Genomic DNA, 72,089 nt, shown 5'->3' with positions numbered 1-72,089 from the left:
AAATCATCTGCTTTCCACTACACGTCCACACAACTCATATGCACCTTTAATACCTTCACCTGTGGACACTGGAGTTTAAAACCCAGCACAGACAAGTTTGCATGATTGCAAAATATCCTTATTGCATTTTATTGTGTGTTAATGAAAATAAATACCTAGGTGATAAAATCATGATACTTCAGAGGAAATCTGTTTATGATTTTTTTTGGATAGTAATATGTCTGTATTACTTCCAAAACAAATACAGGGGTTCTTTTTCCATGTGTCCCACCTTTGCAAAGTGAAATAAACATAAAAATGTGATGAGTACATGTTGGCGTTAATCTTGTTTTGGCGGTGGGCAAGGTTTTCTGGGAGGAGTTTGGCCAAAGTTTTATCAAGTTCCCTGCCGTAGGGTTTGTGTGTCCGGGGGGATAAGCCACACTGCCGCTGGAGGCAGGGAAACTCACAGGGGAGGAATTTCACTCCCAACCTGGAAAGGAGACTGTCAGCTATTGAACAGAGTGTGAGGCTGAGAGTTTCCAGTCCTGCTCGCCTCAGAGTGGGGAGGGGGGTGGTGGGTGGTGGGTGGTGGGTGGTGGGTGGTGGGGGTGGTTCAGGGGGTGGGGGGGGGGTGAAGGTTCGGCAGCGGGAGCGGAAAATATCATGCGAAGTCCCAAGTCATGTTTTATGTTTGGGTGGGATTGTGGTCGGTGTAGACTGGATGGACCGAATGGCCTCCTTCTGCACTGCAGGGATTCTATGATTCTAACCCGTGCGAGTTCATAGTCAGAGCCCCTGAGTAGGATCCAGTCCTCAAGCCAAATCTGTGCCGTGGCTGTCCGCTCCCGTCGTCAGTGGCGGACCACATTTCTCGCTGTTCAATGGAAGCATCATTTGCATCTTATTATCGGGCCCATACGCAGGAATCGTACCCCACCCCTGTCAAAAAAACCCATCCGTGGCAGCGTGATGTGGGCAGCACGGTGGCACAGTGGTAATAAGCAGTGCTGCCCCACAGCGCCAGGCAGGATTCTTGGCTTGGGTCACTGTCTGCATGTTCTCCCCGTGTCTGAGTGGGTTTTCTCCGGGTGCTCCGGTTTCCTCCCACAGTCCGAAAGACGTGCTGGTTAGGGTGCATCAGCCATGTTAAATTCTCCCTCAGTGTACTCAAACAGGCGCTGGAGTGTGACAACTAGGACATTTTCACAGGAACTTCATTGCAGTGTTAATGTAAACCTACTTGTAACACTACTAAATTTTTGAAAAGCCATAAAGGAGTCAATGCTTGCCTTGTAGTGGGATTTGTGAACAAAATCTTCCATATGGGTTTAAAATGCTGGGTTTTTGTAGTTTTTCATTTGGCATTGGCACTTACCTGGTTCAAAGATCCAACTCTGATACTATCTAACCAGGAGGTGGGGTTAGGACGTGTGCTGGGTTGACACAGTGGCACAGTGGTCAGCATTGCTGCCTCATAGCACCATGGACCCAGGTTCAATTCCAGCATCGGGTGGAGTTTGCATGTTCTTCCTGTGTCTGTGTGCGTTTCCTCCAGGTGCTGCGGTTTCTCCCCACAGTCCAAAGATGTGCGGGTTAGGTGGATTGGCCATGCTAAATTGCCCTTTAGATTCAGGGGGAATAGCAGGGTGAATATGTGGGGTTGCGGGAATGGGGCCTGGGTGGGATTGTGGTCAGTGCAAACTCGATGGGCAGAATGGCCTCCTTCTGCACTGTAGGGATTTTATGATTCTAACCCGTGTAAGTGCATAGTGGGGATCCTTACTGAGATGCAATACCCAGATCAAATCTGTGCAAAAGGAACCCTCCCTCATGACAAACACCCCTGCTGTGTGTAGTTAAACTTACCAATGCAAAGAAATATTGCACTTATATTTTTAAATGACCTATTTCACTTTTGCCTTTTGGGGGGGGCGCAGCACAGTAGTACAGTAGTTAGCACTGCTGCCTCACAGTGCCAAGGACCCGGGTTCAATTCCCACCTTGGATGGCAGTGCTGTAGCGTCTGATAATTTTACTGTACGTATCTTAGGATAATTATGCCAGATATCAAAGCCTGCCACGTACATCCTTGTTATCATGTTTGGGTCACAAAGTTTAGACTAACTGCGTTATTCAGTCCCCTTTCTTGACAGTTCACTTTGAGCAATTTCAAAATAAGCACAGCCGTTAGAATCTTCTCAAATTGTACGATGGCTTCTCTTGGGCGTAATGTGAACAATCCCCCTTCAAGTGAAAGGTTCTCACGTGGCAATGAAAGGGTTAGGGGTACAAAGTACTCCCAGCACTCATTTCCCTACTGCCAGGTTACAATGACAAATTGAGGAAATCAACATTGAATAGCCGAATAGTTGCACTTTGAAAAGGGAAGGTGCTATTGATTGGGTGTTTCTTCTCCATGGTTTTAGATTACAGTCTCGGAAAGTTGGTGGAAAGAGATAGCCCCTCAGTCTGAGGTACAGTAACAATCTAAGGATGATGGGCATTAGAAAATCTACACTGTGCGCCTTTGAAGAAGTAATGTGTTCGTACTCAGCGGATACTTTTCAAAGGCATTATCTCAGTGTGCAGACAGTTAAGGTTATGTAATGACCAAATTTTCAGGCGAAGAAAAGTCCTCCGCAGGCTTCTCACATATCAGTCTCGACCAACGGAAACCATATATCTTCTTTGTGGGGGTATCTGAAGCGCAGCAACCCCCCCTGGCGATTTCGAACCGGAGAGGCCTACACAATTAGTGTCAGGCCGGCCGAAAGGGTCCTCCTGTCTCCAGCTGCCCTGCAGGTACGCTAAGTGGTTTAGGATGGGAGCCGAGGGCGGAAACCAATTGTTTAACAAAGGCAAAAGTGCATTTTGAACAGTAGCTCGGCAGGCAAGCTGTAACATTGTCAACCTGCGTAACAGACAAGCAGCAATTCAAACTCCCCTGTGCCGTCCCCATGGAGCCTCTCCTTCCCAACCTGATAAACCCAGCCTCCTGCTTACATGTCGATGTCTTAGAAGGCCATTTTGGGCTTTTGTTACATTTCATGAAAACAGTTATATTTTCGGTGCACAGAAGCATCACTTTAGCAGAAACGTACATGACAAGGTACTTGGAAAATGCAGACATTAGGGTGCATTTTCATGCTCTTGTTGGATCAGTTGGAAAGAACGAAGCTGCCTTTATGTGGGGGTGACACAGTGGCACAGTGTTTAGCACTGCTGCTTCATAGTGCCAAGGACCCAGGTTCAATTCCTGGCTTGGGTCTGTGCGGGGTTTGCTCGTTCTCCCCGTATCTGCATGGGTTTCCTCCACAGTCTGAAAGACGTGCTAGTTAAGTGCATTGATCTGAACAGGCACTGGACTGTGGAGACTAGGGCAATTTCACAGTAACTTCATTGCAGTGCTCATGTAAGCCTTACTTATGACTAACAAATAAACTTTTTTATTGCACTTTTCCCACCCCAGAGATATGCAGGTTAGGTTGATTGGCCATGCTAAATTGCCTCTTAGCGTCAGGGAGATTAACGGGCTTAATACATAGGGTTACTGGAATAGGGTCTGAGTGGGATTGTTGTCAGGGAATGCTCGATGGGCCAAATGGCCTCTTTCTGCACCATAGGGATCTGATGATTCTAAAGCGCTTTGCAGCTAATGGAGTATTTTCCTTGTGCCTCCAGGGTGGCAATCTCTGGGCTGTTTTTGTTCTTTGTTCTTTGTGCACACAGCAAGATCACTGTGGGCAACAATGGGCAGGATCTTACGGCCTCACTCAGGTGAGACCAGAAACTCCCGCTTGAGGTCAATGAGGATTTCTGTTGTTGGACCCTCGCCCGCACCGATTCCATGGTGGGCAAGGTGGTAGAATTCTGGCTAATATGTCTGTGACCTAATAGTATGTTCGTGATTGTTTTTTGAGGCATCAATATTGGCCAGGATACCAGGAAAACCCTGTTCTTCTTTGACATGGTGTCGTGGAATCCTTTATATCCAATCAATGCCTCATGTCTCATCTCAAAAATAGCTCTTCAGGCAGTGTAGCACTCCCGCAGTGCAGCGCTGCCGTGGCAGCTCAGATTCCTGTATCAGAATCTGAACACACAGGGCACGATCTTTCCGGCCATTCACACCAAGCTCCTGCTGCAGCGGAGAATTTGGTGGCCAGCCAAGTCCCCATTCACTGTGGCGGGATAGGAGGATCCCACCGCAGATTCTGGTCACAACCTTGTGACTCAGAGGAGAGAGCACTGCCTACCTTGCCTTGCCTACTGTTAAAAAGAAAATCTCTGCCTTTCTGTTAAAGCTCGTTTTATTTTGGTGGGGGGGGAACGTTGAAAATGGTCTATTTATTTCCAGAGTGTGGAACAATAAACCTGATGAATCGCTCCCCACAGATTGCTTCCAGGACAATCAATCATTTATTGTCTACAATGTGACATGTAGCTTGTACTGAGTGACAATAATTAATTCTTAAACCTTGTGGGAGGCCAAGGTCGCGATTAGACCAGATGCCCTTAAATGTTTCTGACGGAACCCAAATTGAGCATCAGATGAGTAGGTTGTTTTATTGTAAAAGTGCTGTAAGTAAATGCTGTCAATGATACCTTCCATCACTGCTGCTGATTGAGAGTAGGCATCATGGTGGCACAGTGGTCAGCACTGCTACCTCACAGTGCCAGGGACCTGGGTTCGATTCCTGGTTTGGGTCTCTGTCTGTGTGGGGTTTGCACGTTCTCCCCGTGTCTGCATGGGTTTCCTCCGGGCGCTCTGGTTTCCTCTGACAGTCCAAAGAAGTGTAGGTTTGATTTGATTTATTCATAGAATCATAGAAACCCTACAGTGCAGAAAGAGGCCATTTGGCCCATCCAGTCTGCACCGACCACAATCCCACCCAGGCCCTACCCCCGTATCCGTATATATTTTCCCACTAATCCCTCCAACCTACGCATCTCAAGACACTAAGGGGCAATTTTAGCATGGCCAGTCAACCTAACCTGCACATCTTTGGAGTGTGGGAGGAAACCGGAGCACCCGGAGGAAACTACGTAGACGCGAGGAGAATGTGCAAACTCCACACAGACAGTGACCCAAGCCGGGAATCGAACCCAAGTCCCTGGGGCTGTGAAGCAGCAGTGCTAACCGCTGTGCTACCGTGCCACCCATGTATTGTCACATGTATTAGCATATAGTATTGATTCTTGCGTGCTATAGAGACAAAGCATGCCGTTCATAGAGTTGGAAACAAGAGAGTGCAGAATAGTATCACAGTCATAGCTACAATGATGTTAGAGAGGTTAAAAGAGTTAGAATTAAGTTTTAGAAGCATAGAATGAGAGTAAAAGATAGAATTAGAAGGTATGCTGGGCACAGTTTCCTAGAAGTGGCCTCGCTCCGGTGCCATCTTGAAAAACCATTAGCCATGGTAAATGTACAGTGTTACAGGAATAGGGCAGAGGGGAGGGCTCCCACAGTCTGAAAGATGTGCTGGTGAAGTGCATCGGCCACGCTAAGTTCTTCCTCAGTCTACCTGAACAAGGCGGTGACTGGGAGATTTTCACAGTAACTTCATTGCAGTGTTGATGTAAGCCTACTTCTGGCACTAATAAATAAACTTTAGACTAGGCCAATGGGATGAAACATGGACATAGAAACATAGAAAATAGGTGCAGGAGTAGGCCTTCGAGGTGCAGGCCTTCGAGCCTGCACCACCATTCAATATGATCATGGCAGATCATGCACTGTCAGTATCCCACTCCCGCTTTCTCTCCATACCTCTCGATCCCTTTAGCCACATGGACCACACCCAACTCCTACTTGAACATATCCAACAAAGTGGCTCCAACAACTTTCTGTGGTAGAGAATTCCACAACTCTCTGAGTGAAGAAATTCCCCCCATCTCAGTCCTGAATGGCTTACCCCTTATTCTTTGACTGTGACCCCTAGTTCTGGACTTCCCCAACATGGGGAACATTGTTCCTACATCTAGCCTGTCCATTCCCATCAGGATTTGATATGTTTCTATGAGACCCCAATCAGCGGGATTGGATTTGTCCCTATATGCTTTGGAGAGGCAATTTTCCACATTGTAGGGCAGGTTTAGAGAATTGCATGCAGCTTTTGACGCCTGCATCACGGAAAGAGTATTAAAATTGCAGAGAATTTGCAGGATAAACTCACCAGACGGCTGCCCAGGATGGAAAGCAACACTTCCAGAGAGACGAGATGACTGGGCCTGCAGAGTCGCAATCTAGCAGGAAGGGCTAAATGGGATTTAATTGTGGTTTCCGAAACAATGAAGGGAGAGACTATTTTGGCACATTGAGGCATTTGGCAATGAGGGGGTCATTCATTCCAAGCTGTCATTAGGAAGGAGAAGAAAGTTGAGGCGGAGGTTCTTTAGATGGAAAACTTTTAAAACATGGAATGGTTCGCCACAGGGTGTGGTCAAATCAGGGACCATTCAGTCTTTCAAGGAAAAACCAAAAACAAATATTTGAACCGGAGCACAATGGAAGTCTGTGGGGAGAGAGCAGGCCAGTGGAATTAGTTTGGTTTGCTTAAACAGAGAGCTGGCGCAAAGACAATGGGGTGAAAGGCCTCCTTCTTTGCTATAAACCTCTATGGCTCTATGGTGTGGTTTCTCAAGGAATGTAGGGGATATTATGCTGAAGAAGAAATAACACGCAGTACCATGTGATCTCATGCCAACATTTACCCTCCCAGTTATTGCTGAACAGGGTCTTGTGGTTGTGTCAGTAATCTTGATACCGTGTAAATATCAGACAAATGGAACAACAATATGAAAGCAGAAGTTGCTGCAGTCCAGACATGGCCGAGAATCTATCTCATCCTAATCATAGGACCCCTCTAGAGCAGAAGAAGGCCATTTGGCCCATCGAGTCTGCACAGACTCTCCGACAGAGCATCCCACTCTTAGGCCCTCCCCTTCACCCTATTCCCATAATCCTGTCCATTTACCACAGCTAATCACAGATTCATAGAACCCTACAGTGCAGAAAGAGGCCCTTTGGCCCATTGAGTCTGTACCGAACACAATTCCTCCCCCATATCCCTGCACATCTAACCTACACATCTTGGGACACTAAGGGACAATTTATCATGGCCAATCCATCTAATCTGCACATCTTTGGACTGTGGGAGGAAACGGGAGCACCCAGAAGAAACCCACACAGATATGGGGAGAATGTGCAAACTCCACACAGACAGTCACCCAAAGCCGGAATCGAACCTGGGTCTCTGCCTTAGGGTTAGGGTTCGTGAGGCAGCCATGCTAACCATTATGTCACCGTGCCCCCCCCGCCCCCCCTTAATCATTATGTTCGCCTGCAAACCAATGCCTCGAATACAAAATACTTTTTCTTAGAGACAAAATTTGTAAGTACGTTTTGGGGCAGAAACTTTTAGATTCCTGCAACTCAGATAAGATCAGAAAAGGAGTTAACCTTGCCAGGAGATGTCTGGAACCAACGCAACATCTGCAGTACAGACACAGCAGGGAAAACAGTCCAAGTAACCTTTCCAAAACTCACTACCATGGTATTGACTGGAGGTAGGAACAAAGCAACTCAGCAAGGCCAAGATAAACTAGGGCATTATGCTATCAACAAACAAAGACCATGAGATGATTACCATTTCTTTGATTCAAATCTTATGGAACCAATGGAGATTTCAGATGCTGGCTGGAGTGCCCCTTGTCACTTGTTTTGGGAGGGGCCTCTGCATTATGTACTATATGGGGATTTGACAGGCCAGCAGTGGGTCATTCCCTGGGAAAAAGGACCCCAGCGAAGGACGTCCCCTCCTGGCCAAGTGCAGCCGGCCATTCAGAGGCCACCGACTGTATTGAACAGCGATGCCACCGGGGAGGTATTGGCTGCCACTGGTACTACACCCACTTGAGATGTGGCAATGGCTGGATCCCAGGTTATAGCTGAGTAATAGCAGGAGGTACGGGTGAGGTCACAGAAGGGGGGGGCTATGGCAGGGGCAGGGGTGGGATGAGAGAGGGGCTCAGCAACCAGGATATGGCTCTCAGAGGCTGCCTCTCCCCCCAAGACTCTTTGAACAAGAGATCTTCCTTTCCTCTCGGAAGCCTGCAAGCAAACTTTGCTGTCTGTTCTCCCCAGATTGTGAGCCCCTTGCCCAGCGCTGGGGTAATGTCAATAGCGGTGGGAAAAGGTCCTTAAGTGGGCATTAATCAGCTGCTTAAAAGCCTCGATTGGTGGTCAGGCGGGAAAACCATCCATGAGCCATTCTGCCACCAATGTGGTCACCTAACCTCCTGCCTGACTGACTGTCCCTACACACCATCCAGCTTACTGTAAGGGAGGGCCACAGATTCAAGTCCAAATTTACAATGCATGGGTATAATTAAATCCTTTTGAATGGATGTTGTTAGCTTATTTGTGGAGCAGTTTCCCACATACTTTTAACACCTTTCTGAATACGCCACTTCATGCACCCCTGACAAAACCTTTGGCAGTATACTTCAAATAAAAGAGAAATTGACCTTATGTCTAGCTGAACTCCGTTTGCTAATAGCCATTTCGACTTTGCTGCTGAGAACTACCCCAGGATTACACCCAACTGCATCAAGTGTGGTTAATAAGAGTAGTGATTTGTCAAGGGAAACACACTGGAACTTGCTGCCGGGGAGATAGTGGGAGCAGATACGATTGGACTGTGGGAGGAAACCGGAGCACCTGGAGGAAACCCAGGTAGACATGGGGAAAACATGCAAACTCAACACAGACAGCCACCCAAGGCCAGAATTGAACCCATGGCCCTGATGTGATGAAGAACTGTGCTACTGCACTACCCAGGCTAGCTCCATCTCTTTAAAACATCCTGGGTGCCCCAAAGGGCTATCAGATGACCACATGGGATTGACATTGATGACCAAACCCACATAATAAAGATGTAGCTATACTGTGTGAAATAGTATGGAATTTACAGCACAGAAACAGGCCTTTCAGTCTAACCGGTCCATACTTAGACTCCACACCTCCTTCCATCCTTCTTCACTTCATTCTATCAATGTTCCTTTCTACTCCTTTCTCCCTAACCGTTAAGTTTCTACATCAAAAGAAAAAATTGCTTTAATCCATAAATCTCTCAAGGCCCCTAGTTACTTATTTGTCTTATATTTTATAAATGCTCGGATCTAAAAGGGCCACATATGTCCTGCTTGAGTGAGACATTATCCCATTTTGCTCTTTCAGGTGGACATAATAGATCCTGTGACAATAGGAGAAAAGGGGAATGCTCCTGGCCAACAGTCATACCTTAGCCGATCCCACCAAAAACAGATTAACCAGTAATTTATCTCATTGCTTTTTATGGGAGCTTGCTGTGCACAGAATGGCAGTTGCTTGTTTCCTACATAACAGTTTTTGCAGATGCACCAGAGAAAGCATCCTTTCCAGATGTATCACAGCTTGGTATGGCTCCTGCTCTGACCAAGACTGCAAGAAACTACAAAGGGTTGTGAGGGTAGCCCAGTCCATCACGCAACCCAGCCTCCCATCCATTGACTCCACTTACACTTCCCACTGCCTCAGAAAAGCAGCCAGCATAATTAAGGACCCCACACACTCTGGACATTCTCTTTTCCGCCTTTATCCTTGGGAAAAAGATACAAAGTTTTGAAGGCACGTACCAACCGACTCAAGAACAGCTTCTTCCCTGATGCCATCAGACTTTTGAATGGACCTACCTTGCGCAAACTTGATCTTTCTCTACACCCTAGCTATGACTGCAATACTACATTCTGCACTCTCCTTTTCTTCTCCCCTATGTTCTCTATGAACGGCATGCTTTGTCTGTATAGCGTGCAAGTAACAATACTTTTCACTGTATATAAATATGTGTGACAACAAAAAATCAAATCAAAAATCAACATTTCAAATGATGTCATTGGCTGTGAAGAGTTTTGGAAGTCCTGAGGATGCGAAAGGTGCTACATAAATAAAAGCTTGTTTTATCTTAAATGTTTAGATAATGTGTATATATGTATATATTTATATATGTGTGGATATATATATATAAAATAAGCTCTCAAATGTAAACCTCAATGGATAACATGTCTTCGTGTAGAGGGTTGTTAAATCATAGAGTTGTGCACCACAGAGAGGGGTTACAGTTGCATCTTTTGGGGATCAATCAATATGTATAGAACAGGCCATAGGGAGAGAAAAGGACAACAGGATCAATGTTAGATTATCTAATAAAGCTCTGACACAGGAGTAATGTTCTGACTGATCTCTTGTGCAGAAAATACCAATGGTACTCAAGCCACAAAGAACAGCTGTAATTGGGTTCCATTCTAACCCCTTCCCTTGTCTATCATAAGGATCATGCCAAGGGAATTTGGACCTTTTTGTGAGAGAGGGCAAAGATTTCTCCATGTTTCTCACAGCGGGTGATCTCACTGGTTGGCAATTTGACCCTTGCTGGTCAGATTGTATCACAAGTGGGAAATTTGAAAAATTCACAATGCCGTCATGCAAGTGTCAAGGGTGGAGATGAGAGGGTTTGCTGCGGCAATTCATGGCTTTTAGAGAAACATGTTCTCGCCCAGTGATTGACCTGTAACCTAGCTGTGTTGGAAACAGAAATTGATATTTCACACAATCTTTAACGCGCTAGACCTTCCTTTTAGAGTGTTATAAAATGGGAGACAACCCTCACTCTGCAACTGGGTAAACAGATAGCTGATAAAAGGGTTTGTGTAAATGGATAAAGAACAAGTTTAAAGGCATTAGCATGTAGCTTGACAGATGGCAATGATTTGGAAACATGCACTAGGTACAGATGGCTTTGTGTTCTATGATTTCTAATCCTTTAGAAAATCCTTTTAACGTGTGATTACGGACTGGTGTCATTGTCACCATTATTGCTTTGATGGTTAATTCAATCAAATTGATAATCCTTAACAGTTGAGTTTCTACATCAAAAGAAAAATTTCCTTTAATCCAGGAATCTCTCAAGGCCCCTAGTTATTTATTTGCCTTATAGTTTATATACGCTACGATCCAAAAGGGCCTCAGTGAAAATTTTTTACTGCTATTTACTATTGCAACAATATCTCCAGGAGTTGCTGAGATGGTAAGGAGTAGCTTTCTGAAAAATATACATTAACCTCTTGTGGGCAGATTCCACTTTCACTGCTTTTGTTCTTGTACTATGTCTTTTCTTCAGTGTGATTTATGATTCATAAATAAATCCTACTACATAAATTAGCCTGTGTGAAATGGGCACGTGGTTCTGGTTCTATGCAGTGGACTTCTGGTTTTCTACGACTGAGATGTTGGGGGATTGTTAAAAAGTGAGTTTTTCATTTATGATTCATTATGATTTGTACTCTGGGTAAAATTAAGCTACACGTGCCAGCAAATACAGGTTCCAGTTCACAAACCACTCTGTGAGTGATTTCTGCACCTATTAGGTCCAGTCACTGGGCTTGGTGGGGTGTAATGGGCCATTAAATGAGTTAGCAAAAGTCTTGTCAGATTGACATTTAACCCCACCCCAGCCCATTGCACCATCGGGTTTTTGTAACTTGCATACAAAACCGCTGGGAGCTTCATTAAATTTCCAAATAGGGTGGTCAAATATTTTCTCAGCAAGCCCACAATGTTTGGCGGAGAGAGGATCTTGAAAGGGTCTTCAGATGGGAGAGCATTAAAAATCCCAAGTTGCTTAAACTTGTGTTCTGAGGCTTTTTTTGGGATGTGGGAGATGGTGGTGTAGCAGTGACATTGCTACACTGGTAATCAACAGGCCCAGGCTAATGCTCTGGGTGCGTGGCTTCGTATCCCACCTTGGTAGCTGGTGAAATTTTGGGGTAGCATGGTGACACAGTGGTTAGCACTGCTGCTTCACAGCAGAGGGACCCGGGTTCGATTCCCAGCTTGCGTCACCATCTGTGTGGCATTTGCATGTTCTCCCCGTGTCTGGTGCATATTAAAATGTTTTGCATTAATGTTGATGCAATTAAATTTTTCATGTAAACTTAGTATTTCAGAGAAAATCTTACGTATGAACATTATGCCATTAAAGTTTTCAATCTGTCTGTGTTTCCTTCTATAGTCCTAAGATGTGTGGGTTAGGTGGATTGGCCATGCTAAATTACCCCTTAGTGTCAGGGGCACTAGCTAAGGTAAATGCATGGAGTTATAGGGATAGGGCTTGGGTGGGATTGTGGTCAGTGCTGACCCGATGGGCCGAATGATCTCCATCTGCACAGTAAGGATTCTATGTTGCTGAGCTTTTGCAGCTTTCACAGTCAACTTTGTCAGCTTAAGATTTGTCCATGTTTTGGGCTGAATAATATTGAGAGTTGGGGATGGAATGCATCGTCCACTCCCTCCCCCCCCCCCACCCCCCCCAGAACCACACTGGCATGAAGCCAACTGACTCCATGTTGAGCAGCAGTAAAATGGCGCGGGGCTGATTAACCCAAGGTCAGGTGGGACTTGGGGCGGGGGTTCCGCCCTCTGAAGCTGCCAGCCAATCGGATTAGACAGCAGCTCTGTCAGTGCCAGCAGCAGCAGGAAGGGGAGAGCGGTCGCTGCCAGGGACTGCAGCTGAAGTGAGGAGCCCACAGGGCCCCCGGAGCGAGTAACTCCAGAGTGCTGAACCAGGGAGGGTTTGGGAGCTTTAGGGTCGGGGGCAGTGGTGAGGAGAGAGTGGGTTTAAGAGGTGGAGTGGCTTCGGTCTAAGTGGAGAGGCCACCCCAAGATTGGCAAAGGGCAGCCCCCTCACCCAAACCCCACTTCCCTCCTGCCCTTTAACCATTTCAGGTTAAAAATTGGGCTCACTCGCTCTTGTCCTGCTGCCCAAGCATTGTCTTTTGCCGTGGGCAGCATATGATCAAAGTCAATAGACTTGATAACACCAGAAAATGCTGGAATATCTCACCAGGCCTGACAGCGCCTGTGGAGAGGTAACAGAGCCTACGTTTAGAGTCTGGATGGCTCTAAAGAGTATTATAGGGGTGGGCTCTGGGGTGGCCAGAAAGGTGTTGGGATGGACCTCCACAACATCTTACATACACCCTGCCTCCCCCCCACCCCTTTCTGCCTCACTGCCTCACCAGACCCCACAGGAAACACAACCACCAGGGACAATATAAAATTCATCCAATTTAGTCTGTCTTCCTGTGTAACTGCACAACACAAACGTGCTCCCCAAAGAACAAAGAAAATTACAGCTCCAGAACAGGCCCTTTGGCCTTCCAAGTCTGAACCGACCATGCTGTTCGTCTGAACTAAAACCCACTACTCTTCTGGGGACCATATCTGTCTATTCCCATCCTATTCGTGGATTTGTCCAGAAGCCCCTTAAAAGTCACTATCGTATCTGCTTCCACTACCTCCCCTGGCAGCGTGTTCCAGGCACCAAGCACCCTCTGAGCAGATACTTGCCTCGTACATCTCCTTTAAACCTTGCCCCTCGCACCTTAAACCTGTGCCCCCTAGTAATTGACTCTTCCACCCTGGGAAAAGCTTCTGACTATCCGCTCTGTCCATGCCCGTCATGTAGACTTCCATCAGGTCACCCTTCAACCTCCAGTCATTCCAGTGAGAGCAAACCAAGTTTCTCAAACCTCTCCTCATAGCTAATACCCTCCATACCAGGCAACATCCTGGTAAACCTTTTCTGTACCCTCTCCAAGGCCTCCACATCTTTCTTATAGTGTGATGACCAGAATTGAACACTATATTCCAACGGTGGCCTAACAAAGCTCCTACGCTGAAGTATAACACTTAATTTTCATAGCAACTGAAAAAAATGCACAACGGCAAAATTACAGACAAAAAGCATAGCTGATGAACAATCACGATTTGCTTTATTTAAAAAAATTATGAATTGTCATACATAAAATAAATCATTCTGAATACATGTAACACAGTACTATACAAAAAAATCTTTATTTGTCCTAAAATTTGGAACATACAATACATTGAATTATAATCAATTCCAGTTAAATGATATTAACAGCTCCTTAAAGCAACACTGACTTTAAGAATTCCACAGTAAGGTGGTTTGCTTAAATCGTTTTGATACTTCAATATCTTTGATGCTGGAATTCGGTTACGGGTTAAATTACTGGGATTTGTCTCAATTCTCTGAAACCTGTGTGGGCTGCTTTAGAAAGTGGGTGTAATACTTTAACAAACATTCTCTGAATGATTATAATGGTGACACATCTGTGAAACCGAGCCAAGAGATTATAGTTTTCATGTGACTTTGCTTAATAAACCAGCATTAATTGGGACAATAATGAAATAGCTAAGTATTACTGGTATATAACATACACTTGGCACTTCATCCCCCAGTTCGACTCACTCTGCAATTTTTCTTGTGTAAACTGTATATTTATTCAAATGCAATTCAATATCTTTGACACCAGTATCAAGGGTAACAAACTGTTGTGTCTCATTTCCTAAACTCCTCTCACTTGGAACAGGCCAATGTTCCTTCACAATGGAGGCGAGAGGGAGGAGTGATTTGTATATGTTACTCCAAGTAACACATAGGCCAGAATTTTACCACCCCGCCTGCCACGGGAATCGGAGCAGGCGAGGGGCGGACAATGGAAAGGTCTGTTGACCTCGGGTGGGATTTTATGGATTTGGGATGAGCGAGGTTGTAAAATCCCACCCATATCAGTGGATGAAGCAGCAATGGCTCAAGCACCCCTGTGGGCTTGGACCTTGTCGATGTCTTGTGTGTACATAGATGTTCCAAACCAGTTTGGAAACACATGCAGGCAACCACTCCAATGTGAGCCATTTGCTGCTCTGTGTATTACACAGTGTTAGTCTCCCAATGATCTACTTGCAGATTGACTCCCTCCACTCGCTATGTTAGTTAATTATGTCATCAACAGCGCTGACGTAGCTATTGACAAGGAACTAGTGAAGTGATTACAAAGGAAAATAATCTCATCAATGGATACAGATGAAGATAAACATCAACAGCAAAGTTCAAGCGACCATCTGAGCTCCTTTAGTGAGATGGTTTTCTGTAAACACTCCCATCGCTCTCTGTATAATGCTTTCCAGTATTATTCCACTATTTACTCTTTCATACTCGCTATTTAATAGTAATAAACCTGTCAGACTTTAACTTGGTGTTGTGAGATTAATCACTATACTCGCTATTGTTATACGTGTTGCTGGGTGAGAAAGGAAATCTAAAATAACCTTACCTATGTTACAGCTTTTGCGATAAGCATCATTCACCAATAATACATACTTCATTGTGCCTTATATGTGCCTTTAAATCCTCAAAGTTGTCTGCATATTAACAATATATTTTGGTATTTGTAGGGAACTCTTTAAAAAATAATCACGTTATAAACATGCATTCCCAGTCCTAATAGGCCTGACTCAATCATCCACTGCCAAGAAAGGAACTGGTTTGATTTTCTTTCTTCAAGAAGATCCTAAGCTTTGGCTTACAATACTGTACATAAAATCCTGTACAAATTTACACATAAACGATTTAGCCACCACTAACAGGTTTTACGGTTTTATTAATCGCTGCTCTCCTTTGATAGCACATTCCTGTCACATCTGACGTGGGAATTAAATTTTTTTTTGAATGATGCTTTCTTTTGACTATGCATCACGATCCACTTCTCCCCTTTCTCCCTTTCGTAAATCTGGTTCCTAAACTTCCACTGGAACTGTAAGCATTTTGTCAATTCCGCCTATTGCTTCAGCAAGGCTTTTCCACCCATTGGCCAAAGGGGGGACTGAAGGTATATTAAGAATTAAGCATTTGGGCGGCACAATGATTAGCACTGATGCCTCACAGCTCCACAGAGCTGGGTTCAATTCCCGGCTTGGGTCACTGTCTATGTGGAGTTTGCACGTTCTCCTCATGTCTGTGTGCATTTGCTCTGGGTGCTCTGGTTTCCTCCCACACTCCAAAGATGTGTGGGTTGGGTGGATTGGCCATGCTAAATTGCCCCTTCGTGTCCCAGGATGCGTAAGTTTAGAGGGATTATTGGGGTAAATATGTGGGGATAGGCCCTAGGTGGGATTGTTGTTGGTGCTGACCTGATGGGCCAAATGGCCTTGTACTGCACTGTAGGGTTTCTATGATTAACGGATGTACACGTGTGACTGCACTTGTGAAATGTAATTCAGTTATTTGATCACATACTATTAGGGGAGACATTCTATTTCCCACACATGCTGGCAATGTGACATTGAGTGAGATTCTCCAGCCTCCCAGCCAAGTGTTTCTTGCTGGGGGGAGGTGGCGTGTTGTTTGCCAGCAGCCGGATTCTCAGGTCCCGCCACTGTTATTGGGAATTCCCATTAATGTCACCCCGTACTGGCAGGAAACCCGAGGGCGGGGGCAGGTAGGTCTAAAGAGTCCCACTGGCATGAACAGTTGGAGAGTTCTGGCTCATGTTTCCAGTAGTTTTAATGGAAGATTTGAACAAATTTCTGAAATGTGCCTTATAATGTTGATGTACTTAAATGGAAGACTGCCTCGATTTTAACTTGGGAGTGAAGTTGGTTTTCACTAAAGTGATGTAACATGACTTCCAGTGAACTGGTTAAATTTGACACCCTACCCAATTACGTAAAAGAAAATTTGGAACAGTGTATAATAATAAGTTTCTGATTTGCTGGGATCCCAGTTTGCGTTGCTGGGGAAATCCAATTTCACCAACTGGCCACTTTCTTTTATGTTATATTGCTCTTTCCCCCCTTTGAATCCATTAAGCCAGGATCACTCAGGTGTTGATCTGAAAATATCAGCATGATTGTAAATGATGGTGCTGCTCTGTTGAAGTGCAGACACTGAGATCGATTGGAAAGCATAGGAACAGAAAAGGTGATGAGGCCTCTCAGTAGGTCAACTCCCTTGTCACATCTCCTCCTTCTGTCTTCAGGTAACAAGGCTGTTTCAGAGGGCTTCACCCGATAAATTATCACACAAGTCTCAGGTGAAAAAGCTTCACTTGGCTTCCCCTCTTTCAAATTTTGAACATTAGTGAACCAGGTGGGTTTTAATGAAAATCGACAATGGTTTTGTTGTCCAAATCCAGACTTTTACTAAATACAAATGTCATCATTTGCCAGGGTGGGATTCAAGCCCAGGTCCCTGGAGCATTATCTTGGGTCTCTTGATTACTAGTCCAAGACAATACCACTATGCCATTTGTTCATCAGATACCACTCTAGAGGTGCGATCTAATCAATGATTATTAAAGATTTAGCATAATTTCCTTGCTTTTGTACTATCTATAAAACCAAGGATTCCATGTTTGTTTTCAACAACCTTGTCAATGTGACCTGACATTGTCAAGGATTTGTGTCTCTGAACATTTAGGTTTCTGTTCTTGCATCTCTTTTAAAATTGGATCATTTAATTTATATTGCCTCTCTCCCCAGTCCTCACTCCAATTTACGGTACCCCAGTGGTTAGCACCACTTTTTCACAGCGCCAGCAACCCAGGTTCGATTCCCGGCTTGGGTCACTGTCTGTGTGGAGTTTGTACGTTCTCCCCGTGTCCGTGTGGGCTTTCTCCAGGTGCTCCGGTTTCCTCCCACAGTCCGAAAGTTTGGATGCATTGGCCATGCTAAATTCTCCCCCAGCGTACCTGAACAGGAGTGTGGCAACTAGAGGATTTTCACAGTAACTTAATTGCAATATTAATGAGAGCCTACTTGTGACAATAAATAAATAAAAATAAACAATTTGGTCGACAGGTTTAGCCCATTTCTGTTAAACTGAGTGTAGGGCATATATCGTTCATAGCTGGACATATTCAAGCAACTCCTACAACCTAGTTAATGATTAATTCAAAATGGCAATTTCAACCTTTGACTTTCATCATGTCAAATATTTTTAAGACGCGGGTTGATAGGTTTTTGATAGGCAAGGGGATTAAGGGTTATGGGGAGAGGGCGGGAATGTGGAACTGAGCCACGACAGATCAGCCATGATCTTATTGAATGGCGGGGCAGGCTCGAGGGGCTAGATGGCCTACTCCTGCTCCTATTTCTTATGTTCTTATGAATATTTCTTCCCAGTTGAACTAATTTAGCACACAGTCCCTTCTAAGTGTATTCAAACAGTGGCATAACTGCTGAGACATCTGTAAATTCTTTTGGATGAGCAGTTGCAGGAGTGCTAAGAAGTCGAGACACAAATCAACCAATATCTAATCGAATAGAGGAGGAATGAAGTGCTGAATGGCCTCCTTCTGTTCCACATGATTAAGTTTATCTGTTCTGTAATAAGAATGTAACTCAGGTTACATCTTCATGGATTGGTAAGTATAGCCATTGTTGTGAGAAAATCACTGAACTGTTATCAGGATGTGCTAAACCTGTAACATTGACAATTATTGTGTGGATCTGTTGAATGTGTTGCGTGGAACTGTCATACAGTTAAAGTTAAGGGGAAAAATAATTAATTAGTCACTGCCCTTCTACAACTGGAGAAGAAAATTAAATTTGAGGTGCTAATCAAAGGAATTAGAGTGGTTCGAGGAGAAGATGCACCAACATCTACTTGTGATGGTCAAAGTAAATGGCGTTGTGTACGGCACAAGAGGAAATTGCTGCAAAATGCTAGCACTAAAGCTGTGGAATCTTACCCCATGTGGTAAGATTCCTGCAGAGGCTCTCTTTTAGTTATAACACGTGAATCAAAAAACCTGAAACTCCTGACCTCACGGTGTTGTGTAAGCACCTCCCTGTGGAAGCAGTTCAAACAGTTGTACTACCGCCATCTCAAGGGGCAACCAGGGGTGGGCAATAAACGCTAGCCTTGCCCACGATCCGAGATGGGTGTTTTTCAAGATGTTTAATGAACCATAAAGGAAAAAAAAAATCACAGCACAGCATTCCCCACTGAAATTAGAAACTGCCTTCAATCAACCTATCACATCATGGCCAGAATGTCTTCGGACCTGGTCCTCTCTGGGTACTTTTGCAGTAAGCGCGAATGAGCTCCTGTGAAAGAAATGGCACTTTAACAAATCCTGTATTATTTACACAATATGCTCTGATGAAGCACATTGTCTCATTGTCTCAGGGCTGTGATGGAATGCCAACGCACTCAGATTTTCTGGCAGATGTGCAGCCTTGATTTGGCCTCTTTCCAGATCTTGCAGGCGAGTCCCTTCGCACAGTCACACCGCTGGAATAGCTCCAGGCCATGCGATCCCTTCCTCTTCTGTTTCGTACACACTTCCCCTTGGCGAAGAACTGGCTTGCAGATCTTGGTCCAAAAGTGGCGAGCACAACAGAATCCTTCTGCACAGTCTGAGGAGCGTAAACAGGAGTCCCCTTCGTGACCTGCGCAACAAGAAGGACAACAAACTTCCATTTAGATCGGGCCTTTAACATTGGGAAAGAACTCCTCCAGGTGCATTCTGGTCACAAGAACAGATGTTAGTCAACCGAGCAGAAGGAGGAGATTATCAGTGGAGGAAATCGGCCAAATATCGGACAAAGCGTCTGAAAGAGGAACGAGAAAGTGAGAGGTTTACGGGGGGAGTTTGGGAGTTTAGAGCCTAAGGGGGGAACTTTCTTATCGCACCTGACACAGGTGGGATCTTCCGATTTTGGGGCACGCATCGCTGGCAAATCCCACCCAGGCCAGAGTTTTACTGGCACACCTGCCTAACATGCATAAGATCGTGCCCGAGGCCAACAGAAAATGTCACTTTGCGAGCCTCGCCTGCCCTGATTCCAGGGTGGGCATGCTAGTAAAACCAGGGCCTAGGTGTCTGAAGACGTGGCATCCATTACTGGGGAGGGGGGTAACCAAGTGGAAGAAGTGCAAAAGGTGCCATGTGTGGGGAACTTTGACTGATCTTCCTGACCTGAAGTGTAAGGTCAGTGAGGTGGAAGGGGCAATCTAACTGAACGATTTCCCCTAATAAGCAAGAGATTTCCACTGAATGAAATGCCTGTTGGTAGTAAAGGGGAAAGGTTTTGCGTTGATTTTCTCTTTCCAACTGCCTAATTTATTGATCATTACTATCACAGAGCATCTGGCAGCACCACCTGCCAAGTAACATTTTTATGAGCGTTCGAAGGAAAGGTTGGCCTGTTCTCAATAACCTACACAAGTTCAGAATGGTTTTTTTAGTATGAACCTTGCTGGCTTCCGCATTGAATCTCGCAAGCTGCCAAGTTCCACATTGTGCATGCAGCTTTGTTATGACTCCATCTGAATACATAAACCTTCCCAAATGACTGAAAATTGCTTGCTGACATGTTTATGTAAAAAAATAATCATTTAAAAATGCGCAACCTCCCTCAGGTATTATCTAAATTTACCATTCTGGCGCTGCCAAGTTGGACGGAATTTGCATATATAGAATCCAATTCACAAGAAAGCGGGGATGCAAAGCACAGCTGGAGGCCATTCAGTCCGACATGTGTGCACCAGCTCTCGGCAAGAGCAGTTCAGCTAGTCCCACTCCCCTGCCTTTTCCTCTTTAATTTATTTCTCTCGTGTTTATCCAGTTCCCTTTTGAAAGCGATGACTGAAGCTGCCTACACCACAGAGCTCAGGGATCTCTTACAGATCCTAATCACTCGCTATGTAAATTGCTTTCCCTCATGTGGTTGGGCCTTGTACCATTCTCTTTAATTCAGTATCCTCTCCTTCTCAATTCTTCCATCAGTGGAAACAATTTCTCTGATCTACCCTGTCTAGACTCCTCACGATTTTAAACATCTCTGTCTAATTTCCTTTCAATCTTTCCTGTTCCAAGGAGAACGGTTCCAGCTCCTCCAATCTACCTACCTAACTCAATTCCCTCATCCCTAGAAGCTTTCCTGCATCCTTTCCAATGTCTTCACACTCTTCCTTAAAAATTGTGCTTACAATCGGACACAAACTCCTGTTGAGGCTGACTCAGAACTCTATATCTTGGGTGGCACGATGACACAGTGGTTAGACTGCTGCCTCACAGCTCCTGGTACCCAGGTTACTGTCTGGGTGGAGATTGCACGTTCTCCTCGTGTTTGCATGGGTTTCCTCCAGGTGCTCCGGTTTCCTCTCACACTCCCAAGATGTACTGGTTAGGTGCATTGGCTATGCCAAATTGCTCCTTAGTGTCCCGGGATGCATAGGTTAGAGGGATTTGCTGGATAAACTTGTGGGATTGCAGGGGTAGGACCTGGGTGGGATTGTGGTCGGTGCAGACTTGATGGGCTGAATGGCCCCCTTCTGCACTGCAGGGTTTCTATGACTCTATGAAGGTACATTATAACTTCCTGACTTTTATACTTGATGCCTCTATTTACAAAGCCCAGGATCCCATCTGCCATTTTAACCATTTTCACAACCTGCCCTTCCATCCTCAGTGACTTGTACACACATACTCCCAGTTTTCTCTGCTCCTACATCCTCTTTTGAAGTATACCCTTTATTTTATGTTGCTTCCCCTTATTCCTCCCGCCAAAGTGTGTCACTTCACATTTTTCTTCATTACATTTGATCTGCTGCATATCCACCCATTCCACCAGCCTATCTCTGCTTGATGTCCGTCACTATCCACCTCACAGTACACAACACTCCCAAGTTTTGTATCATTGGCACATTTTGAAATGGTGGCCTCCCAAGTCTAGGCTGTTAATACAGATCAAATAAACAGTGATCTGACTATTGACCCTTGGGGTGGCCAGTCTGAACCTTCCTCCAGTCCAGAGGAACAATACTTCACCATACAATCAACTTTGTATCCATGCAACCACTGTCCCTTCAAGATTGTTCATATGCCTGTGAGGTGGCACTTTATCATGTACCTTTTAGAAGTCCATATAAACCATATCAACTGCATTACACTCATCAACCCTCTCTGTTAGCTCTTCAAGAAAATCACTCAAGCCAGTTCAACATGGCTTGTCTTTAACAAATTGGTGCTGATATTCCTTCATTAATCCACCCTTACTCAAATGATGGTTAGTTTCATTCTGAATTATCATGTTGAAAAGCTTTTCTACCACTGATTAAGCTGATTGGTCTGAAGTTGCTTGATTCAGTCTTACTTTTGGTACAATTTGTAATTCTCCAGTCCTCCAGCAATGTTACTGTATCTGAAGTAGATTGGCCAGTGCCTCCACAATTTCCACCCTTATTTTCTTCCAGGGGTGGCACAGTGGTTAGGACTGCTGCCTCACAGGTTCAATTCCAGCCTTGGGTGACTGTCTGTGTGGAGTCTGCATGTTCTCCCCATGTCTGCGTGGGATTCCTCACACAGTCTGAAAGACCTACTGGTTAGGTGCATTGAATCGGAGTGTAGTGAGTAGAGGATTTTCACAGTAACTTCATTGCAGTGTTAATGTACTAATAAATAAACACTACTTTTTTTTAAATATGCTCGGATACATTTGATCCGATTCTGGTGCTTGGTCAACTACAGCCATCCTTCTTAATAAATCATCTTTTTAGCTCATGTGACACCTCAGCTATCTCCTCTTTTACTCTTTTAATTTGACAACTGCAAATTATTTAATACCTCAACAATGCCCGCCGTCTCCACATGGGGATCTCCATTCTTTGATTCTTCATTGACCTCACCCCTTCTCTTTGATGCATTCCTTTTTATACCAGCTGCCAATTTCTTTTCATCTTCTCTATGTCCCTTATCGCTGTTTTTACTTCCCCTCTGAACTTTCAATTTATTCAGTCACATTTTTATATCTATGAACCTGACAAACACACTCTCTTTCTCTGCTTCTTCCTACTCTTTTTTGTTATGCAGGGAGCTCTGGCTTTGGTTGTCATTCCCTCTTGTGGGAATATAACTGAACTCTACCTAAATTTGGATATCTCTTCCTTAAAAGGCTGCCCAATGTTCTGTTCCAGTTTTGCCTGGTAATCTTTGATTCCAGTTTACCACAGAATCTTTTCTCATCCCACTGAAATTGGCCTTCATCCAGTTTAGTAGTTTTACTCTGGGTTAGTCCTTATCCTTTTCCATTGTGAATCTAAACCCTTGTGATACAATGATCACTATTTGTGTTCACATTCCTAACTTCCTACACGGTGATCTTAACCATGGGTGGAATTTTTCTAACCCCTCCATTGTGCATTGTGGTAGCAGAGCCAGTCTACCATTGGCCAGCGAGGGGGTTTTCCAATCCTGCCACTGTCAACGGGGTTTCCTGTTGACCGCACCCTCCACAGCCAAGGAATCCCCTAATGGGGAAGGGTGGGGTAGCAGGATTGGAAAATCCCGCCAGTGGGAATGACTGGAAAACCTCATACCGTGTTATTGGAGACAGTGGCGGAGAGTGTGGGAACTGGGGCTGGCCTAATCCTCAGGCAATCCCACTTATGAAGAATGGAGTTGCCAACTCTGGTTATCACTGTTGCCTCACAGCGCCAGATTCAATTCTAGCCTTGGGTGACTGTCTGTGTGAAGTTTGCACGTTTGGGTTTCCTCCCGGTGCTCCAGTTTCCCCCCATAGCCCAAAGATGTGCGGGTTATGTGGATTGGCCATGCTAAATTGCCCCTTAGTGTCTAAAAATTATGTAGGTTAGGTGGATTGGCCAAGCTAAATTGCTCCTTAGTGTCTAAAGATATGTAGGTGAGGTGGATTAATGTGGGGTTACAGGAATAGGGCAGCGGTGGGCCTGGGTAAGATACTCTGTTAAAGAGTCAGCACAGATGCAATGGGCCCAATGGACTCCTTCTGCACTGTAGGGATTCTGTGATTCCACCTCCATTTTGCGACACAAACTTCAGAAATGTGTTTAAACCCGATGACCATTGTTGGCGTTACACTCTAATCAGGCTAGTTAGCTTTTCTATCATTGTATTGCACGATGGCATTCCTTTAAATTTTTTAGGAAGCGAATCCAATCAGTATACTGGTTGCTAGATTTCATTTTAAGGCTTGTGCAAGTAGGAAAAAAACTGGCAACCTGGAACATAACTGGATTTTTCTTTGACAACATTTGCAAAACAGAAGTTTTACATCTGAATTCTCTTAACATGTGAGCAAATCTGACCGGATTGGGAGAACAAGTGGCGCCTTCTGAAGGTCCCTCGGAGTGTTAACAAGCACATTATGAAGCCAACCATCCTCACTCCTGCCAATTACTATTACAGTTGTTGTCATTCATGGGAGCCAGTAATGGCCCAGTTCGTGACTGCTGCAACTTAACAGAGCAGTGGGAGAGACAGAAGCAGCTATGTTCACGATGGATGGAGGAAGCTGCCAAACGTAGATGGTGGGGTTGATGCAAAGGGGACTGGAAGCCATTGCGAAACCCACAATTAACTTTTGGTTAGCTTCAGCCACAGGCATCTTTGCTGTCCTCCAGAACTTGTTGTGTTGTTCTCGAGAACTCCAAGGACCACAAGGGTGATAGTAAGTATACCGTTGCAAATCTCTCCCCTTCCTCTGTCCATGAACTTCACAAAATCTCAGCCAGACTTGCACTGCCATCAGTGGTCTCATATCATCCAGACTGATTTCTCCCCAGGTGTAACCTCTGTTATATGCAGTAGGCTGCACCTGGGTTCCAGGTCTAAATGAAATAATTCTCACTCTTCTTTGTGGCCCGTTGGCACACTGGTTAACACTGCTGCCTTACAGCGCCAGGGACCCAGGTCAATTCTGGCCTTGGGTCAATGCCTGTGTGGAGTTTGCACATTCTCCCCGTGTCTGCGTTTCCTCCCACACTCCAAAGATGTGGGGGTTAGGTTGATTGGACTTGCTAAATTGCCTGTTAGTGTCAGGGGGATTAGGAGGGTAAATATGTGGGGTTACGGGGATAGGGCCTGGGTGGGATTGTTATCAGTGCGATCTCGATGGGCTGAATGGCCTCCTTCTGCACTGTAGGGATTCTATGATCATTCTCATCATCTGGCAACGCCTGGTAAAATCCAAGGCAGATCCCACTGGGAAAGATGAATGCCACTCACCTTTCTCACGAGACGGTTTAGCCTGCGTGTAGCCCACAATTTGCCAGTACGTGCCTTTAGATCCATGGTGGGTTCCCTTCTTAGTGTGTTCTTGGATATCCCCAGACAGAGTTCTGCGGCGGCCACCTTCAGTAATTGGTACACAGATACCTGAGGCAAAAAAAGGGTAACAATGGCAGCTATTAAACCAGGGTTGGTGCAAACTTCATACTCACAGTTAGAGATCAACCTCAATTAATCCACTGGATCCAGCTATAGTTAAAGCAGCATTGCTGGCACTTAAGGCATGTCATGTTAGAACATAGAAAAACTACAGCGCAAACAGGCCCTTCGGCCCACAAGTTGCGCCGATCATATCCCAACCTAGTAGGCTTACCTATAAACCTCAATCCTATTAAGTCCCATGTACTCATCCAGAAGTCTCTCAAAAGACCCTATCAAATTTGCCTCCACCACCACCGATTCCACACACCCACCACCCTCTGAGTGAAAAACTTACCCTGACATCTCCTCTGTACCTACTCTCCAGCACCTTAAATCTGTGCCCTCTCGTAGCAACCGTTTCAGCCCTGGGAAAAAGCCTTTGAGAATCCACCTGATCTATACCGGGTTGTTATTATCATTTTCACAGAACTGTCTCTTTGCTTCTGACACTATAATCCTGAAAAGAGTATTTCATTCCCCGTCCCTGCTGACAGCACTGATATCTCATTACTGCTGCAGTGCATCTGCCTATACAGGTACCCGCACGTGTATTTATATGCATCTGTATGCACATGTACTTTGGCATGTTTGCATATGTGAGCAATTATGCAAAAGAAAATTATCATAACGCAGTGCTGAAAACCTGAAATAAAAACAGAAAATGCTGACTCAACAGGTCACAGAAACAGAGTTAATGTGTCAGGTTTTATCATAGAAATCCCACAGAGCAAAAGGAGGCCTTTCTGCCCATTGAGTCTGCACCAATTCTTACCTAGGCTTGGCCATAAGCTGACATATTTACCCCGCTAATCCCCTTAACCTATACATCTTGGAGCACCAAGGGACAATGTGGCATGGCAAATTAACCTAACCTGCACATCATTGGACTGCTGGAGGAAACCAGAGCACCCGAAGGAAACCCATGGGGATAATGGGGGAGAACATGCAGACTCCACACAGTCACCCAAGGCCGGAATTGAACCCGAATCTCTGGCGCTGTGAGACAGCGATGCATAGCACTGTGTCAAAACGTTCCTGCTTTAAATACTCCATTCCTCCTGCAAAAATTGACAACATTTGACATGCCTTCTCAATCACTTGCTGTACTTGCATTCTAACATTTTGTGATTTATGTACCATGGCACCCAGATCCCTCTGTACCTCTGAATTCTGCAATGTCTTTTTCTACATAAATAGTACAGACATTGCATCAGTTAAAGTAATGAACACTATTTGAGAATGCCTGACCTGGGAAAGGTTCATTGTTGTTCTTGTAAAGCACATTATTTTGTGCTCCTGCTCCAAGAAGGTCAATTATAAAAATACATGCAGAACTACACCAACTTGAGAAAGCATAGTTTTATGTGGATTCATTTTATGAAGTTCATGCTCACATCAATGTGTTCCTGAGTTAAAAATAAAAGATTGCCACACTCACTATATTTCCCTTTAATAAAGCCTAAAAAATAACTTATTTTTAATTTACCTTTGCTAAAATAGTGCTGGGAATAAAAAAAGTTAGGTGTTCTTATGAGTCTGATATGAAGCAACTCTGAGCAGTGCATGGAACTGAAGAGTAGAGAACACTAGTGAAAAATTCAGCTCCAGAACTGAATGATGGGCCAAATGGCCTTGTTCTGTATCACAATTCCAAGTGATTTTTCTGAGCACAAAGTTATATGGCATCTGGACCCCACGCACCCCAGACATTCTCTCTTCTACCTTCTTCGGTTGGGAAAAAGATACAAAAGTCTGAGATCACGTACCAACTCAAGAACAGCTTCTTCTCTGCTGCCATCAGACTTCTTAAAAATATTCATTTGTGGGACATGGGCAGCGCTGGCTGGCCAGCATTTATTGCCTATCCCTAGTTGTCCTCGTTCAGAGGGCTGTTTGCTGTGGCTATGCAGTCACATGTTGGCCAGACAAAGCAGATTTCCTTCCCTAATAGGCATTAGTGAACCAGATGAGTTTTTCCAACAATAGTTTCATGGTCATTGGTAAATTCTTAGTTCCAGATTTTTTTTTTATTGAATTCAAATTCCACCATCTGCCGTGGGGGATTTGAACCTGGGTCGCCAGAACACTGAGTTTCTGGATTGATAGTCTAGCAATAATATAACTAGGCTATTGCCTCCCTGCTTTGAATAGACCTATCTTACATTAAGTTGATATTTCTCTTCACACTAGCTGTGATTGTAACACTACATTCTGCACCTTCTTTTCCTTCTCTGCTATGAATTCTGTGAATGGCATGTTTTGTCTGTATAGTGTGTAAGTAATGATACTTTTCACTGTATTCCAATACATGTGACAATAATAAATCAAATCAAAGTTCCAACCTGCCAGTCAGAGAGAGCACTGTCTATTGTGAGCAGTGTGCTACATGCAATCTCTCAAATGAAATTACTTAAAGTGAGATGAAGCCACAGTGCAAGATGGTTGCAATAATTTAAAAATAAAAAAATTAGGGGCAGTATTGCACCCAATATGGGCACAGCTGCCACTGCAATCGTTCAAAGGACTTAAGTACCCAGTGTGTAGCTATTAAGCATTCCCAAATCTTAATTTGGGAATATTTGACCTTTTGAAGCTTCATTGTTACTAATTAGAACATGCAAATTGAACAACAAATGCCCAGCTGAAGAGCAGCTTCTGAAATCGCTCTGTGAGAAAAACTCATCGAAGGGGAACTGGTCTTAGGAGATAGCATTAGAGCAGAGGACAATGAGACAGTCGAACAACCCACTCCAAGCCCACCGAGGGACACTCATTTTGGGTGGTACAGTGCCACAGTGATTAGCATTGCTGCCTCAGAGTGCCAGTGACCCAAGTTCCATTCCTGGTTTGGGTCACTGTCTGTGTGGAGTTTGCACATTCTCCCCATATCTGCATGGGGTTTCCTCTGGATGCTCCAGTTTCCTCCCACAGTCCAAAAGATGTGCAGGTTAGGTGGATTAGTCGTGCTAATTTGCCCCTTAGTGTCAGGGTGACTAGCTGGGGTAAATGCATGGGGTTATGGGGATAGGGGCTGGGTGGGAATGTGGCTGGTACAGACTTGATGGACTGTCTGGCCTCCTTCTGCACTGTAGGGAATTCTATGATTTTCTACCTCCATGGAATTCAGCAGGTGAGGGAATCAGACAGGATATAAAATGGACTGTCCATTTACTATGGCAAGATTTGCATTCCCAATTCCACTGCAATTCTCTTTTACAAGTGATTTGTTTACGTATTGTACAGTGCAGACTGTCAGTAAATGTTAATAAACTTTAATATATTCCCAAACCTCTTCAAAGTGTACTTAGCATCCAACAATCCTGAAGACCACTGCCTGAAGCTATATTTTTCCATCTTTGAAATGAACCTCTTTCTGTAGCTTTGAGTTTCTGGGCAATCTGAGCTGAAAGTAAAAAACACTGAACCAGGTGTAGGGATTTACCCTGAATCACCGAACAGTACTCCAAGCTGGTGCGAATTAGGCAGATTTAGATAAAGCTGGAATCAGATGTGCTGCCGTTTCATCTTCCCCTGGGCTGCCTTTATCTCTCCGAGAGTCAAAGAAAGAAATGAAGCAAAGAACAGTACAGCACAGCACAAGGACAGGCCTTTTGGCCCACTAAACCTGCGCTGACACATGACGTCTTTCCAAACTAAAGACTTTTTACCTCTACACAATCTGTACCTCTCTATTCCCAGCATATTCACAGTAAGTAGATTCACAACACCAGATTAAAATCCCATATATGTATTTGGTAGCATGAGCTTTCAGAGCACTGCTCCTTGGCTCACCTGATGAAGGAGCAGCCCTCCAAAAGCTCGTGCTACCAAATAAACCTATCGGACTTTAGCCTGGTATTGTGAGACCACTTACTGTGTCTATCCCAGTCCAACACCGGCAACTCCACATCATCAGCCTATTCATGAACCTGCCAAGGTGTCTCTTAAACATTGCTATTGTATCTGCTTCTACCTCCTCCTCTGGCAACACAATGGCACTCACCGCCCTCTGTGTAAAAAAACTTGCCTCTCACATCTCCTTTAAACTTTCCCCCTTTCACCTTAAACCTATGTCCCCTAGTAATTGACATTTCTACCCTGGGAAAAAGACTCTGGCTATCCATTCTGTCCACGCCGCTCCTAAATTGTGTAAACTTCCATTGTGTCACCCCTCAGCCTCAATGTGGGTGAATAGAAATAAATAAAAGGGGTCATTGTGACGTGTGAAGATTAGAAAAGACATCCACCATGTGCAACTGTTTAACACGGATAAACCAGGTTTTCCATCTTGTTAAAAGCACTGGCCCCAAATCCTGATTATTGATACGATCGATGGTCATTCCATTGATGATTTTTCTGGATGACGCACAAATCTCGGGAACCCTACTCTTCAGAACTGCATTTGTTCATTTACCGTTGCCATTTAAATAAATCGAAACCTCTGACAGGTTGTGGCATTCTGGCAGCTGGGCCCTCCAAGTTATCTTGATAGCTACTAATTCCTGCTCAAACTGCTCCATGTGTGCTATCATTTCGTAATTCCTCCTCTGGCTCATTTTCTTATAATGCTCTCAGGAATGTCCCTGGCTCCTGTTCCCTTTTGGACATTATTCCTGCCCGGTATCATCCTGTTCGCTCTCCATTCCAATTATTCTCTCAACATTCATCGCCTCTTCCGATCACATGCCTCCAGTATACGAACAATCTCTGTTCCTCTCCCTGCGCAGTAGTTGAAAGTTCTTAATCTTTCCTTGCCCAGTGCAGCCTCTTTCAGTTCTCCAATGCTACGGTTCATTCTCCTTCTCGTGGCTTTCACCTCTTGTTTCAGTCATAGTCCTTCTTCATCTGTTTATATTTACAGCCCCAGCACCTTCCCTGTTCAGGTAGACCCCCTCATGTATGTCCCATCACTCAATGGGGCTTGACCCCCTGACTCAGAGGCAAGCGTGCAAACATGAAGAAACAGCGGCTTCGAAAAGTTAAAACAACATGTCATCTTCTAGTCAAAACCCACCTACCACTGAGGAATGAGTTCCAGTTTACAGCTGGACCAAAGCGTTACCGATTATCATAATGTTATAACTGCTATTTGATTGGTAATGATATTGCTTAACTCGAGGCATGTTTGTACTTTGTTTCTGTTGCGCATTAGGCAAACAATAGTAAGGTTGAACTAGAGGCAGCAGCTGTGGCAAAGACAGACAAATTGAGAATCAAAACCTAGTGGTTTCTGTGGACAGAGGGAAGATTGAGAGAGATTTCATTCAATTAACAATTGGCAGGACACAATTTTTCCCCTGCCCGGTCAGTGCTTCTATAACAACGACATGGCAAGTGGTCTGTGGTGGATAAGTCAAACTGTGTCCAAGAACACCCCTAGGAAAAAGTTTCACGGATTGAAGAGGCAGAATGGGGAAACTTCAAATGGGGTTTAAAGGGCTACATTATGTTGGATAGAATGTTGGATAGAATTTGTTGGTTGGTGTCTCAGTAAGAGGTCAGGAGACTTGCTAATGTTGAACATAAACCATTTATTGGTAACACATAACTATATGCATCTTCGAGATACAGCCCTGTATGGGTGTTGTCTCGATGGTGGCTCCTTCCACTATGATGTGAGTCTGTACTGGGACAGCATGCTGGCACAGTGTTTAGCACTGCTGCCTCACAGCGCCAGAGACCTGGGCTCAATTCCTGGCTTGCATCTCCCTGTTTGTGTGGGTTTCCTCCCACAGTCTGAAAGATGTGCTGAATAGGTGCATTGGCCATACTAAATTCTCCCTCAGTTACCTGAGAACATAGGCATCAGAGTGCGAAGACCAGGGGATTTTCGCAGTAGCTTCATTGCATTTAATGTAAGCATACTTGTGACACTGATAAATAAACTTAAAAAAACTTGTGTTGCTGGTCCTGTTGTCCCAGTTCCACATTAACCCTTGCTGTGCTGAATACATCTGAGAACAGAATTAACTTGTATTCCCTTCGATTCAGAACGCTGAGGGGTGGGACCTCATTGATTTCATCTTTATTCAATCAAGTAAGTCAATTGAGAACCAATTCTCATTTACAATAGACACCTGGACAAGAGGCTAACGCTGCAGCAACCAACATTATACAACAATACAATTCATTTAAAAGGCTAAAAGCTATAAAATGCAAATTAGCAGCGAAAGAGGATTGACACTTTAGCAAGAATCAGAGCCATTAGCCCTTCAGCGAAAGGCACCCACGGTAACAAATTCACCTGGCTTCAACTTCAGTTTAATCTCATTCCAGCCAATAAATTGAAATGAGCTACGGCCAAAGACTTACTCTTGGAGTGAATAATTTGATCAGTTCACATGATCTCAGATTCCAAAAGGAGACAGTAAAACGTAACAAACTTTTCAAACAGGCCGCACGGTGGTTAGCACAGCTGCCTCTCTGCCAGGGATGTCGGTTCAATTCCTGACTTGGGTGACTCTGAGTGGAGTCTGCACATTCTCCCCATGTCCAGGTGCTCCAGTTTCCTCCCACAGTCCAAAGATGTGCGGGTCAGGCTGATTGGCCATGCTGAATTGCCTGTTTTAGTGTCAGGAGGACTAGCTGGGATTGTGGTGGGCGCAGACTCAATGGGCCAAATGGCCTCCTTCCGCACTGTAGGGGTTCTATGATTCTTGGTGGGTCTTTTCCTGAGAGGGGCATTCAATAAATTAACAAGCCAGTTTAACTGGCATCTTGCTCGCATTGAGGGCCAGTTAATCAGGGAGTATAGGTCATAAGAAATGGGTTTGGAAAGGGGAACCAGTCATAAATCTAACTGCAGAGTGAAAAGACGACATCTAACTTACTGAGAGGGGTTTTGGAGACTTATAAATTAGCTCCCTGTAATCACAAATGGGTAGGATAGACATCTGGAGCGTGGTGTATCTGGTAACAGGAGTGAATCTTGCCTTATTGCAGTACAGAAAACCAAGTCTAGGCTTAACCGTAGCATGTGAAATGTCATGTGGAAATTAAAAGTGTAAGCAATTGTTTGCAATGAAAGAAAGGAATTCAATTGAACTGATAGAGAACTCTTTCCGCTGGTCATAGAAAATGGGCATTGTCTTAAAATTAGAACCCCCAGGCCACTCAGAACCTGGAGAGAAATTTCAACACATAGGGCAGGATTTTATGGTCCACTCATCCCGAAAACATAAATCCCACCCCAGGTCAACGGACCCTTCCATGCCCCACCCCTCGTACACACCGATTCCCATGGCAGGCAGGCAGGGAGGGAAAATTTGCCCCTAAGTGTGGGGGAAATCTGGAATTCTGACCCCCCACCAAAGGCCATCAAACGGGTTTAATTGTTCAAGATTGAGGCCGATTGATTTTAACTCGGCGTAAGTCAAGGAATATGGAGCAAATGCAAGTAACTGGAAACAAGGTACAGATCAGCTATGATCTAATTGGCTAGCTGAACAGGTTTGAGGGGCAGAATGGCTTATTCCAGCTGGTATTCTGAACATATCCTATGGGCTTGATGCAGAATATTGAGGGAAGGTTCCGGAAGCGCTTGCGTTCTTGGCAGTTTTAAATACTCTCATGATGCCATTCAAGCGACAGTCCACCTTGTGCTTGTGTTATAGAGACTGCCCTTTGGCATTGACACAAATCTGCCTCATTACATCGATTGGTCTTTAAACTGCAACCAATCCAAGGAGAAGGTGTCACTTTTCTCTGTGACTGGAAGTGTGAGAATATACCATTCCAATTAGGATGGAGACATCATGGAACACCAAAGTTGAAGATGATGATGAATGTGGCTGATTTTTCAGATACCCCTCCGACCCACTTTTCTGACTGTTTCCCTCAACTGTTTGAGGATCTGATAGGATGAGGAAGGCGAGAAGTTTTTGGTGGAGACGATATGGTTGCTGGTGAGGTTTGGAAACGGATGGTCAACGTTATCATCCATTTCCTGACAAAGACATATGCTGGGCCTCCTTAGCACTGAGGATTGCAATCTGTCTGTCTTCACAATGGATGATTCTTCGGAGAATCTTCAATTCCCTGTAGGCATCTGAACTGGAAGGAGTGTGGGTTGGAGGCAGGACTGCAACAGGATAGCACTGAGGTAGTCGCTTTGAACACAGTTTCCCTGCTGGCCATATGGATCCAATGAATGAATTCTCCTTCTATCAGTCTGCGGTGGTTTGGTTCATGGTCAGTCCTTCAGATGGAGTGTTAACCACTCAGTAAAGAGTGAAGTCACAACAGGAAGAAATCATCAACTTGGAAAGCATCCAGCGGCTTTCCTGTTGAGAATGAGGAAGGAGTGCGCCCTGGTCAGACTTCCCTGAGTGATCCCTATCTAAGCACTGCAAGTGTTAGCTGGATATCCATTCATCATACACCAACGCTGAGTGCAGGAATCTTAAAAAAGTCACGAATTGCAAGTGGTTAATTTCTGCAGTGTTTGACACTTCAAAACAAATTCATGTGGTGTTCTTTCAGAAGTGTGGCTTCTGACCAACTACATTAACAAGAAAGTGCTAGGACACAGATGTGATCGCCTCATGTTGCCAAGCCACCAACATGTTTGTCTGTCGGGCTAATAACTCCCTGCTCCTGCTCTGTTAAACAAGGTGCGTGACTGCCATCCCTTGCGCTCACAGTCAATAGCATCCCAAACCCCTTTTGCTGGGAGGAATGGGGAATTTGCTGTGGCGTGGTGGCACAGTGGTCAGCACTGCTGCCTCACAGTGCCAGGGAGCCGGGGTACAATTCCTGGCTTGGGTCACTGTCTGTGCAGAGTCTGTACGTTCTCCCCGTGTCTGCGTGGGTTTCTTCCGCGTGCTCTGGTTTCCTCCCAAGTCTGAGAAGCATTCTGATTAGGCGCATTGACCCGAGCAGGTGCCGGAGTGTGGCGACTAGGAGAATTTCACAGTAACTTCATTGCAGTGTTAATGTAAGCCTTACTTGTGACTAATAAATAAACTTCGACCTGCGATAAAACATGGGAATATGGGAGTAGGAATCGGCCAGTCAGCCCCTCGAGCTCACTCCACCGTTCAATAAGATCAAGATTGATCTGTAGCCAAATGGTGCTTTTTCTCATTTGAAAGTCTTTGCCATTGCACTGATGTCCCGACTCACACTTCCCTCAGAATGAATCAGTGTACTCAGGCAAACAAAACCTTATTAAACATGGACTGTGTGGATTTTGGAAATAGGCACAAAGGAAACATATTGAGTGCTCTGTCCCACTGAAATAAATCTTCTTTATGCTCAGGCAGAGATGCTGATGTCCCCTCCTTAAGCAACTCTTCAGAGTCAATCTAGGGATCCTGTGTTCTCATTGTCTCAAAATCTCTCCAGCGCTGGTCTTGTAGTTTCATACTTTATATATCTGCAGCCATGTGTTGGAAAGTTTGCAACGGGCTACACAGGATATTATGGCAGTCAGAGCAAACCTCATCTTGCCTAATTCCTGGCAAGATACAGCCACAAAATTATTCAAAATGCGAGGCAAACCTCCCAAATCCAAACAGGATGGAAAAATTTCCTATGCTCCTATTTTGCTTGGCTGCTTTGCAGGTGATTCTGGTGACTGCCTTGAACACGTTAACAAAGGACCCAGAGCCTACTCTAGGACTGAAATAAAGGTTTGCGCTGAATGCAGCAGGTCAGGGCTACCATGTCTGCATGCGGCCTGAGCAATGGTCTCTAAAGACATTGCTGGATGCGCCACTAAAAAGGTACATAAGAACTCGGAGCAGGAGTAGACCATCTGCCCCCTCGAGCCTGCTCCGCCATTCAATGAGATCACGACTGATCTTTTCATGGACTCAGGTCCACTTGCCCACTCACTCACCTTATTTCCTTCACTGTTCAAAAATCTGTCTATCCTTGGCTTAAAAACATTCAATGAGGTAGCTTCAACTGCTTCACTGGGCAGGGAATTCCACAGATTCACAACCTTTTGGGTGAAGAATGTCCTCCCCTTATTTTGAGGCCATGCCCCCTATTTCTATTATCACTCGCCAGTGGAAACCACCTCTGTGCTTCTATCTTTTTCCTTCATAATTTTATATGTTTTATAAGATTCCCCCTTATTCTTCTAAATTTCAATAAATATAGTCCCAGTCTGCTTAGTTTCTTCTCATAAGCCAATCCTCTCAACTCTGGAATCAACCTACTGAATCTCCTCTGCACCCCCTCCAGTGCCAGTATATCCTTTAAGTAAGGAGTCCAAAACTGTACACAGTACTCCAGGTGTGACCTCACCAGCACCTTATACAATTGCAGCATAATTTTTAAACTCCATCCCTTTAGCAATGAAGGACAAAATTCCATGTGCCTTCATAATTACCTGCTGCACCTGCAAACCAACTGTTTGTGATTAATGCACAAGAACACCCAGATCCCTCTGCACAGCAGCATGCTGCAATTTTTTACCATTTAAATAATAGTCCAGGTTTTGTGTATAGAAAAATTCCTGGCTGAATGTGAGCCAGTGGGAGCATGAAAGATCCTCCTAATTCTGCAATGAATCTGCATGGGGTTTATGGCCACAGCTTGCCTCCATTCCTACTTCCTTTCCAGCATTTCCCTGCCCAGAATTTCCTCCCAGGCGGCCAGTTTGCACACAGCAAGACCCCACCAAATAGAATGAAATAATGATCAGAAATTCTGTGTCAGCAACATTGATTTAAGGATAAATGTTGGCCCAGATAATAGGAATAACTGCCTTGCTCTTTTTTTGATTGGTGCTGCTGGATCTGAAAGCAACCAGCATAATCAAGGGTTCCTTCTTCCACCAGGAAAAAGATACAAAAGTCTGAGGTCACGTACCAACCGATTCAAGAACAGCTTCTTCCCTGCTGCCATCAGACTTTTGAATGGACCTCCCTCGCATTAAGTTGATCTTTCTCTACACCCTCACCTTGACTGTGACATTACATTCTGCACCCTCTCCTTTCCTTCTCCCCTATGTACTCTATGTACAGTATGCTCTACCTGTATAGCGTGCAAGAAACAGTACTTTTCATTGTATATTAATACACGTGACAGCAATAAATCAAATCAAATAAGAGGGGGCAGGTGGGTACCTCTGTTTAACATTTCATCCAAACAATAGTACTTCTATCAGTGCAGCAGTCCCTCTGGATTGCGCCGAAGTGTTGGCCTGGATTATGCACTCAAGTCTCTTAATTAGAATTTGAACCCTCAACCTTCCGACTAAGAGATAAGACTGCCACAGGTGACACAGCCCAAGCTACTGAAACAAGGAAGACTGCCTATTTCACACCCCTACTCGCCAGTTTAATTTTTCATTGCCCGCACGTCAGGCCAGGTTGAGAAACCAACGCCCGCCAGCGACTCCCCGGTTTAAATTCCGCTTTCGCTCGACAAGGCCCGTGCTCCAGTGAAATAAAAGCCAATGTACCGTTGCTGCAGTAGTTCCCCGGGCAACACATCGAGTCTCTATGGCAACGTTTCTTCCTCCTCCGGCAGGAAAGGCAGGCCGGGTAACCTTGATGGTGTGAATGGTGACAGTAACCACTGGGCCCACACTCTTTATCACTGCTGCAGGCTTGATTCTGAAAATGGATAGAAATAAATGTAAAAATAAAATTTTTATCATGCAGTCGGCTGGCGTGAGACAAGCACTTCAGGCCGAGGGGAGGATGTTAGGCTGGGGAAGGGGGTGGTGGTGGTGAAGTGGAAATGGTTCTGTTAAAATCTACCCAACAGTTGTCCCCTGAAGGAAAGAGAGTATCAAGTTTTAACGTGCTTTTGGTTCTAAAGGTTGGCGGTGCTCAGGGAGCTACCTCACGTTATTGAGTGCCTCTGAAAGCCAGCTTTGTCTGAAATCATTTTCACACAGATATCCTCTTCTTCTTCTTATCTCAGTCATAGCATCATGGCACCCCCCACCCCCCCCCCCCCCCCACACACAAACAACGCCCCCTTCACTTTACAGTAACCGTCAGCAACTTTGCTCACTGCTGGGTGTGAGAGAGCAGGGAGGGGGTAATTAGTGTGGCACAGATAGGTACAAGGATCGTGTCTGCACCAAGGCTGAAAGCACAGCTGGAGATGCTTCACTACACCCGGAGCACCTTGGTAACGGGAGGGCCTCAAGTGCTCTTCTGCTGTGAAAGAATAATTACAAGCTCACAAAATGTCCATTACAATAGATTAAAAGTGTGTAGGACTGAACACATTTCCTGTCAACTTTCTCAAGAAAACTGCTCCCTTTTGGACCCACTCACCAGTGGATGCTCTGCAGCACCCTCATCGGTCAGACAGTGTAATTACAAGGTGAACTAGAAACAAGAAGTTGGAATGGGCCATTCAGCCCATCGAGTCTGCTCCGCCATTCATTTTGATCATGGCTGGTCATCAAATTCAATATCCTGATCCTCCTTCCCTCCCTTGATCCCTTTAGCCCCTAGAGCTATATCTAATTTCTTCTTGAAATCAGACAACGTTTTGGCCTCAACTACATTCTCAGGTAGCAAATTCCACACATTCACTACCCTCTGGCTGAAGAAATTTCTCCACCCCAAAAAGGCTGATCCTCAAACTATGACCCCTAGTTCTGGATTCCCTCATTGGGAACATTCTTTCTGGATCTACCCTGTCTAACCCTGTTGAAATTTTATAAGTTTCTATGAGATCCCCTCTCACTCTTAAACTCCAAAGAAAATAATCTAACTGACTTAGTCTCATATGATAGACCTGCCGTCCCTGCAACCAGCCTAGTAAATCTTCGTTGTACTTCCTGTATAGCAAGGATATCCTTCCTCAGATAAGGACACCAAAACTGCACACAATACTCCAGATGTGGCCTCACCAAATCCCAATACAATTGCAGTGAAACATCCCTATCCCTATACTCAAATCCTCTCGGTATGAAGGCCAACATACCATCTGCCTTCTTTACTGCCTGCTGTACCTTCGCGCTTACTTTCAATGACTGACGAATGAGGACACCAATGTTTCACTTGGTATCCACCTTCCTCAATTTACACCCATTGAAGTAATAATCTATCTTCCTATTATTGCTACCAAAGTGGATAACCTCGCATTTATCCCCATTATACTGCAACTCCCATCCATATGCCCACACACTCAACCTGTCCAAATCATGTTGAAACATCTCTGCATCCTCCACACAGCTCACCCTCCCACCTAAATTTGTATCATCTGCAAATTTGGAGATAATACATTCAGTTCCCTCTTCCAAATCATTAATACGTAATGTGAACAGTAGGGGTCTGAATCACAGACCCCGACAGAATCCCACTCATCACTGAATGCTAATCAGAAAAAGACCCATTTATGCCAACTCTTTGCTTCCTATCTGCTAACCAGCTTTCTATCCATTTCAAGACATTAGCTGCAATCCCATGTGCTATAATTTTACACTGTAATCTATTCTGTAAGACCTTGTCGACAGCCTTCTGAAAGTCTAAATAAACCACATCCACTGGTTCTTCAAGGTCAGCTCTATTTGTTACACCCTCAAAGAATCAGAATAGATGAGTTTACATAATAAAAGAACTTGGCATTGACATAAAAGTGCTTGACATTCAATTAAGTGTTTCTTAACTTCTATACTGTGGGAAATGTTACAGCCCATTGCGCACAGAAAGACCCAACAAACAATACTCGGACTCAATTGCCAGATCATCTGTTTTAGCGATCTTGGTCAATGGGTTTTGGAGAAAATTGACCTGTTTCCAATATAAACATAGACATTAAAAAAATTGTAACAGAGATAGAGAACTAGGGACAAAATATATTACTTCAAAATCTGGTGTGAACTACTGTCTGCTTCAATCATTTACAACCCCCAACCCCACAACCTGAAGAATTTTTAAAAATTCTATCATGGGAGTGGGCATCAGTGGCAAAGCTGATATCTATTACCCATCATTTCCCTTGAATGGAATGGCTCGTTTGGCAACTTCATCCACACTGCTGTAGGTCTGGAGTCACATGTAGGCCAGATTTCCTTCCCTAAAGGGCCATTTATTTTTCTTTTCCAGCAATCGATGATAGTTTCATGGTCCCCATTACTGAGATTAGTTTTACATTCCAGATTTATGAATTGAATTTAAGTCCCTCCAGCTATCGTGGTGGGATTTGAACCCATGTCCCCCAGAGTATTATCCGGTAGGGCTGAGGATTACCAGTCTAGTGACATTATCACAATACTGCCATCTCTCCTCCAAAGTCTATATGCAATTTTTTTTTAGTTTATTTATTATTGTCACAAGTCGGCTTACATTAACACTGCAATGAAAGTTACTGTGAAATTCCCCTAGTTGCCACACTCTGGCGCCTGTTCGGGTACACTGAGGGAGAAAGTAGCACGGTCAATGTGCCCAACCAACATGTCTTTCAGACCATGGGAGGAAACCGGAACACCTGGAGGAAACCCATGCAGACACGGGGAGAATGTGCAGACTCTGCACAGACAGACAGTCACCCAAGCCTGGAATCGAACCCGGGTCTCTGGCGCTGTGAAGCAGCAGTGCTAACAACTGTGCCACCCGATTTGAAGGGGGGGGCTTGTGGGTGGTGATGTTCCTAGGTGCTTGTTGCCCTTGTTCTTCTAGTCGGGAGAGATCGTGTATTTGGAAGGTGCTGTTGAAGGAGCCTTGGTGTGTTGCTGCATTGCATCTTACAGATGGTACACCCTGCTGCCACTGAGCACCATCGCTGAAGGGAGTGAATGTTTAAGGTAGTGGATGGGCTGCCAATCAAGTGGGCTCCTGGATGATGTCGAGCTTCTTGAGTGTTGTCGGAACTGCACTCATACAGGCCACAGCCAATCAAATACCAAAACATACATACTTCAGATTGTGGCTGATTGCGTCATCTTCACCTCTTGGTTAAGACCTTAAGCTGTTTGAAATATTGCTCAGAGCCCTGAGTAGTTAATTTTAAAATTAATGTCAGATGGAGTGGAGCCAGTTGTCTCAGCCACCTAGTGTGTGGTTCAGAGAGAGTATTGCCAGCAGCTTGGATTCAATTCCTGCTCTGACTTGGGATGTGTCTTCTCGCCGTGTCCCTGGGAATGGAAAGTGATGGGCAAACCCACCACTGATTGAAAACTGTCTAGGAAAATGTGGAGATGCCGGCTTTGGACTGGGGTGGGCACAGTAAGAAGTCTCACAACACCAGGTTAAAGTCCAACAGGTTTATTTGGTAGCACGAGCTTTCGGAGCTCAGCTCCTTCATCAGGAGAGTTGCAGGATTTGTTTCACAAACAGGGCATAGAGAGACACAAACTCAATTATAAGATAATAGTTGGTATGCGAGTCTTAACAGGTAAAAGCAGCTTAGGATCAGCAGACAATCAGCAGAGCACACGCACCATGTTATCTCTGGGTATACTATTAATGTTGTGAAACGTATTTGACAAGGAACTACTGGTGATGACTATCATTGATAAATTGGCTGAGCTATCTGAAAGTGCACGGTGAGCCAACTTAGACTGTGTAATCAATTGTTATTTCACTACTACTGCAAATACTGTCCATATTCAGCCCCATGATGCCTTTGTTCCTGTAGCTTTAATTTTTAAACATTATCTCCTTAAGTGTAGATGTTGCTATGGGTTCGTGGCATGGCATGTGGAGCAAATTTGAGGGGAGCGGGTGACACTCAAAGTTCCCCACCATTGGCAGCTTTTCCTCAGCTGATATCTATGTCAATTGTAGACTAGTTGATAGAGATTGATTGCTAAGTTTAGCTAACAACTTCATTGCCATTGTCTCATGCCCTTACCAGCACGGTAGATGACAAACTAGATAGATTTTGGTCTGTTCTCATCCTTGGCACAGTGGTTAGCACTGCTGCCTCACACCTCTAGGTTTGATTCCTGACCTGGGACAGGCATTCTCCCCATATCCGCGTGGGTTTTCTTGGGTGCTCTAGTTTCCTCCCACATGTGCATAGGTTAGGTGCATTGGCTATGCCGAATTGTCCCTTAGTGTCCTGGGATACGTAGATTAGTGGGGTAAATGTGGGATTATGAGGATAGAGCCTGGGTGGGATTGTGGTTGGTGCAGACTTGGTGGGCTGAATGGCCTCCTTCTGCATTGAAGGGATTCTATGATTTCTCTGTATAGAATTCCTTTTGCCTGTCAAACTCACCCACTAAAGGTACATTTCCTTTGAGTGATAAGTTATTCACTTTCCTGAACGTTGTACAGAATTGCTTTATACTTTTCTTGACATAATTGTTATTCAGTAGCATTTTTTGGGAAATCGGGATAATGCCTCGAGAAAAAGTGGCCCTGAATCTCTGCATGACCTGGGGATGAGGGGGTGGCATGTAGGCAGAGGTGGTAGCAGAGTCAGAATGGCAATGGAAAGTGAAAGTAGCTTGATAGGAAGCAGAAAGGCTAATGGAGGAGCCATCTAGTGTTTCCACGGCGCCCTGGGGAATGTGGAACCTCAGTCTGGCACAGTCACAACATCATAAGGAAGCAGAGTCAGTGGGAGAGCTTGCCTGCCAGGGTTTTGGCTAATCCCACCTTCTTTGTATCATTTTGCAATGTCAAGACATATAGAGTATGGACCTAGTGGTGGAAAATAAGACTAGAATAATTAGGTGGTTATGTTTGACTGGCACAGTGCAATGGGCCAAAGGGCCTTTTCTGTGCTGTGGACCTGTGTGACTGTATGGCTCAAAATGATCTGGGCACCAGAAATAGACCAGTGTTCATGTCCTTGGAGTGAGGGTTGTAAAGGCAAATGTGGGGCAGGAGTGTGGCGAACGGGATTGCTGGCAATGGGAGTCATTGACTGGTAGGATCCGAGATTTTTTTTTTATTCATTCATGGAACATTACTGGCCAGCATTTATTCCCCATCCCTTGTTGCCCAAGCGCAGTCAAAGTCAACCACATTGCTGTGGCTCTGGAGTCACACATAGGCCAGACCAGGTAAGCACAGCAGACTTCCTTCCCTAAAGGACATGAGTGAACCAGATGGGTTTTCCCGACAATGGTTTCATGGTCATCAGCAGATTCTTAAATCCAGGTTTTCTTTTTTATTGAATTCAAATTCCACCATCTGCCGAGGCAGGATTCGAACCCAGATCCCCAGAACGTGAGCAGAGATTCTCGATTAATAGTCTAGCGATAATACCACTGGGCTCCCCAGTGATTTTAAACATTTTCACAATCAGCCTCCTTACATAGGGGGCCAACATTGTGGACAACAGCAATATTTTGGAGCCATCATGCATCACTTCTATGAGGATGTGTGATGCCCAAAAACTCTGCTATTTTGGGGGGATGGAGGTCAGTGGCAGAGGAGACCCAAAGATTTTCAGTCCTAAAGCCCATTCATACAAAACGCCTCACGTTGCGCACGCGTCCTTTCAGATATTGCACTTCGAAATGGAAAACATCTTAAGAAGTCATTTAGAAAAACGAGTCATTTCTGATTAGCCTTTCTAACTCCAATAACCTGGCCTCTGACAACTGCAATCTAAAGAAATGTCTCTCAACATCAAACTTGAATTACCTCACGGATGTTTCTACTTAGACCACTTGCAGACAGATAATAGGCAAGCGATAGTTATAAAAGGACAAGTTAGATTAAATTAATACAACCCCCCCCCCCCCCACTTTAGCGATTAAACGACGTCACAGATCCCAGACTGCCCCTCAGCAATGATGCCAGGGGTTAATTAGTTAGTTATCTAAAATTAACTATAATATCGTATTCTGATTAAAAGATTCTAAGGGTAATCATAAATCAATTTATCTCCCATTTCATGAGGGGCATATACAGGATGAATGCACATAGTCTTTTTCCCAGGAAAGGGGAATTGAAAACCAGAGGGTGTAGGTTTAAGGTAAGAGCGGAAAGATTTAAAAGGGATCTGAGGGGCAACTTCTTCACCCGGAGGAAGGTGCGCTTATGGAATGAGCTGCCAGAGAAAGTCGTTGAGGCAGATTCAGTAGCAACACTTTCAACACTGCTTGCTGCGGTGGCACAATGGTTAGCACTGCTGCCTCACAGCGCCAGGGACTCGGGTTCAATTCCCGGCTTGAGTCACTGTCTGTGCGGAGTCTGCACATTCTCCCCGTGTCTGCATGGGTTTCCTCCAGATGCTCCGGTTTCCTCCCACAATCCAAAAATGTGCGAGTTAGGTGGATTGGCCTTGGTAAGTTGTCCCTTAGTGTCAGGAGGCCAGCAGGTTAAATACGTGGGGTTATGGGGATAGGGCCTGGGTGGGATTGGTGTCAGTGCAGACTTGATGGGCTGATTGGCCTCCTTCTGTACTGTAAGGATTCTATGAACATTTAAAACACATTTGGATAAATATGGATGGGAAACAATTAGAGGGGTATGGGTCAAACGCAAGTAATTGGGATTAGCTGGGGGGGGGGGGGGTACTATGGTTGGCATGGACCGGTTGGGCGGAAGAGCCTGTTTCTGTGGTGCATCTATAATTGGATTATCACCTTGCAATCATTCCTGTATATCTGTTTCTCTTTATACAAAGACTCTACAGTGAATCTCTTGAAGACTCACTGAAAAATACATGAAATGTTTTCTATATTTGAAGATTATATAACTCCAGTGCAGTTAGGGGGTAATTCTACTCATTAACTATCAGCAGCATTGAATGAGTCCCAGTGGTAGCACTTCTGTCCCTAAGTCAAGAAGCTCTAACTGAAGGCTTTGAGCATATATTAGGATTGTTTTCGCTGGAGTTCAGACGAATGAGGGGGGGAATCTCATAGAGACTTATAAAATTCTCACAAGACTAGACAGGATAGATGCAGGGAGGATGTTCCCAATGGTGGGGGAGTCCAGAACCAGGGGTCACAGTCGGAGGATTCTGGTAGAACATTTAGGGCGGAGGTGAGGAGACATTTCTTCACCCAAAGAGTAGTGAGCCTGAGGAATTCATTACCACAGGAAGTAGTTGATGGCAAAACATGGAATATATTCAAGAGGCAGCTGGACATAGCATTTGGGGCAAATGGGATCATTGGTTATGGAGAAAAAGCAGGATTAGGCTATTGAGTTGGACGATCAGCCATGATCGTAATGAATAGCGGAGAAGGTTCAAAGGGCCAAATGGCCTCCTCCTGCTCCTATCTTCTATGTTTCTATATTTCAAAGTGACACTTGCAGCATCAGAGGCAAATAAGATGTAAAACTGAGACTACTAGTTCAAGGGGATATAATTGTTTTCTGGCACAAATGAAGGAAAAAAAGGGAGTTTTAACCAGATTCATTCTGGGGATGAAAGGGTTGATGTATGAGGAGAGATTAAACAGTTGGGTTTGTACTCACTGGAGTTCACAAGGATAAAGGGACATCTGATCGAGGTATGTAAAATTTTAAAAGGGATTGATAAGCTAAATGGAGACCAAATGTTTCCTTTTATGGGGCAATCTAGAACAAGAGGTCTCAGGGTATAGGTTGTGAGGCAGTAGATTTAATACTGAGATGAGGAGAACTACTTCTCGCAGAGGGTAATGAACTTGTGGAACTCGCTGCCCCAGAGCGTGGTGGAGTCTGAATCATTGAATGGTTTCAAGAAGTAGCCTCATAACACCAGGTTAAAGTCCAACAGGTTTATTTGGTAGCACAAGCTTTTAGAACGCTGCTCCTTCATCATCTGATGAAGTAGGGATTCTTTGAGTGCTACATTAGTGGCCCAGTCTGTCACGCAAACTAGCCTCCCATCCATTTATTCTGTCTACACTTCCTGCTACCTCGGAAAAGCAGCCAATGTAATCAAAAACCCCACTCAAACACCGAACATACTCTCTTCCACCTTTTTCCATTGGTAAAAAGATGTAAAAGTCAGACATCATGCACCAACCGACTCAAGGACAGCTTCTTGCCTGCTGCCGTCAGACTTTTGAATGGACCTACCTTGCATTAAGTTGGTCTTTCTCTACACCCTAGTTTTGACTGTAATACTAAATTCTGCACCCTCACCTTTCCTTCTCCCTATATATTCTATGAACGGGATGCTTTGTCTGTATCACGCGCAAGTAACAATATTTTTCACTGTATCATAGAATCCTTACAGTACAGGAGGAGGCCATTTGGCCCATCAAGTCTACTGACTGTAATTTCACCCAAGCCCTATTCCCGTAAGCGCACACATTTACCCTGCAAATACAATACTATCAAATGTGACAATAATAAATCAAGTTATTGATGAAAAATATGAATTGATGATAAGAACAATATTTTCTTTGTGAAAATCATGATCGTTCATCAGAAGAATCATAGAACCCTACAGTGCAGAAAGAGCCCTTCAGCCCATCGAGTCCGCAACCAGGTCCTACTCCCGTATCCCCACATATTATACCCACTAACCTATGCATCCCTGGGTACTAAGGGGCAGTTTCTTAGCATGGCCAATCAACCTAACCCGCACATCTTTGGACTGTGGGAGGAAACCCACGCAGACATGAGAAGAATGTGCAAACTCCACCCAGACAGCGACCTGAGCCGGGAATCGAACCCAAGACCCTGGAGCTGTGAAGCAGCAGTGCTAAACACCGCGCTACCGTGCCGCCCAATAATCTTCCCCTCCCGCTCTTCGTCTCAACATTAGTGATTAGTTCTTCAGCCACCACCCTCTGGAATTCCCTCCCTAAACCTGTCCACCTCTCCACTCATCTCTTCTCCTTAAAATCCTCCTTCAAACTGATCTTCAGCTCAAGATTTTGGCTGCATTTGCTCATCTTCCTTTGGCTGACGTTCAAACATCCTTTGGCAATGTTTGGGATGTTACTGCATGTTCAAGGCTTTATATAAACACCAGTTGCTGTCATGCAATCAATAGTTCTTATTAATCATTTCTACTTACAATGTGGATTTACTTTGGCACACTGCTGTTTTTTTTGCCCACCCTTAATTGCCTTGAAGGCTCCAGCTGAACTGTGTTGGACTGGAGTCACACATCGATCAGACAGGGTAGTGGGTGGTAGGTTTCCTCCCCTGGAGGGCACTGGTGAACCAGTTGGGTTTTTAAACAACTACTTGGCAACTTTTCATGGTCATTTCTTTTCTGATGCCAACCCACAAACTACACAATTTGTTGTGTTTAATTTGTTATGGTGAGATTTGAACTCATAACCCCAGTTGGGAATAACTTTTTCCATTTTGATTTTCCATCCTACTTAATCAGTTGTCCATTTCCTAGAAATTCGATGCAGCGGGACTAGAGAATCCCAGCTGCGATCCAGCCCTGGTTTGTTACTGGGTTTCTGTATTTTAAAATATGATCTATTTGCAATGGAGTAGACTAATATATTCTTGACTGCTTTCCCACTTCCCTACCCCCACTATAATCTTTAGCAGGGGTTTTTTGGGGGTGGGTGGAGAAGAGGGGAGGTTGGTTAGCTTGGATGGGAATAGTGCGGATGCAGGATGTCAATAGTGTGGGTTCAATCCCTCCACCAGCTGTGGTAATTGATGGAGATCCCTGCCTCCTCGCCTTGCCTCATGCTTGTGGAGTTGTACCCCTCAAGGTACCAGTAGCTAAAAATGTCTCTCTGTTGGGGAGAGACTTTGTTGGTCCTTATATTACTCTGCTAGATGCATTCATAATCTTCATCTTATTCAGAACTGTGCAATATTTCCAATTTAAAATTCTTACCCTTACCCTCTCCTATCTCTGTAACCTCCCTCCAGCGCTACATCTCAATGCTTCCCAATCCAAACTGCTCATTCTGCACCTCTTGTCTGTTCCTCCCATTGTCCTTACTTTTGTGGCTGTGACTTCAAACTAAATCCTGAATTCCCACTCTAAATCCTTTCTCCTCAGCAGCACCCTCACTCCTTGAAGACCCTTCATTAAATCAATTTCTTTAACCAAGCTTTTGCCCACTCCAATAATCTTTCTTTAGAACAGTACGAGCAGGAGGAGATCATATAGCCCATCATGTCTGTGCCAGTTCTTTAAAGAGTTAATTCAACTTCCCATACTCATTCCCTGTGTCATTGTGTTTTTACCTAATTCCCCTTTGATGGCTATTCTGAAGTTTATTTATTAGTCACAAGTAGGCTTACATTAACACTGCAATGATGTTACTGTGAAAATCCCCTAGTCGCCACATTCCGGCACCTGTTTGGGTACACTGAGGGACAATTTAGCATGGCCAATGCACCTAACCAGCACCAGGTTGGACTGTGGGAGGAAATCCAAGCACCCAGAGGAAACCCATGCAGACACGGGGAGAATGTGCAGACATGACACAGATAGTGACCCAAGCTGGGAATCGAACCTAGGTCCCTGGCGCTGCAAAGCAGCAGTGCTAACCACTGTGCCACCCTGTCCTGCAGGCAGTGCATTCCTGATCCTAACTAACTTTTGTATGAAGGCTGAAGGGGACACGATTGAGCTAATATAAGGGGTATGACCAAGGTGAATAGAAAGCAGCTGTTCCGTTTGGTTAAGGGGTCAATCAAAAAGGGGGCATAGTTTTAGGGTGAGGGGCAGGAGATTTAGGGGAGATTTGAGAAAACATTTTCTCGCTCAGAGGGTGGTGGGGATCTGGAACGCACTGCCTGGGAAGGTAATGGAGGTCGGAAACCTTACGACTTTTAACAAGTATTTGGATGAGCACTTGAAACAACATAATATTCAAGGATATGGGACAAGTGCAGGAAAATGGGGTCAGTTAGTGTGACTTTAGTGGTAGTTATTGTTGATGCAGACTCAATAGGCCGTGTGGCCTTTTCTGCACTGTGTAACGCTAAGGTTTTTGCTCATGTCACCTCCAGTTCTTTTGTCAATCACCTTAAATCTCTGCTCTCTGGTTATCAGCTCTTCAGCCAAAATACAATTTGTCTAAATACTTAATGATTGTAAACACCTCATCAAATCTCCTAACCTTCTCTGTTCTACAACTCCAGCTTCTGCGGTCTATCCAAGTAACTTCATCTCGACTCCTTTCTGAAGCATGTAGGATGTTTCTCTATGCAGGTCTTAGCCTCAGCTCGGTGTTAGCATTGTCATTCTTGAGCTAGGTGCTCCCTCAGGCTACAAGTAGCTAAAAATGTCTCTCTGTTGGGAAGAGACTCTGTTGGTCCTTTTGTTACTCTGCTAGATGCATTCATAATCTTCAGCTTATTCAGAACTGTGCAATATTTCCAATTTAAAATTCTTACCCTTACCCTCTCCTATCTCTGTAACCTCCCTCCAGCGCTACATCTCAATGCTTCCCAATCCAAACTGCTCATTCTGCACCTCTTGTCTGTTCCTCCCATTGTCCTTACGTTTGTGATTGTGACTTCAAACTAAATCCTGAATTCCCACTCTAAATCCTTTCTCCTCAGCAGCACCCTCACTCTCTCTCTCTCTCTCCAGAGACATCCATTGGTACTATTTGGATTCTTGCTGGTGTCATGATCAACTTACCCCTCAATGAACCTCATTAAAAGAGATTATAGAAATCTTGGAAACCCTGCAGAAGGAAGCCATTTGGCCCATCAAGTCTGAACCACCAACAATCCCATCTAAGCCCTATCTCTACAATCCCACATAGTTACTCTGCTAATCCCTCTAATCTATGCATTCTGGTACACTAAAGTGCAATTTAGCATAGCCAATGAACCTAACCCACACATCTTTGAACTGTGGGAGAAAACTGGAGCACTCAGAGGAAACCCATGCAGACACGGGGAGAACATGCAAACTCTACACAGACAGTCACACAAACCGGGATTGAACCCAGGTCCCTTGAGCTGTGAGGCAGCAGTGCTAACCACAGTGCCACTGTACCGCCCATCATTATCTGGTCACTAAGCCCATTGCTGCTTTTGGGGGGATTGATGTGTTTAAATTGACTGAGACATCCCCTGCATTACAGCCAAGACTGCACTCGGGAGAGTGCTTCATTGTCTGTTTGAGATGTGCCAAGGTTGTAAAAAGGCACTATGCAAATGAAGACCAGATTAAATGCAGTTCACTGTTGTTTGTACGTGAGCTGGTTCAGTTTCTTGTACTATATCTGAATGCTTTAGCAAATTTTATGTCAGGGAGTTTGGTGTCCTGCAGTTAAGTAACAAGTATTACAAGAGTACAAATGCATTCACATTCAACTTAGCAGCTTCCCTCACTGGTTGGGAAATATATTCAGTAATTCACAGCTGTTTGGTCAGGCAAGTCTCAGCTCCAGTTCTTGTCTTCACTGGGATAGTCATTATGGAAATAGTGGAGCCTCTAATTGATTTAATTGCTTGTAGAAATCAGGATTAAATCAGCTCCTGAAGACAAATTCATAGAATCGTAGAATCCCTACAGTGCAGGAGGAGACCTTGTGCCCAGTGAGTCTGAAATGACTCCACCTGACAGAGCACCTTATTCAGGACCTCTCCCCTGCCCTAGCCCTGTAACTCTACACATTTACTATGGCTAATTAGTCTAAACTTTATATCTTTGGATGTTAAGGGGCAATTTAGCATGGCCAATCCCTGCACATCTTTGGACCGTAAGTAGTCTCACAACACCAGATTAAAATCCAACAGGTTTATTTGATAGCACGAGCTTTTGGCACGCTGCCCCTTCATCAGGTGAAAACTTGTGATTCCAGATAAGCCTGTTGGACTTTAACCTGCTGTCCTGAGACTACTTACTGTGTCCAACCCAGTCTAATTCCGGCAACTCCATATCATCTTCAGACTGTGAGAGGAAACTAGAGCATTTGGAGGGAATAACATGCAGCCTCAGGGAGAACATACAAACTCCACGCACAATTGCAATGAATCCTGCTGGAGATAGCTGGGTGCTGGATAAGGACAGGAAAAGGGGTTTGCTGTGATGTGATGCACCAGGCAGTGGAATAGTCTCATGCACAAATTACAGTCACATGGGTAAGGTACGGCAGGGCACCTGTGGATTGTGCCCTGAGAAGCAGGATAAGAAATCCTGGAGAATTAGTATATTAGGTTTAGGAATACTGTAGAATGTGGCCTGGTAGCTTAGATTCCTATATCTGAACCAGGTTGGTCACCTATGTGTTCAATGCTCACTCTTCTAGAACTATTGGCACACCGTGTACTAAATGTACTAGTATGGTAGACTACCTGACACAAGCCCTATCCTGTACAAGATGCAGGGGAATCATATTGTTGCTGGTGAACCATCACCCCTAGAGGTGGAGGAAGTGATTCTAATCTGCAGCTTTGGGATTCTATTGAGTGGGGGTGGAACGGAAGGGTATGGAATAGGGGAACACTGATCAGATTGGGAATCCTTGCCCATATGGTTCTGCTGTCTTCCACCTCCAACTCAAGAAATAAAAGATTACAGATAGTGTTCTGCCAGATAAGCTTCCCCTACCTTTACATCCACTCGAGCTTTGAGAGTGTGGGGTTTTCAGAAGTTTAAGCTTCCCTCATTATATCATATCACTTGTGGTTTTAAAGAGCCTTGCCTTTAGTCTCATTTGTTTCTCTGTCTACATATTCTTATCTCACTTACTTTATATTGGAATTGGAATGTGACATTTAAATATCATTTTGTCAGAATACTTTGCTGTTTATAACACAGGTATTAGTAAAGCATCAATTCCACTTTGAAACCAGTTTAGCTCCATTGGTTGGACAGCTGGCTCATGATGCAGAGTTACGCCAACAGCATGGGTTCAATTCCCATACTGACCGAGGTTATTCATGAAGGCCTTGACTTTGCTTGAAGTGTGATGATCCTCAAGTTTAATCACCAACAGTCAGTTCTCCCCCCTCAAAAAGGGGAGAGGAGCCTATGGTCATCTGGGACTGCAGTCACTTTACCTTTTATCCCAGACACTCTGATGTTTATTCACTCCACTCCTATTTACTAAGTCACTCCCTCTCAAGTTGATTCCTCCTCCAATCTGTCATTTTCCTAGTTTGCTCCATACAGGCTACTCTTTCACTTTCATCATGGCTTCTTCCATCAATATGCTTTCCTCTCCACTACAGTCCAGGAAAATAGAAAATAAGATCCTAGGGCTGCATTCAACTCGCGATGGACCACGACATCATCATATCAAACTACCATGAAGTTGCAACATGTTTTTCTTTGTAATGTAATTTTTTAAATTCATTTGTAGGACTTGGGCTTCACTGGCTGGCCAGCATCTGTTGCCCATTCCTTATTGTCCAAAGGTTGTTGAGAATCAACCACGTTGCTGTGGCTCTGGAGTCACATGTAGGCCAGACCAGGTAAGCATGATGTGGAAATGCCGGCATTGGACTGGGGTGTGCGCAGTAAGAAGTCTCACAACACCAGGTTAAAGTCCAACAGGTTTATTTGGTAGCACGAGCTTTCCAAAGCAGCACTCCGAAAGCTCGTGATACCAAATAAACCTGTTGGACTTTAACCTGGTCTTGTGACACTTCTGATGAAGACCAGGTAACAACAGCAGATTCCCTTCCATGAAGGACATTAATGAAACTTATGAGTTTTTTCAACAATTGACAATTGTTTTGTGGTCATCAGTAGATTCGTAATTACCGATATTTTTTATTGAATTCATGGCAGAAATAGAACCCGGGTCCCCAAACTTTGCTGAATTTTTGGATTAATAGTCTAGTGATAATATCACTTGGCCATCGCCTCCCTCAGTGACTTCAAAAGGTGGCACAGGCAGCTCTGACTAATTCAACGTAAATGTCAATGCTGGAAGATTTGAATTTGAACTGAGCAGCATAAATAATACTCGGCCAAGTGGGAATTGGGTGCTAGAGAAAAAGAACAACATGTAAGTTGATTGGAATTGCAGGTAGAGAAGAATTGACTTGTGCACGCAGTGTAGCCTTAAGATTGGTATGATGGCATTACTTTTCACCACTTGTTGCCAATCGTTGGTACATATTAGACAAGTTCTGCACAGTGCCAATTCTCTCTATCCAGTATGAGAAAATACAAATAAAATAAAAGCTTGAAACACTGGGGTTTTTTTAAAACTAGAACAGTAAGTAAACAGTCTTCCATAAAGATGTTAAACTTTATAAAGGGATGGGGCAGGCTGTTTCCAGTGACTGAGGGGTCTAGAATGAAGACTTGTCATTATAAGATTATATGTAATTTAGGGCAGAGAGCTTGAGACATTTTTGGTTTTTCGTGGAGGGAATTGAGACTCACGAGTTAAGGAACCAACAGTTTAAGCAGGGATCATTTCAGAATATAAAAACTGAAATGCTGAGAGGAAAGCAAAATGTGTTCCAGCTACTCACTCGGTCAGCCATTATCTGAGGAGAGAAAATGAGGGTTAACATTTCAGTGACCTCCCATCAGAACCTGAGTCTTCTGACAATAGATCATTGAACAGAAATGTTGGCCAGGATTTCCCGACTGTTCATGTCAGCATGATTTTTTTCCATCCCGCTGTAATGAACAGAGATTTGGCTTGCTGCCAAATTCTCCAACTTTGCTGCAGCAGGACCATGGCGCGAATGGGCAGTAAGATTACATCCGTTAACTCTGTTTCTCTCCCCACTGACGCTGCCCGACCTGCTGAGTATTCCAGCACTTTCTGTTTTCTTTTCCATGTAAGAATATGTTGGGTAGGACAACAAAAAAGAAATGAAAAGAACATGAGAGCAGAACAGAAAACGGGATGAGGACAATTGCACATATGGAGACTAAACAACAACAGACTGGTTCAGAGTTTTTTTTTACTTTATTGTTTATTAGGATGTGGGTATCATTGGCAAGGCTAGCATTTGTAGTAGTTTTTTGGTCCCATTACTGATGTGCTTTTGTTCCCAATTTTTATCATTTTGATTGGATTTGATTTATTATTGTCTCATGTATTAACATACAGTGAAAAGTATTGTTTCTTGCACGCTATATAGACAAAACATACCGTTCCTGGAGAAGGAAACGAGAGAGTGCAGAATGTAATATTACAGTCATAGCTAGGGTGTAGAAAAGATCAACTTAATGCGAGGCAAGTCCATTCAAAAATCTGACAGAGGCAGGGAAGAATCTGTTCTTAAGTTGGTTGGTACGTGACTTCGGGCTTTTGTATCTTCTTCCCGAAGGAAGAAAGTGGAAGAGTGAATGTCCGGGATGTGTGGGGTCCTTAATTATGCTGGCTGCTTTGCCGAGGCAGCGGGAGTGTAGACAGAGTCAATGGATGGGAGCTGGTTTGTGTGATGGGTTGGGCTACATTCATGACCTTTTGTAGTTCCTTAAATTCAAATAATTGAATTTAAATTCCACACGCTGCCATGGTGGGATTTAAACTCATTGCCCCAGATCATTTGCCTGGGCCTCTGGATTACTAGTGTGGTATCAGTTCAGCACTATCTCCTTCATGTGCATTTTCTGTGTTAATTACCAGCACATCATTCTGAGGAACAATACACTACTGCCATGGGTGGCATGATGGCACAGTGGTTAGCACTGCTGCCTCACAGTGCCAGGGACTCGGGTTCTTGGGTCACCGTCTGTGTGGCGTTTGCACATTGTCCCCGTGTCTGCATGGGTTTCCTCTGGGTGCTCCGGTTTTCCTCCCACAGTCCAAAGATGTGTGGGTTAGGTGGATTGGCCATGCTAAATTGCCCCTTAGTGACAGAGGGACTAGCTAGGGTAAATGCATGGGATTATGAGGATAGGGTCTGGGTGGAGTTGTGATCAGTGCAGACTTGATGGGCCGAATGGACCCCTTCTGCACTGTAGGATTTTATGATAATCGTCAAGATATGAAACAACTTGTAGGTTTATTTTTAGAAAGGGATATTATCGTACTAAAGATATTGCACCTGTTTCTTGAGCAATAAGATGATGTAGTTCACTTTGTGATTAGCATTGAGATAAGTCATTATGTCATCATTGCATTATAAAACAGTGATGCTTCATGTGACTTCTCTCCTCTTCTGTTTGTTTTCAAGAAGGTTTTAGATATAGCTCTTGGGATGAAAGGCAGGGTCAGGCTATTGAGTTGATCAACCATGATCATACTGAACGGGCTCGAATGGCCTACTTCTGCTCCTAGTTTCTATGCTTCAAAACATTTCAAATCCCACAACACTGCATTCCCCATTCCCTTTGCCTCACCTGTTTACAGCAATCCAAGCTCTAGAATTCCCACCCTAAATCTCTGTACCTTTCCATCTCCTTAGAACCATAGAAAAGTTACAGCACAGAAGGCAACCATTCAGTCCATCTTGTCCATGCCAGCCCAAGGACACCTTTTAAAATGCTTCTTAAAGCCTATCACATTTGGTTAACTTTTAGCTCTTTATCAACAAGGAGATCAAGGACTGTGTCTGGGAAAGGCAAAAATGTGGAATTAATCTCACAGTCAGATCAGCCATGGGTTTACTGAATGGCTGAGTAAGCTCAAGGGGCTGAATGGCCTCCTCCTACTTCTATTACTTATGATTCTTATAAGCCTTTAATTGATTGAATCACATAGGAACAGCTTGATTATTTTTGTTTGATTACACGCCTGTGAATTGTCATGCAATATTTTAGACTTTTTTTCATTCTTTTGTGGGACATGGGCGTCGCTGGCTGGCCAACATTTGTTACCCATCCCTAGATGCCCTTGGAGGGCAGTTCAGAGTCAACCACATTGCTGTGGCCCTGGAGTCACACGTAGGCCAGATCAAGTAAGGACATCAGATTTCCTTCCCGAATGGACATTAGTGCATTAGTTGGATTTTTTTGACAATCTGACAATGGTTTCATGGCCATCAGTAGATTCTTAATTCCAGATTTTTTTTTTAAATTGAATTCAAGTTCCACCATCTGCTATAGCAGGATTTGAACCTGGATCCCCAGAACATTAGCTGAGTTTCTGGATTAATAGTCTAGCAATAATACCACTGGGCCATTGCCCCCCCATGATGCTATACAGATGCAGACTATCGATAGTTGTCTACAGAGTTAAAATGCAAGCCACATAATCTCAGAGATTAATTCTAATGTATACACGAACAGGCACACTAGCATCTCAGACAAGCATGCTACTAACTGACTCACAGCTGACACTAATACTATAGCTGACAGCTAGGGGTAAATTTCATCACCACTACTTGGGTGGTAATGTGCTGCTTGCCATGTGTTTAGGGCAGTGATTTTCACAATTTTCCCAGAAGAAAAATTGGCACATTCCCCGTGATTCCCCCACCACAAATATTGCTTCACTCCTGACCCACACCAGCACTTAAATCTGAAGCAGAGCATTATCTATCCAAGGCAACACAGAAGCTCGATTCCTGCGAATGCATTAGAGAGTTAGCAAACACAGAGAGAAATGAAAGTACAGAACTTTGATGATAAAATCTCTAGACCTCAAAGATCACTGGAATTCCTCAAGGGATCCCAGTTTTTAAACCTATGATTTAGACTATCAAACTAAAAAGAATGATGAACTCGATATTTACTTCTTGAAACCAATGACAAAAATCAGAAAATTTTGCGTAATAATTTGTTCAATTTTACATTGAATGGTTGGCGGTTCGTATTTCTATGTCTCAGTCAGAGTAACAAAGAAAGAGGAAGTGAACCCTGGGGCCCTTATTAATAACAGCATTTCACGAGAGCACAGTCTCATGGGGCGAACAAAGTTATCCACTAGAAGCTTTTAACTTTTATCATTGAAAGGCAATGACATCCTTCCCTTGCACATCAAGAAATACTACACAATCGAAGTAATGCAAGGTAAAGAAGAACAGTCTTGCATTTTCAAAACCACTTTCACAACATGCAGATGTCTACACTTCCCACTGTCTCGGAAAAGCAGCCAGTATAATTAAGGACCCCACGCATCCCAGACATTCCCTCTTCCACCTTCTTCTGTGGGGAGAAAGATACAAAAGTCTGAGGGCACATATCAACCGACTCAAGAACAGCTTCTTCCCTGCTGTCATCATGGGCCTATCTTGCATTAAGTTGATCTTTCTCTACACCCTAGCTATGGCTGTAACACTACATTCTGCACTCTCTTGTTTCCTTCTCTATGAACAGTATGTTTTGGCTGTATAGCATGCAAGAAACAATAGTTTTCACTGTATGCTAATACACGTGACAATAATAAGTCAAATCAAAATGTCCCAAAGTCCTTTACAGCCAATGATGTGTTTTGAAATGTCACCAGCGTTGCAATGTAGAAAACTTGGCAGCCAATTTGCACATAGCAAGATCTTGCAAACAGCAATGTGCTAATGATCGGACAATGTGCTGCGGTGATGTTGGATGAGTGATAAACATTATATTATATAATGAGAGGGTCACTGCTTAAAAAATAAGGGGTTGCTCATTGGAGACAGAGATTTGGATTATTTTTTCTCTGAGGGTCCTAAATCCCTTGAACTCTTGGCATAATGGTTAGCACTGCTGCCTGACACAGCACCAGGGACCTGGTCTCAATTCCTGGCTGGGTCACTGTCTGTGTGGAGTCTGAACGTTCTCCCCGTGTCTGCGCCACAGTCTGAAAGACCTGCCGGTTAGATGCATTGGCCATACTAAATCCTCCCTCAGTGTACCCGAACAGGTGCCAAAGTGTTGCGACTAGGGGATACATACAGTAACTTCATTGCAGTGTTAATGTAAGCTGACTTGTAACAATAATAAATAAATTTTAAACTCTCTTCCTCAAGAAGTGGTGGAAACAGCCTTTGAATTTTTAAGCAGATCGAGATAAATTGATTAACAAAGTGGTGAAAGTTTATGGGGTAAACAGGAAGGTGATATTGGGTTCACAAGTGGATCAGTAACAATCTTATTGAATGACTGAACAGGTTCGAGGGGCTGAGTGGCCTACTTCTGCTCCTGACTGGTATGTTCAGATCCCGTGGATTTGGGGGGGGTGCAGGGGGAGCGGTCTCCTCCACTGTTTTTGTCCAGTGGTGCTATTGACAATTCGTCCACCTGAAAGGGCATCTCATCCACAAGCAACACCTGACAGCACTGAACTGTCTGCCTGGGTTACATGGTAAAAGCTTTAGGACCCAAACCTTCTGATTCAGGACAGGACCACCACCTCTGGAATCACAGCTGACACCGGAAAAAAAAGCACCCGTCCCCTCCCCCATAAAAGTCCCTCGAAAGTGAAAAGGCTGCGTGCATCCAGGTAACCTCTACTTGTGTCATTAACAGAGAATCATTCGAGCTATGTAGAAACCCGCAGAGCGAGTTATTATAACATCTACACATTGCAAAGTAGACTCTCCAATTTGCTGCGGGATTTTCAGCTACAAAAGCTGCCCCTTCCTCTCAAAGGGCGTTTTCATTCAGATTTACCGCAATTTACAAAAGGAGTCATGTTACCCAACAATGCACAGAATGACTCCGAAATTTCCACGTTGAGGGTGAAGAGCCCTGGCGTTTAACCTTCACACACCAGCCTGCCCTGTTCCTGTGTCTCATTATTCGCCCCCCTCACCACCCCACCACCTCCTTAAGAATCTATCGAACCCAGAATCATAGAATCTCTACAGAGCAGAACGAGGCCATTCAGCCCATCAGGTCTGCACTAACTCTTCGTCAGAGCATCCCAGCCAGCCTCAATCACCATAACCCCACATTGGGACGAAGTAGCATGACCAATCCCCCTAACCGACACATTTTGGGACACTAAGGGGCAATTTAGCTTAGCCAATCCCCCTAACCGACACATCTTTGAACATTAAAGGACAATTTAGCAAGGCCACCCCCCTAACCTACATATCTTTGGATTCTCCTATCCATCTACTTTTGGGGTTATTGGGATTTCTGCACTGTATGACTCTTTCCCCCGTTACTTCGTTAGAAACAACAACCTGTCCCCATATCATTTGGTCAAAAAAGCCTCAAGATGCTTCCCTCATATGAAAAGGGATTTTAACTAAGACAAGGCAGAGGAAGGGGTCTAAGACTATAAAGAAATTCATCCCCTGGTGGTCTTGTTCCCGTCACTAACGGTGTTGGGTCGCTCCAACCCTCACAGTTTTCTGTCCTCTGTTATTATTAACCGGGCATCGTTCCTGGGCCATATTAACCCTATCTTCTATTCCCCCCCCCCCACCCCCACTCCCCCCCCCCCCCACCACCACTCCCACTCCCACTCTCTCTCTCGGTCCTATCCCTTCCTGACTTTAAACGTGGTCCGTCGAAACCGCTTTCTCTCCATCCCCAACCTTCCAACACGTCGAAACAACCGTTTCCTTTCGGATTGGGTGTTAGTGTCACTCTCTGAAAGGAATTCCTGACTTCTATGAACCGCGGACGGCGTACATCTCATTCAGCCCGCACTTTCTTGTTTCAAGAATAACCCCCTGGGATTGCTTTCCTTCAATTTAACACCAAATTTACCCCGCTGGAAAGTAATCCTTTGGCTGGAGTTCTCTGGCTGTGGCCAGTGCAGAGTGATAAAAGGTAGGTAAGTAGGTGGGTGGGTGGGGGTGTGGGATTCGATCATTCTTTGCTGGACCGGTTTGCAAGCCGTGGTGAAGGGGGGAAGCTGTGAGAGGTAATGGGATTCCCACCAAGTGCAACCTACACATGATCCCAGTTCGAGGGATGTTTGAACGAGGCAACTTCATCTCCCTGCTCCCACTGTCTGCAAAATCCCAAAGGAAAATGGGACAGAAAGCTCTCTCACAAGGGGCCAGTCCAATCCCCCTAACCTACACATGTTTGGACACTAAGGGGCAATTTAGCATAGCCAATCCACCTGACCTGCACATCTTGAGTCACTAAGGGGCAACTTAGTATGGCCAATCTCCCTAACCTACACATCTTGGGACACTAAGAGATAATTTAGCATGGCCAAACCCCGAAACCTACACATCTTGGAGCACCAAGGGACAATTTAGCATAGCCGATCCCCCTAACCTGCACATCTGGGGACACTAAGAGATAATTTAGCATGGCCAAACCCCGAAACCTACACATCTTGGGGCACCAAGGGACAATTTAGCATAGCCGATCCCCCTAACCTGCACATCTTGGGATACCAAGAGCCAACTTAGCAAAGCCAATCCCCCTAACCTGCACATCTGGGATAACAGCAGGGTTTATCTAGCACTCACCTGGTTGGCTAGAGGGTACTTCTTGCTGACTTTCCCCTGCTGGATGCCGGTGGATCTGTTGGCCGGGATGGGGTCGGCGGATTGCCCATTGGCCGGCGGCTTGATGGAGTTGACTTTGGACCTGACACTGTCGGTACTTGGAGTGCTCAGGAAGAGCAACGCAGCCCAGAGTAGGAAGCAGCCGGCTGGAGACATCCTCAGATGGACAGGGGGGAAGAAAGAAATAGAAAGGGTGGGGGAATTAAAATGAGTGACTTTTAAAATTAACAACTTTTAACGAAACTTTAAATATAAACTGGCCGTGGCTGAGGGCTCAAGAGTGGATTATTCCAGTGGCATTGGCTTCAGGAATATAATTCTCTTCTATTGTAAATTTGCCTGTAGGTGCTCGCCGTTTAGGAGATCGGCGTCTGTGTCTCTCCTGCTCTCAGCCCTGCCTTTTATACAGCCGTGTTCCCTCCCTGCCCACAGTGCGGGAGGGGGGGGGGGGGGTCGGATCTAGGCGGGTCTCGCTTTCCCAAACCACCCCCTCCCCTCCCCTGCTGTAACCCTCCCAAAAGAGATTCGAGAAAGAGCAGTATGTTTAAAAACATTGGAAAGAGCACTGACAGTGAGAGCGAGGGAGAGAGTTAAAAATAGGAGCAATAGCATTGGAAATAACACTGACAGAGAGAGAAAGAGAGTGTGTTAAAATAGGAGGAATAATACTGGAAACAGCGCTGATATAGAGAGAGGAGACAACGTGTTCAAGAACTGAGGCATAACATTGGAAAGAGCACTGACAGAGAGAGGGAGAGTTAAAAATAGGAGGGATGGCATTGGAAATAACATTGACAGAGAGAGAAGAAACAGGGATAACATTGGAAATAACATTGACAGAGAGGAGAAACAGGGATAACATTGGAAATAACATTGACAGAGAGGAGAAACAGGAATAACATTGGAAATAACATTGACAGAGAGGAGAAACAGGGATAACATTGGAAATAACATTGACAGAGAGAGGAGAAACAGGGATAACATTGGAAATAACATTGACAGAGAGAGGAGAAACAGGGATAACATTGGAAATAACATTGACAGAGAGAGGAGAAACAGGGATAACATTGGAAATAACATTGACAGAGAGGAGAAACAGGGATAACATTGGAAATAACATTGACAGAGAGAGGAGAAACAGGGATAACATTGGAAATAACATTGACAGAGAGGAGAAGGTGTAAAATAGGGATAACATTGGAAACAGAGAGTCAGTTAAAATAAGAGGAATGACATTGGAAACAGCGCAGGAAGTGACTGATCCTCCTTTAGTACGGGTTAATAATGTTGGGGATGTCAGTGAGGAACTCTGCACCCCAGATAACCTCCTCACCCTCTGTCCTCTCTCTTAAATGCCCCCCCCCCCGCCCCCCCTCACCCGCCCTCGTTCCATCAGAGATTTGGGATCAGGCGCTTGATGAAGCTGCCATCTAATTTTCTTCTTTTTTAAAAAAAGTAAAATCAAACACCGGTTGTGTGCCAGTCTGCAAACTCCAAACACTTCCAAGACTGGGGCGTTTGGATGGGGAAATTGTCGAGACTCCCCGGGGCTGACTGGGACAGATCGGCTGATCAGTATCAACGATATGGTCCAAATGTTTCACTTCCCCGGGCTGGCCGCTCTGTCTCTCACACCAGCCTGTATCCCAATGTTTAAACCGTGAGCTCAGCGGGAACTGCTCCCCATCCCTAGAGAGGCTCAGTGACCCCCTCCCCTCCAACTCCTCCCCCTCCCCCCCCCAAAAAAAAAACCCTTGGAATGAGAAAATGAACTGATTCCTCCGCACAATCTCGGGAGTAACAGTAGGTACAGGGAGAGAGGAGATATCAATCATTTCTACCTTCCATTCACTCCTGAGGATGACTGAGTTTATCCAGCATTTTCTACTTTCATTTCTGATTTCCAGCATCCACAGATTTTGCTTTCATTCTCTAATGTCTCCCAGTATAACGGACTGTTTTCACTCTGTCTCTCTCACTGCGACTAGTAACCAGGTAACGCAGGAGCTCAATTCTCGCAGACTCCAGTTTGTAGCGGCAACTGCACGTTGAGAGACTTTAACTAACTTTCTTTACCTGCGAGGGGCTGGGATTCTAACTGAGTTCGGTCACATTTTGTCCTGTAATATTTGCAGGTTTCACTGTTGGAGCAGCTGCCTACTTGAACTCTCCTGTCTTCGACCAAGACTGCGATCAACAAAGAGTAAGATCAAACTAATCGCAGGCACCCTGTAACTACTACTTGCATTGGAAGGCAGGGTAGAGATTTTTTTTTTAAAAGAGTCATAGAGCAATGCAGCAGGGAAACAGGCCCTTCGGCCCAACCTATCCATGCCCGACCGTGGTGCCCTCCCAGCCAGTCTTAGTTGCCCTCGTTTGGCCCATATCTCTCTAATCCTTTCCCATCCAGGTACTTATCCAAAGGCTTTTTAAATGTTGCTATTGTCCTGCCTTAACCACTTCCTCTGGCAGTTCGTCCTATATATGCACCACCTGTGTGAAGGAGTTGCCCCTCAGGTCCCCTTTGAATCTCCCCCTCTCCACCCCAACCTTAAATCTATGCCATTTAGTTTTCAATTTCCCTCCCCAACTTCTCCACAAACAGAACCTACATGCTAACTTTCTGCTCGGAGAATTAGAATAATCCTTGAAGTGCTTTGATCCCAAAAAAGAAATGAAGATGGTAGTGTAAGATATAGGAGCAGAATGAGCCCATTCAGCCCATCGAGCCTGCTCCGACATTCAATCATGGTTGATAAGTTTCTCAACCCAATTTTCCCACCTTTTCCCTGTAACCTTTGATCTCTTTACCAATTAAGAACCTATCTCTCTTTGTCATAAAGCCACCCCACCCTATGACCTGGCCTCCACAACCTTTTGTGACAATGAATTCCTTGGATTCACCACCCTCTGGCTGAAGAAATTCCTTCTCATCTCAGTTGTAAAGGTCCCTTTTACTCTGAGGCTGTGCCCTCGGATTCTAGTCTCACCTCCCAATGGAAACATCTTCTCCACATCCACTCTATTCAGACCTTTCAGTATTCTGTGCTGTGTTTATATCACTCTAACTGAGGGTGGGATAATAATCCAGAGGCAGAATTTTATGATCTCCTGCCAGTGATGGTGATGGTGGTAGGTTGGTGGGAGGTGAGGTGGGGCCATAAAGTACTCTGGGTGGCCTTCCGACCACCCACTGCCTGCCCACAATCTGTCTGTCAACTTTAAAAAGGGGCGGCGGCACAGTGGTTAACACTGCTGCCTCACAGCGCCAGGGACTTGTGTTCAATTCCTGGCTTGGATTACTGTTTGTGCGGAGTCTGCATGTTCTCCCCATGTCTGCATGGGTTTCCTCCAATACTCTGGTTTCCTTCCACAGTCCAAAAGACGTGCTTGTTAGGTACATTGGCCATGCTAAATTCTCCCTCAGTGTAACCCGAACCGGCGTCGGAGTGTGGCGACTAGGGGATTTCCACAGTAACGTCATTGCAGTGTTAATGTAAGGTGACTTGTGACATCAATAATTAAATTTTAAACTTACCTTTCCAAATGGGCACCATGTCTCGAGCTCTGCTCCCCCCTTCCCCACAGATACTCCCTCGCCCTCCCATCATCTCCATCAAGCCCTTTATCCCTTTCTTCCCACCCTCCACCCCTACCCAGTCTTCACCTCCCCTCCCTCTTCTGAGATTCCCCACACTTCATTGGCCCTGAATTCCGGGATCTAGTCCCAGGTCTGACCAATGCTGCAGCTGTTGCTGTTGTGTCTACGGAGCTGCCAGCCAGTCACATTCTTCCCAAGTGAGGGGTTCCAGCCAACTAAGCTCCTCAGGGCATTAAATAGCTGCGGGAAGGCCTTGATCAGTGGGAATGGATGTGATCCCCATGGCAGGGCAGGGTAGGAAACCTAACCATTCAAACAATCCTGATCCAGAGAACAAGTTCAAATCCCACGTTTTAAAATTGAAAATCAAAGATTCTGATGTCAGTAAAAGTGACCGCGAAACTTTCAGTTTGTCGGTAAAAATCTCAACTAATTCACTAATGCGACACGGTGGCACAGTAGTTAGCACTGCTGCCTCACAGTACCAGGGACCCGGGTTCAATCCCTGGCTTGTGTCACTGTGTGGAGTTTGCACCCTGTATCTGCGTGGGTTTCCTCCCACAGTCTGAAAGATATGCTAGTTAGGGTGCATTGAACCGAACAGGTGCTGAAGTGTGGCGACTAGGGGAATTTCACAGTAACTTCATTGCAATGTTAATGTAAGCCTTACTTGTGACTAATAAATTAACTTTAACTTTAATGTGCTTTAAGGAAGGAAGCGTGCGCCCACTCCTTATTGGGACTGGGTAAGATCGCCATAGCCCCAGATGACCATAGGTTTGCTTTCCCCTCCGAGGGGGGAGTGCTGACCGGTGGTGATTTAACCCGACCATCACCACACCTCAGGTGAGGGGCAAGGGTGAGAAAGCAGGGCTTTTGTGAATAATCTCAGCAGGTGCGGGGATTGAACCTGCGCCGTGGGCATCGCTCTGCATCACTAACCGGCCGTTCTACTGCAGCTAACCAGTCTCTGACTCCAGTTCCACACTGTGGTTGATTCTTAAATACCTGCTGTGATGGTCTATAACAGGTCACGCAGTTGCAGATATAACTGAACAATCAATGCTGGCCTTGCCAGTCACACACACATTCTGCAGATGAACAAAGAAATCCTATCATATACAAAACATATCAAATCCAAATCAAGCACTTTTCTACCTATTTCCCACCCTAGGCTCTAACGTCTGTACAATATTTACAGCTCACAAACAGCCCACTTAACTGATAGTTATGTTCCACTCACTAAGCAAGTGTCCGCCTCCTAGGACATTCACTATGTTGATTCTGGAGTTGAGAGAGTTGGCTTCTGAGGAGAGACTGAGTAGACTGGGACTATACTCATTGGAATTCAGAAGAATGAGGGAGGATCTTATTGAAACATATAAGATTATGAAGGGAGTAGATAAGATACAAGCAGGGAGGCTGTTTCCACTGACAGGTGAAACTAGAACTAGGGGGCATGGCCTCAAAACAAAGGGGAGCAGATTTAGGACTGAGTTGAGGACAAACCTCTTCACCCAAAGGGTTGTGAATCTGTGGAATTTCCTGCCCAATGAAGCAGTTGAGGCTACCTCATTGAATGTTTTTAAGGCAAGGATAGATACATTTTTGAACAGTAAAGGAATTCAAGGTTATCGTGAGCGAGTGGGTAGGTGGAGTTGAGTCCACAAAAAGATCAGTCATGACCTTATTGAATGGCGGGGCAGGCTCAAGGGGCCAAAATGGGCTCCTTCTGCTCCTGGCTCTTATGTGCGTATTTTCCCTCATCTGAAAAAGTTTTGTGCTAACTGCCTGGGATCAGAAGTTCAGCTCAGTGTTAAACAGGATGCCAAGGTTGCAAGCAGCTAACTTTAGCCTGAAACTATAGGAGAGGAAAATCCCCCATACGGTGGGGGCGGGGAGAGCGGAATCATCCCGTCCTGCCCACCACTGGAATCGTAGTGCAAGTGTTCATTGACTGTGGGCGGGATTTTCTTGGAGTGAGCACGGCCGGAAGACCCTGCTCACAGAGTCAGGCAGTGCAGAAAAGGCCCTTGGGCCCATCGAGTCTGTACGGACAATATCTACCACTAATCCCACTTCCCAGCACTCGTCCCATGTCCTTGAATGTTATGATGTTTCAAGTCCTCATCCAAATACTTTTTATTGGTGGGGGTGGGAACTGTGGGAAACAATGACAAGAGTTTGTAGCAGGGACCAAAGGTGATCGCTTTGGTCTTTCAAAGTCCAAAGATGTGTGTGTCAGGTGGGTTGCCTGTGCTAAATTGCTATTTAGTGTCAGGATTAGAAGGGTAAATATGTGGGGATAGGAGTTGGGAGGGATTGTAGTCAGTGCAGACTTGATGGGCTGAATGGCCTCCTTCTGTACTATAGGGGTTCTATAATTTTATGGTTGTCTCCATTTACTGAAATTGAAGCTCATCTGAGGTCAGAAAAGCAGTTTGAAAACCTACTGAAGGAATCAAGAGAAATGGTGGAGAAGTAATTCTCCGCATCATCAATGATCCTGTGGAAATTTACTCTGAATCAGTCAATGGTGTCACTGCAACGTATAGCTTGCATCTTAAGAATTGGAACAGAGTTGACAAAGTGCCTGGACACATTTAAAATGTGGCCTTCTATTGGGCTGGAGTTATACTGCATTTGGCACAAAGTCTGATACTAAAAGTGGTCTCCAGCCTGGTTTTAGTGCACCCTCAGGTCAGATTGAAAGCTGATCCCTGAGCTACACCAGCCACTTGCTGATGTCCAATCAAAAGCTCTTCACACTGTTACAAAGAGACATGGTATGTGAAATGTCAGGTGTGGCTTTCACGCATAATCTGTTCTAATGAGAAGTCACATTGCACAACTCTTCCGGAGAGTGGGTGCAGACTTAATGGGCTGAATGGCCTCCTTCTGCACTGTAGGGTTTCTATGGTGCCAGTAGTACACATTGTTGTAATCATTTGAAACTTGACATTCTTGTATTTGTCCCGATTTTGCAAGACACAAAGCTTCGACAACAAAGTTTAAGTAAATTGTTGCGAGAACCAAAAAATTAATTGAAGTGGGGAGTTGTAAGAAGCGTCAGAAAGATAGAGAGAGAAAGAGACAGGCGGAGAGGGAATGGTGTTTAGGGAAGAATTGCAAAGTATGGGGATGAAGACATGGCCACCAGTGCTGGGATAAAAGCTGGGACATGAACAAGATGCTGGACTGAGGGTGGCGCAGTGGCACAGTGCTTAGCACTGCTGCCTCACACAGCCAAGGACCCAGAATCAATTCCAAGCTCAGGTGACTGTCTGTGTGGAGTTGTAAGTTCTCCCCGTGTCTGTGTGAGTTTCCTCCAGGTGCTCCATTTTCCTCTCCCATTCCAAAGATGTGTAGGCTAGGTGGATTGGCCATGCTAAATTGCCACTTAGTGTCCCGAGATGTCTAGGTTAGAGGGATTAGAAGGGTAAATACTTGGGGCTACCGGGTCAGGGCCTGGATAAGAAACTCTGTTGGAGAATCAGTGCAGACTCAACGGGCAGAATGGTTTCCTTCTGCAATGTAGGGATTCTATGATACAGTGATGAAGAATTCTAGGCATGTTGGTTGTTGATCTGGAGGAAGGGCAAAGCAAGGAAGGGATTTAAACACAACACATTTCAATTCAGAGTCCAGGAGGCAATGGAAGTCACCAAGGTCAGGAGAAATGAATGAGTGAAATCTGGGGCAGGATGGAATATGCAGAGCAAAGTTTTGGATAAGCTACAGTTCAAGGGCTGGAAAGTGGGAGATCAGCCAGGAAAGCATTGGAGCCATTGAGTTTGGAGGTGACAAAGGCATTGATGAGGGTTTCAGGAGCATTGACTGAGGTGGGGTTGGAGGCATGACATTATGGAAACAGTGGGGAACTGTGAGAGAGATGGGAATAGCTTTGAGAACATTGAAGAGAAAGGGTGGTCAGATTCAGGGCAGTAGTTGGTACGGACAGAATTCTCAAAAGTAAAGTTTACTTATTACTTGCAAGTCAGCTTACGTTAACACTGTAATGAAGTTACTGTGAAAATCCCCTACTCACTACACTCCATCACCTATTTGGATACATGGAGGGAGAATTTAGCATGGCCAATGCACCCAACCAGCACATCTTTCAGACTGGGGGAAGAAACTGGAGCACCCAGAGGAAACCCACGCAGACTCCGCACAGACAGTGGCCCAATCGGGAATCGAACTCCGGACCTTGGCGATGTGAGGCAGCTGTGCTAACCACTAAAGTTCATGTTCTTTCTACCAAAACATTAAAGTTGCTGAAGAGAATCTGTATTGTGTGAAACTGTACTTATTATACGTTATTAACGTGACTGAAGCCAGGTTCCGAATTATGCAAAAGATTGTGTACTACAACCAGGGTAGCAAACTATACCAGATTAGTCCATACTGAGCCACACTTAGCTATGTTCATTTGCTATTAGTGCTAAGATAACTCCTTCAGCACGTGACATACATATCAAGCTGAAAGAACTGGAACCTAGTCCACTGTGCAAATATTCTTCAGGTATATTAATCTGGGGAGGCAGTGGTGTAGTGATACTGTCACTGGACTAGTAGTCCAGAGAACCAGGGTAATGCTCTGGGACCCAGGTTCGAATCCTAGCATAGCAGATGGTGAAATTTGAATTCAATGAAAAATCTGAAATTAAAAGCCTAACAATGACCATGAAACCATTGTTGATTATCATAAATACCCATCTGGCTCACTAACAAGCTGCATCATTACCTCCGGATCCACAGCAATGTGGCTGACTCTTAAATGTTCTCTGGAATGGCCACTCAGTTCAAGGGTAATTAAGACTGGGCAACAAATGTTGGCCCAACCAGTGATGCCCACATCCCCTTAATGAATAAAAGCAAAATCATATGGTAGAATTCTTCATAAAAGTTAAACAACTCTTTAACTTTAATTACCTTTCTTTTATTGCTGTAGTTATTAAAATATTGCTCTTTAACTGGGCACTGTGGTCCACTACAAGACTAAATTTTCCAATGTGGAACTCCTGCTCCACCGCCTATCCCTACCACTCACCAATTTAACAGAGGACTTTAAGTAGGTTAATCTCCATTACAACAGCGCAGAGGAATTTCAGATGAATTCACTAAATCGTACATGAGCTATGTTTGGAGGAGTAAAAGAATGAATAATGCTAGGAACATTGCTGGAAATGGTTGGGAGAAGTTAGTAATTTGTCACTCTGGAGGAATGTAAATCACAAAGATTGATCTAGCCTTGGCATGAGATCTGTCTCAGGTGGATAGGTAAGTCTTGAACACTGTTGGGTTCCCATTGTTGCCAATGCTATCCAAAATGTAACCAGATATATTCAAGAAAATCCACTTTTGGGACAAAGAAAAGTTGCATTTCATGCTGCAACCAACAATGTTCTCCAAGTACATTGAGAAATATTGCACCCAAGATTATGTCTGCTGTCACAAGTGGTTGAACATAGGCTCAAATTGAATGCCAAGCCTAGCACCGTTGTGAAGGCTTGAATGACCTCTTTCCATGTAACATTTTCTGTGATCCTGCTCTGAATGATTTGTCAAAGGGGTTGGGCACTTCTGAAAAGCAGTAAGCCTTGTTCTGTATACTATTCCCATACTCCCATTATTAAATTGACGGACAAACTAAGGACAGCAGCACGATATTGGTCCAGATATTGGTTACCACCATTATGCTGGTGGATACAGTGAAATAGAAAGGCTGTAAGCCTGTTGGGTAGGAATTGCTGTTATTCCTAATGCCTCAGTATCGCTAAATCTCCATGAACTCCACCTTCTCCTTCACCAACACCACTCCCTGCTTTCTTGAGCTATATTGCACCCCAGGGATTTAATAAGTGGCTTTGCATCATTATGTTCTGAAGTTTATGCCATTAATCACCTACTGGGGTCCTACTGTTACCTAAGAGAATGTGTTAATAACTCATTGTTAGAAGGTGAGAACAAACTGGTTCTGCTTTAACTGTGAGAAGTACAATGGTCATATGGAATCTCTCATTTTTGGCATTGGTCGGTAAATCTGAGTTGTGTCTCAATTAAAAAATACTGCACTATTTTATGGGTTATTTAAAAAGAAATGTGGCTAAAGGGCAATTTATCGCCATGCCTGAGGTTTTAAATCAGTTCGTAGCGTACAGAAAGTACATTGTGTCTGTTTTCTTGTTTTTTTTTGCTGTGTCCTATTTACAGACTATTGCTCATTAAACCAAATAGGGTTAGTGCCTAACCGATTTCATTCTGCTTCTGGATTCCATGGATTCCAAGGTACTAATTTAAGTCACCCAATCAAACATTAACTGCTGTATTTTACATGCCACGCGTTCATGCATGAAGCACTTGTGAATTCTAACTGTATCGCAGTCAATACATAAAATAATATCTGGTACAAGAGGCAGCCTTAAGTTCCAGTGAAGGGGTTGCTAGGACTAGAACTGGAAACTATTGTTTTTCGGGAACTTGAAGTAGCTTTTTCCAAAACCACAGAGAATGAGCAAATACATAGTCTGGTATCAGTTAAGGAGTTGCCGAATATCATAAATATTAGATTCTCGGAAACACACAAACAACATCAAAAGCATCAGGAAAATTTAAACAGGAACACCTCAGAAAGTTCGAACAGTCACAACTGGCCATCAATAAAATTCTCACCAAACCTCAAAAGCTCATCTCTAATTAATGATGAGTGATAGTAATATTGAATTTGGTACTCATCACCATAACATCCGTGTCTTTTAGAGTTGTAAATGCACAGTAATAATTTAATGTCCACAGTGTCCACTAGGACATGCACTAGGAATACTGCAGCAAGTAACTCACCTCCTGACTCACCAAAGCCTATCCACCATTTACAAGGCACAAGTCAGGAGTGTGATGGAATACTCTCCACTTGCCTGGAAGGGTGCAGCCCCAACAACAGTCAAGAAGCTTGATACCATCCAGCCTGCTTGATCGGTACCACATCTGCAAACATCGACTCTCTCTACCACTGATGTTCAGGAGCAGCAGTGTGCACTGTCTACAAGATGCACTGCAGCAATTCATCAAAGATTCTTAGACGGCACCTTCCAAAGCCATGACCACTTCCATCTAAAAGGACAACGGCAGCAGATACATGGGAACATCACCACCTGCAAGTTCTCATCCAAGCCACTCACTATCCTGACTTGGAAATAAATCGCTGTTCCTTTGCAGTTGCTGGGTCAAAATCCTGGAAATCCACCCCCCTAATGGCATTGTGGGTCAATCCACAGAACATGGACTGCAGCGATTCAAGAAGGCAGCTCACCACCACCTTCTCAAGGGCAACTAGGGATGGGCAATAAATGCTGGCCAGCCAGCGATGCCCATGTCCCACGAATGAATTAAAAAAATGCACCCTTACTAAAGATTGTAAATTCTTGCAATGTTATTTCTTTCATTCCCTCATAGTTTCCTGATGTCTCAATAAAGAACTTTGTAGTTTTTCTCTGCTTTCTATCTTGGTTTCACTCGCATCCAATGTCTATGTACAGTCCCAAGTCTGGTGCTGCGAACTGTGTATTATGATGATGCCACTACATTCACCTTTGGGCCCAAGCAGGAGGCCGATACTATTTTAGAAAGTCAGATCACCAGCACAGATATCAATGCCTGCCAAAAACATTAAGGATTTTCAAGTGTCAAAAAGTGCCATGGGCAATGATGGGTTCACCAACAAGATTTTTCTTTGGCTTGGCAGAGCTAGCTGAAAGGTCACGTACAGGGAGAGGGGTGGGGGGGGACAAGGATTAGCATTGCCACATCCCTCATCACACCCACTGCATGCTGGAGCTGTGTGTCCATTGTGCAGTGATTACAGGACTGTAATATTACCTTTCTGAAATGATGCCAGGTACAGCTGACAGATAACACTGGTTCTCTAACCAGCCTGCCCATCACACTGGTTGAAAACAGGTGGGTATCCATGAAGATCACTAGGCTTCTCAGAAGGCCACCTTTGCCTCTCCATTTCATCCCTAAGCTAATGCAGTCACAAATGTTTACCCTTCAGAATCAAGAAGGGCACTTTCAAAGAATCACACCTCCAAAACACTGCAACTCACTGTTGTGATCTAGGCCAGAAACTCCAAGGTGTTTTATGAAGTCAAACCTAGATCATAAGATTCGCACTTTGAATTTTGGCACAGGTATGCACAAGCTTTTCACTCCAGCTATCATTCAAATGACTGACTAGGGAGCTTTTACCAAACAAAGTTTATTTAAAAATACATATTATTATATGTATTATAATAAATTAACATATAATAAGATAATTAGCAATAAGTTTTATCAATTGCAAACAAGAGAAAAAACCATGCCATTGGATAAACTTTAACAGCTAAGAGTGCTGTTCCAAAACAAACATTCTTACAAAAATACCTCCCGCCCCTCACCCACCGATATAGGTTTAGCACAGAAGGTAAGTATGCTCATGTGATGCTAGATTTTGAAGTTCTGCAACACCTGCTGTGAATTAGTCCTTTGGATGGAGAATTGAAATTCTCACTTCCCCGTCCTGGGGCTCCCAGCAGATGTCAAGGTAGAGATAGAGCCATTGTGGCCTCTACCTTTTATCCAGCAAACCACTGACAGCAAGATTATCACTTTCTCAATAAGTCTTGCATAGCGCACCTTATCAAAAGCCTTGCTGAAGTCCATATAAACCACACCTACTGCTCTTCCTTTGTCAACGTGTTTAGACACATTCTCACTAATTGGAGAACGAATAAGTACAATGGGATTATTGGAGCTCAAAAGGAAATTTCTGATGAGCAGTGACCATGTTATAGTCAGGTGCACAATGTGACAAAGAAGGGACAATTGAGTGAGTGACCATCATTTGTAAAGAGCACATTCATTGACTGTGTGTAAATGACTTTTGCTACCGAAGAAATCTGTTTGATTTTAACCTGGTGTTGTGAGACTTCTTACTGTGTGTAAATTGGCAGCTATTTGACCAGCCATGTTCAGGGTCTAGTTGTTTGTCACTTCTTCATTCTCATGTCAATGCTGATGCGGAACCTTGTGGTGTGGTTAGGTCTTTCGCTCCCTTTTAATGTCTGTTGTGTCTTGCCACACAGTGTGTTTTTAACCCTTGTACACTGAACTGTGAGTCAACTTCTTATTAATACAATATTTTGATTTGATTTGATTAATTATTGTCACATGGGCGGCATGATGGCACAATGGTAAGCACTGCTATTTCACAGCTCCAGGGACTTGGGTTCGATTCCCAGCTTGGGTCACTGTGTGAACTCCAGACAGAC

The 72,089-nt window shown here is 44.5% G+C and overlaps 1 protein-coding gene across 1 annotated transcript; it reads right to left on the bottom strand.

Annotated features, from left to right (window-relative positions):
- Nucleotides 1-13,915: 13,915 nt before the first annotated feature.
- dkk2 (dickkopf WNT signaling pathway inhibitor 2) lies at nt 13,916-59,530 on the bottom strand. Its single transcript, XM_080195319.1, has 4 exons — nt 59,139-59,530; nt 36,560-36,713; nt 24,940-25,089; nt 13,916-19,342 (listed from the first exon to the last, which is right to left on the bottom strand). Exons 1-4 carry the CDS (start codon nt 59,331-59,333, stop codon nt 19,104-19,106), a joined length of 738 nt encoding a protein of 245 aa, XP_080051445.1. The 5' UTR covers nt 59,334-59,530; the 3' UTR covers nt 13,916-19,103.
- Between the last annotated feature and the right edge of the window lie 12,559 nt (nt 59,531-72,089).

Source organism: Carcharhinus amblyrhynchos, chromosome 1 (assembly GCF_965287045.1).
Source record: "Carcharhinus amblyrhynchos chromosome 1, sCarAmb.v2.hapA, whole genome shotgun sequence".
Taxonomy (NCBI): Eukaryota; Metazoa; Chordata; class Chondrichthyes; order Carcharhiniformes; family Carcharhinidae; genus Carcharhinus; species Carcharhinus amblyrhynchos.
Note: the sequence above shows the minus strand (reverse complement) of the source record. Positions and strands in the feature narration are given on the sequence as shown.

Coding starts and splice junctions, on each gene's coding strand:
- dkk2 (XM_080195319.1), bottom strand. CDS start 59,333: ATGTCTCCAGCCGGCTGCTTCCTACTCTGGGCTGCGTTGCTCTTCCTG. Junction 25,090..36,559: donor GGGGAACTACTGCAGCAACG/GTACATTGGCTT, acceptor TTTTTGCCTCAG/GTATCTGTGTACCAATTACT. Junction 19,343..24,939: donor TAAACCGTCTCGTGAGAAAG/GTGAGTGGCATT, acceptor CTTGTTGCGCAG/GTCACGAAGGGGACTCCTGT.